General features: G+C 35.6%; 1 protein-coding gene across 2 annotated transcripts; it reads left to right on the forward strand.

The window, feature by feature from the left end:
• Positions 1-1423: 1423 nt before the first annotated feature.
• LOC101740740 (uncharacterized) lies at positions 1424-60043 on the forward strand. Of its 2 annotated transcripts, none has more exons than XM_012693862.4 (6): positions 1424-1696; positions 48557-48662; positions 52312-53941; positions 54027-54799; positions 55890-56019; positions 57028-60043. In XM_012693862.4, exons 2-6 carry the CDS (start codon positions 48590-48592, stop codon positions 57074-57076), a joined length of 2655 nt encoding a protein of 884 aa, XP_012549316.1. In that variant the 5' UTR covers positions 1424-1696; positions 48557-48589; the 3' UTR covers positions 57077-60043. The 2 variants fall into 2 exon arrangements, with proteins under 2 accessions (XP_012549316.1, XP_021206205.1); XM_021350530.3 differs by lacking the exon at positions 1424-1696 and adding an exon at positions 19501-19676.
• The last annotated feature ends 12046 nt before the right edge of the window (positions 60044-72089 follow it).

Raw genomic sequence — 72089 nt, forward strand, 5'->3', positions numbered from 1 at the left:
TTTCCATTGCGAAGATTGCTGTTTTGTCTTGGGATCAAAATGACGGACCCAGGTTTTGTCCATTGTTACGAAACGAGACAAAAAGTTTTCAATATCGTCGAAATGTCAAGTCGATTTTGTTACTGACTGTCGATTAACATTCTCGGCACCCATCTTGCGGAGACTCTTTTCATATTCAAAGATTGTTCAATATGGATTGAAAACTTCCATATGAAATGTTCGTTTCTTCTATTAAGTGTCAGATGGTAACTCTTCGATCGCTCATTACAATTTTCTCGACATTCGCAACATTTTCTTGGGTGACTGACGTGGATGGACGGCTGCAACGATGTTCGTCTTCCGTGCCCATTCTCCCTACTCGAAATTGAGAAGCCCACCTTGCGACAGTGGAATACGGCGGAGCAGACTCTCCTAATGTTGCCTCTAAATCGCAATAAATCTCCTGCGTTGTTAATTTTTTTAAACAGAGGTATTTAATAACCGCTCGCATTTCGTTTTTCTCCATTTTCGAGAATACGTTCCGAGACGAAGCAAACAAATGACTACATTCAGAAAAAAAAACAAAAGAGAATCGAAGATTTTTTCTTTATTAATATTACAAATATGTATCTGAGCTATGCCGACCAGTATTCTTTTTTTTTCTTAGCAAGGAGTAGGTCGTCCTCACTACTTTTTGATACAGCTTTGTGTAGCTCACTGTTTCCTACCGATTTTCCTTTGAAGTTCTTCTAGGGACTTATCAAAGTAATGATTCCACTCTACCATCGTACAACCGAAGAAAAATGTATCCATTCTACCTTACTTTACCAGCCTTAAAGTTTATATGCGGGCCCAGTTACTCCAGATGATTCGCGATGACGAGAGCTTACCGGTGGTGGTAGTTCCGCAGTCAACACCGATAGGTAATTACTAACCTCATTGTTTTTGCCAAGAAACAGTAATACTTCCCGGTCTTAAGATTAAGACAGTCGCTTTACAATAAGATTTAGTCTAATTTCATGTCTCATGGTAAGAGGCGATCACGTTAATGTCTATGGGTTCTGGAAACCACTTTAAACCAGGTAGACCATGAGGCTGTGCAACGATTTAGGCCATAAAAATAAAAATTCAAAATTTCATAAAAATTCGCATTTCTGTCTCGGCAGCAAATAATGCAATTTTAAAAATATTAATGAAAATCTTTGCATAATTCAGAAATTTCGTACAAGTAAAAAGAAATTCAATTTTTTTTTTAGCATTACTTATGCATAGGCGCCTGAACAGCCATCATTGAACTGATTATTGTGCTAAGATGATAGTAATGCGAACTATGGTCGAATTTTATGCACGATAACTCGAACGCGTTCGGTATTGAATCCCGTTGCCGAACATTGCCGAACGCCGGACGCCGGCTGCCGAATAGGGCCGAATGAATGCAACTAACTAGTTGTAAACGAACGATCGTTGCGGTTTCACGTCTCTGTTTCATGTGCTCTCGCGAAACTAAGTTATTCTCTTCGTCACACACTTGTGACTGTAAGTGGAGTGAAACTTAATATAGTTTAATAAAAAATACACATTTACATCACGTGGTGCTTCACAATAATAGTATTCCGTGAATTTCTCAGCGGAATACCCCTGGACGTTTCGCAGACCATCAATTCTGTTTTTGTTACCATAGTTTACGTTGTGCCGGTGTACTAATTGTTTGTCGGAGGTAAGCATTTTCGTCAATAAGTCAATATACTTACGTCCATTTAATTGTCATATTCATTTTATTGTAATGTAATCTGTATTCCTTCTATTATAACTATACTGTAACTGTTGTAACTATACTGAGACCTTAGAACTTATATCCCAAGGTGGGTGACGCATTTACGTTGTAGATGTCTATGGGCTCCAGTAGCCACTTAACATCAGGTAGACTGTGAGCCCGCCCACCCATATATACAAAAAAAATATATTTGAAAATCTTTTGTTTAACTGATCATTTTGATGTAGTCACCCTACCAGTATTATGTGTGTCTTTCATGAAAGAGGTTGTTCTTGTCGACTGCCGAGGCTAATGTTAGCAAGTCCTCGCGTGGTTGGAATAGCCTCTTTGGCAACTGACAATTAAGTGGAGGAAAAAAAAAGAGGCAGTACCTACATTGGCGATAAGACAATGTAGCAATTTACAGAATGCTTAAAAACCGTCAGTTACGTGAATTGTTGTCAGATGCATTCACCGTTGTGTCTCTAATAGCAATGTATGCTTTTTTTTTAAAGTCATGGGCTTTGAGACTTTGATCTTTAAGGCTCCAAGCTCACGACTCTAAGGCTGTTTACTTGGAAATCTGCCACCGTAAAACAATTCATTCTTCGATGATCATGAAAAGAACTTCGTCGCGATAAAGAACACTGTCAGACAACAAACACTCCCTTTGATTATTTTCTAAGCAATAAAAATTTCCTTTGCCACGCTCAAGTCTATTGGGTCGGGCCGTTCGCTGACTAAAACCAGTTTTTGACCAGATGATAGTGTGTCATTATTTTATTCCTTGAGGTGTCTCTGTGTTCGGGTGTCGGTATTCTTCAATATTTCCTAACGAACGCTTTCCCATTATTAATATTCACTCTTAGACGTGTATAGCCCGAAAACAAAATAGCTATAATCATTATTCAGCGATGAAATGTTTATGCATGGATTTAGTTAAAGGGGCTTAAATGCCGATTCGTTAACCCGATTTCGATAGATCTCATATAACATGATCAATGAAGATTTCGGTTATGGGAACATAATAAACTATTTGTGAATTCAAAGAAAATGGAAACAAAATAGACCTTAAATAGCAATAAATCTGAAGATGAAAAAAGGTTTACTTTAGACAATGAGTGATTTGTCCGTTAATTAAATTTCAAACCTAGGGTAAGAGAATAGAGTCGAAATACCTTTAAGACGGAATCTGCAGAGACCAACTCCACTCCTGGCTTGTTGGATCAACGACGATTAATTACCGCTGTCAAAACGATTGGCCCTCGCAAAACGAATTAAAACTCTGTCTCAGCGCCCGTGATTGGAGTCATGAAGACAAAATCCCGGCCCTTATTCCCTGGAATTTACCGCAACATTACTTAAAGGGGCTTACGTAATGACAGTCAACGAGTTTAATTAAAATCTATATTTAAACAGTTGGAACATTGTTTTCTTCTGATGTTTACACTCTTTCCTTTTTTGGTTACGCGTAGAACAAATTATAAACGGGTAAAAAAATCTACTCATACTTTGTACATACATAAAAAGATCTAAACAGAATTTTATTAAGTAATATTGTGATAATTGGGACGTATCAGCAACTATTATGTTAAACACTTCCCAAATAATCGTGTGAATTTTATATATTTGATTGCACATTCATAAAATATTCAATTACATCATTCAATATATATAAATGAACAAACGGGTGGAAAGTATTCATTTAAGTAATTTAACATACACTTAAACCAACAATGGTATCATACAGAATGACAATAACTGTAAGATATGGATAATAAAAGTAATTAAATATAAATATTAAAGTAGTCTAAATAGTTTATCAAAAACATCAATCTGGAGCATTATTTAACCGATGTTTTTTTTTTGTTCTATCGTATTTTACCTGTGCGCTACCACAGCATTCATCTGAATGGGATTAAACTTTGTCAATGTATTCCTTACGCTTGCGTGAAGGTTGTATGTCAAGTATAATAATTAATCAGGCGTAGTATTGTAGCAAACGTGGTATGGACATCTGATGCGTAGAGAGAAGATGCATGTGACTAGGAGATGTATGGAAATGGTAGTGCATGATAGAGGTCGACCGAAGAAGACATAGATGGAGTGTGTGAATGACGTTATGAGAGAGAGAGAGAGGAGTGAGTGTTGAGATGACGGCTGATAGAAGAGAATGTAAGAGAAAAATTACCTGTGCCGACCCCACCTAGTGGGATAAAGTGGAGAAAAAGAAGAAGTATTGTAGCGATCGTATAGTTGCAACAAAGGGGTACTTTTCATACATCTAGCCAATTAGGCTACATTGATTTAAAAGAATCAAAAACCATTAAAAATACACATGAATAGGAAGCCGAACTAAAATGTAAATAACCTACTTTATCTTGCTGATCATGGCTAGATTGTTAGAGAAAAATAATAAAACTATTGAAAACGCTCATCAGTTTTGATGCGAGTGCAAATAATCAATTTAAACATATGTACGTCTAAAGTTTGTGAATTACGTTGAAAAATGCCGCTCTATAGATATATATGTTGGCACACGTCAGGGATGGCTGAGCGGTAGGTTCCGTCATCACTCGTATTCGATTGAACTCAGTTTAGTCAATAAAACTTTTCAATAATGATTATTGAAACTCAACACACACAACTTTCACAATGAGAGGATAAACCGACAGTTTCGTTGCACATACCGACAGACCGATTGACTGACTGACTGACTGTCAGAGACTCACTGCTGAGACGGACGGAATCACTGTCTGACACGAATGCCACGACTCTGTCCACGTACCGCCATTTTATACTGTGGCGTTACGGAGTCTACCCTTCATTTTGTGATATTTATCAAAACAACATTTCATCATTTAAAAATAATAATCAAAACCACCGTCTTAATATCACTAAAAGTCGTTATCCACGACAACTAAAAGTCGTTATCCACGACAACTAAAAGTCGTTATCCACGACATATATATTAAGTTACATTAATAATTGCGCGTTAAAAGGTGAAGTATTAATAAGTACGGCACACTATGTGCCACCAAGTACGGCACACCATTTTGCTGACATCAGTACCACCCTTCAGCCAATATCGACTTCTAATATATTTGTTATTTCCACACCATTTATATAATACAACTGGATGATTTATTTTGCAGCGAATTTGTCTTTATCAGAATGTGAAGTTAAAAATCACCATGAAATATGTGGTCGAAGTCCCTATAGTAGGCTGAAACCGCGGTATCACTCTTCAAAATTAAATGCATCACTGCTTCGTTGAAACACGCCGGATGGTGGTAGCTACACCTGCGGACTTACAGTACTAAAGCGTACTGTAAGTCCACCAGGATTAGTGAAACAAACACCACTTTATATTTAGGTACTTATTATTTAGTTATCCGTTTCAAATATGTGTAGGTCGGCGTTACGCTAGGGTTTTCACACAAGATCTATTACAATGCAAATACAATACAATTCTATAAAACGTTAACTTTACTTCTTCATTACAAAAACCCACGTCTTAGTTTTTACACAATTAGCCATTTTGTGATGGTTATAGCAACTACAACTTATTTTATACAAACAAATGTAATTACTGCGAAACAATTCACAAAATATGGCTTAATATTCAGAATAGATATTTTAGTGATTTTTCACATGACTCTCGCATTAATTTATTTTACATAAATTACTTATAACTAACATAAACTAACATTATTTTTATCCAGCCTAATAATAGATGACGCCAACAACTCATTTGTATAACAATTATAGGTACAATATTTAATTAAATTATTACTGTTAATTATAATATAAATTATTATTAATATTTATGCTTTATTAATATTTAATTGTTTATCCAGTAATTTGTGTTTTTAAACAATAATATAAACATTAAATATATTCTGAAATTTTTTACATCAAAACATGTCTGTCTGCTAAATATTAATATGGTAGAATAAACTAAACTAATATAAATATTATTATGTTATTTATTGCCAATAGTGGCGTTTGCGCCCATATTATGTACGTTGCAACGATATTGCCTTATTTATCAGTATCTTTGTGTTGTATGAATACATACATACATTTTTACAGTGTGCAATGATCTGGCTGTGCTCCTGGCATTGCTGACGTATGTGAGCAAGAGAATCCAATGCTGCCCTACTAACTGCAATCGCAGTAATCGACATTTTCGGGTTTAACACTTTTTTGTAGAAATGGAATCCGAAAAGGCTAATAATACATAGATTTACTTATGTACACAAAAAACGATTTCATTGTTGACACCCAAGTATATTATTTATTTAACAAGAAACGCAGTAGTTGCTTGTAAATATGACTTTTGCTAACTAGATCTACACCTTAAAGCATGCGCTAGAAGAATATGCCGCTCTTGCTAGGGATAGTGGTAGCAAATTCTCTCAGGTTGAGCCCGTGGACTCAATTATCCGTCCGGACGTAGCTGCAATAGACTCTTAGGCTACCAGCGAATAGGTAGGAAAAACAAAGCGCCTGACTAATTATGTAATTATGTTAAGACCTGCTTTGAAAGGTTGAAAAAATCACGAGCTAGTACACCCATTTAGCACAATTCAATAAAAAAGGTACTGTATTTAAGGAGTTCGTGAACGATATCGCTACCGGTTATAATGTTTACGTAAGAACGATACTAAAAATCAATAATGATCATTAGTTGTTCACATTGTAAACAATTGGTTTCCACACGTAAACAAGCCGTCGCTGTTAGATACTTACAATAAAGAACAGTTATTTAATTTAAAACAAATTTAAATATATATGTAGATAGGTACATATAGTATTTTATTATATAAGTAGTTGTCATTAAATTATTCCGTAAGTCGTCTGTGATCCCAGCGACCCGTCTTGGTGCCAGACGCCGTGTAAACCACCAAAGCAGGCCATCGCTTGGACTAGTTCCTTTGCAACCATTGCGAAGGAGTTCACGTGAAAGACCATACAAAGATATGACTGTTTCCAGTCACGAGAAAGAAAACCATTAGTGGACTCGTGTTCTAAGAGATAAGGCGCAGGATTTACTCACGTTTAAACCATTTCATTTTTGTAGAATGATAATGTAACACAATTGACTTGCATTGAGAACCAACGACAAGGAACGACAGTACCAGGAAAACCACTTCGATAAGGCTATGCGTCGTGAAAATCGCCTTATCGTTGCCGCCGTTGACTACTCCCAGACACCTGCTGACGCAGGAGCCAATTACCTTCGACGCCCTAGAAACGTTCTTACGAATCCATTAGATCGATTAACCTTAGCACTAGACGCCTTCAACTCTAACACTATATAGTAGCAATTCTCGGAACTCTGGTAACCGTTCTCATCGTACTCCGCAAAGAATTCGACGTGCAACCTAGCCTACTGAGTTTCTCGCCGGATCTTCTCAATGGGTCGCTTTTCAGATCCGGTGGTAGATTCTGCGAAGCACTACTCTTGCTAGGACTTGAGGACCTATATGTTAGAGTGAAGCTGAAGTAGCCTCTCAAGGTTATCAGTATAGGTAGGAAAAAAAACGTGCATCCTAACTCACGCGTCAGTCCACTGAGTTTCTCGCCGGATCTTCTCAGCAGGTCGAGATTACGATCCGGTAGTAGATTCATTCGCGAAGGAATTGCTCTTTAGTTGTTAGGTTTCCTTTGGAGGCGCTCGGGTAGCTATTAGCAAATCCCACCCCTCCTGGCTGCAAGGGCGGATCCAGCTTTGGCGCCAGGAGGGGGTCACATAGTCAAATTTAGATGCGTTCGTTCCCAAACGTTTGCCATTATACAAACTTATTATATTATATTAAATTAATTAAATATTGAAGGTACGTAGTTACATAAAATCTGTATGGTGACAAAATATATAGATAAAGTCATTATATTCAATTAGTGGTCCATCTAAGTCCTGGAACCAGCTCAGGGGGTGGTCATGACCCCCATGACCCCCCCCCCCCTGGATCCGCCATTGCCTGGCTGAGCCCGTACTCTCCACACCTGTCCTTGTGAAACTGGAAATATCTTCGGGACACCAGTAACACTTCCTTCATAAAAAAAATAAAAAAAAGTAAAAAAGTCATAACTGCAAACAATAAAAAAGTCCTTATCACAAGCTAATAAGGTTGTCATGAGCGCCCCCGGACGATGTTGCATTTATCACTACAAAATAAATTAACTTATTATCATCGACTTCAAACATGTTTACGTCTTAGAAGTGTTATCAATATCCTGTGACAAGGAGACGAGAAGTAATATTTATAACATAATTATTTAACCTATCTTCAGGAGCAGGAAGATAACAAAAGAAATGTACTGTATGGTCCCGGCCAAGAGTTCCCATTTAGAAATATAGAAACACTAATAAAACATCTGATTTATTATTTTAAAGATAATGATTTGAACAATTAAATGTCCATAAACGTTGGAGACTGACTTCAGTTTGTAAAGATTGTTTGAATTATAAACTTTGTATTCGACGTAATTCATTTTGTAGATAATTGTTGTTTCGGATTTAGTGATTAAATTAAAAGTGGTCATGGAAGATGTAATAACGCAATAAATGAGCTTATACGATATTTGAAATGATTTTTTTTTAAACGGAATTGAAGTTTGAATATTGAACCTATAACAAGATGAGTTTGATTATCTTATTAAACATTCGTACGACAAGAAAAAAACAATAGGTTTTCAGGCATCAAAGAAAAGAAAATTTGAATTTGTTTTCTCAAATGTAATCAATAACGAACCATGAAACAAACGCCGCAAATGGAACATTCCTTGTGTATCCAGATGCTTCTTTAGAACAGATAACATTGTACAAAGAGCTTTCACTCGTTTGGCCTGTTTGATTATTAACAATAATAAACCTATATGTATTTTAGCTTTAATTTCTTCGAAGCGATACGAAATGTGAGTGAAGCCAAAGAAAGAGGGCTTGTTTTTCATGTTGATGTATGTTGATTCTTTAACATAGTACAAGTTAACAGCTACTTTCTTTGGCCATAATAAGAAAGCAGCAAAGCGTTTTTCTTTTATCCTCCGACAGTTTAACTCATACTATTAGAGTTCATGGACGACGCGGCAATGGAACGGGCTGCACGATTCTTAAATATGCCAAATTAAAGAGAGAACTTTACAAACTCCTAGAATAGTTTTTCATTCCATTTCCTAAGTAAAGATTCTTTTTTATTACTTTTTCCACATTTCAACAATTTTTTCGTATCAAAACTAGATCGTTTTTCAAGTCCGTTATAACATCTGCAGGTTCCGTTATTTAAATAAGGGTGATTTTTATCATCAAATTTGAATGGCTAACATGTCATACAATGGCGAACCGTAAAGACTATTTTTATTAATGTTTTTTGTTGTTTTTTTTAATTGTTTAGAGGGGTGGACGAGCTCACAGCCCACCTGGTGTTAAGTGGTTACTGGAGCCTATAGACATCCACAACGTAAATGCGCCACCCACCTTGAAATGTAAGTTGTAAGGTCTCAGTATAGTTACAACGGCTGCCCCACCCTTCAAACCGAAACGCATTACTGCTTCACGGCAGAAATAGGCAGGGCTGTGGTACCCACCCGCGCGGACTCACAAGAGGTCCTACCACCAGTAATTACACAAATTATAATTTTGCAGGTTTCATTTTTATTACACGATGTTATTTCTTCATCGTGGAAGTCAATCGTGAACATTTGTTGAGTACGTATTTCATTAGAAAAATTGGTACCCGCCTGAGATTCGAACATCGGTGCATCGCTCAACGCGAATGCATCGGACGTCTTATATGTTAGGCCACGACGACTACAAACGTACACGAATTTTGTAACCGACTTCAAGAGAAGGTTCTCGATTTAGAACGTGTCTTTTTGAAATACTTTTACGACGTTTCGAATGTTTAAGAATATGAATATCCTCAGCTTTTATTAAAATAATGACAGACTTTAAGGCCCACATTGCGTTTGTGGTTACTGGAATCCACATCAATGGGCCAATCCTGGAAACATAAATTCGTAGTATCTATTGTAACGGCGGCTGTCTAACGTTTCAAATCGAAACACATTAATCATTAACGCAAGATATTTTTTGCATATGAATAGTGCAATTTCAAACATTAAGAAATGATGAATTTCATTATTTAACTTCAGTACTCTAGCAGGTACTGATTTTAAAACGTAAATACCAATGTCTTCCATAATTATGTTTTTTTTTAAATAAATATAATAAAAACAAACACACATGTGCAGTCGCGGCAAACCGCTAGGAATGAAGTTCTTGATTTCAAAAAATTTAATAGACATAGTTTATTGTAATATATAAGAGAAAATTGTAATTTAGCACAAACTAGCTTAAAATAGAAACAAACACAGAGAAGGAGGGAAAGAGAGGAAAACAAAGTCGCAAGGACGGGCTAGAACGTTTTTCTGTAACCTGATGATTTCTATCGGTCAACGCCAATCGCAAGCCACGTTATAAAACACTGTTCTAAAAAATTTATTTCCCGCGAACCATCATACGTGCCGATTTAAAAGGTGGGACAGTGATCATACTTTTAAATTATGAATTCGAATGTCTCAGACTAAATGGTGGCACTAACTAAAACCCAGGCGAGCCGAGAACTCGTCAGCTTGTTTACAATAAATTTTATATTAATCATAAATTAGCTATTCGAACGTAATAAATACAATATAATAATTTAGGTCTCCTCATAACTCGCAATCGCTCGATGAATAGTTGGTTATTATTTCTGTACTAGTTGTGCTGTGCTGCCTTCCCCGAGGCAACGTACTGCAATCCGGTCAGCAAACGACCTGGGGCCGGCGAAATTAGCGCATTATTTATAACGTCCAGCCCCTTGCCCTCAGGTGAGCTATGGATGTGCCAATTGCTTCGTTTCCGTTTTAAACGGTTCCCGGATATTTTCAACGTAGGGAACGTTGGAAATATTGATTTTTGACCAGTCAATAAACGGATTGATTTGGAATGATTGGGATGTAGATAGGGATGTTATTGAGTTATTTTATGACATTCATGAAGTAACAAATAGTGCTCCTAAGCATTAACATCAAAGCACAAGCAGAATTAAGCATTTAACTTCAAACGGACCATTAGCTCACATGTACAATAAAAAACATACAATTGTGATGTTTTCGACAGTGAAAAAAATTCAAAATTGTCAGAATACAGCAAAAACAATGGATCTGAGTTACTTCTTAAGCTTTTAAAATAAATAAATGAAAATTCTCTACTCTCAACGGCCCTAATATAGGACTTTTTCTCGTGCTTTGGGTACCAGAAGCTTACATAATATCCGAAAATATCACATCCAAACCTCGAATACTAAATAGACTTAACAGAGCTAGTAATCCACACTTCGGCTGGGAATCGAACCCGGTCAAACTGCTCTAGACTGATCAGGCTTGATTGATTTGAAGCTGTGATGTGCCAGTAGCCATGGCTATGACAAATAACCACCCCAATTTATTTGCAGTACCAAGTAACCGAAATATTATTTAGAATGGACTGATTGAGTGTGATGAGATTGTGTATCAGAATAATGATCTGATGATCTTCCCTCATACTCATAAAACCTTGATAAGTCGACATACGTCTCTGGCACTAAGCCCGACTCGACTGCCCTTATACATTCTATGCTGGCCGCTTATATTTGGGATGGAGGGTTTCTTGTTGGCCTAGATAACTTTGGGGCCTCCCCAAGACTGAAGGGCTCCGCTAGCCCAAAAGGGAATTCGCTAGCAAAATTGGAAAGCTGCTTCGCGAATGTGTGCTTTATTGATATTAATCAAAATACGTTATGAATGAACACATTGAATTTTAGTTGTGTATGAATACCCAATGTTGTTGGATAGTAAAATACGAGTATACCACACTTTTTCAAGAAACAATTGGAATCATTTAATAAAGTTCTGAAATATCGGCCTATTAAATGCTTTGTGATTGAGGGAGGCTTGCTCTGTACCTTTTCAATAAAGCGAATTCCAAATATAGTAGAAGTCTTATAAAAACACCTACACTGAATAACATCTATGAGTATATTAAAAATCCAAATCGACAACCGCTGAATGAAAATGAGTTTTCTGATTTATTCTGATTAAATAAACCTTTCAAATCGATCTCGATGCAATTGAAAACAAGAGCATTCATTCGTGATTATTTAGAAACTGAAAAATATCTAGTCTATATTAAGATTGATTTAATTTATCCAGTCAATGGACCAGAACGTTTCACTTTAATCAAATCCGTGAGAAACTTAGTGATGCGTAAATAAAAGTTACTTATATTTGGAAACATTTCCTTCTTTGTACAAAAAGTCTGTTTTAAAAATTCAAATAAATAAACATAACTTTATAATGAATATGTAATGTCTGTATTTGAAACAAAAACATAATATATATTTTATGATTCAAAATTTTCAACATGTACTGTATATTAATTATTAGTAATATCTTTATTTCCACGTTTCGCAATGACTTAGGCAGCATTAAGTAATAAAAAGCAATGAAAATGTTAATAAATACACTCATACAGTAAACACAGCGCCGTAAATATAGATAGTACCAGAATTAGTGAGTGTATTCAGTATGTCTCGCGCATTGCAGACCAAATCCTACATCAATGATATTGAAGTTTCAATTGGAAATTTATTAGGATAATTTGTCAATAACAGATTCTTAATATCCATTTTCAACCAAGTCATTCTATTCAGATTGCAATCGCAAACCAAATTGTTTTTAAGGAAAACAATTTACACGCACGCATCCTCGTTAGTTCAGGATAATCGATTACAAATCAGATGGATCGAAAGACATGTTTATTATTCTGGTCCAGTAATAGAGGACCGGAATTCTACTGTGTTACTGGTTGCAACACTCAAGAACACTGAATGTAAAGCGTGGCGAAATGTCTTCGCCCACTTTAGGACGCCCATACGTCTCTGCATTCGAAGTATAAATACAAATTATGCCCTTGTAATATAAACGACGTATCCTGTGTTACACATACGAAGGGGTTTAATATTTCTATCCTCGGAGGTGGTCTTACGTCAAAACGTCAACAAAGTATGTTGTAATTATTTGTCAGGATACTACTATAAAACAATGGCAAGATTAATTGATTCAAAAAATGTTGATAGTAAAGTTGCTTTTCCATCGTCACGTTTACAATGTGAACGCGTCGTCTCGAGGAGCACTGAACTTTGTCGAGCAAGGTACTGAGTTTCTTAACAACACCTGAAGTTCACTCACATAGCCATTAGTTCCGACAATTTGAGGCGTCAAGGTAGATATCACGTGCTTACTACATATTATTCTCGAAACTACTTAATTCCATAAATCATGAGAACCTTCTTGATTACCTTTTTTTTTTTAAAACTGATGGCATTACTGTACCTACTGTGCCTAAGCTTTGTCTGTGTTATTACAATGAAATGTACGAAGTAATGTTTTAAAATGTAAATATCAATGATAAGTTGGTCTATTTATGATGCACCCATATATAGCTATATTAAATATTCTACATATTTCTGCATTCTGATATATTCTGCAAAAAAAAATTGTTGCAGAATATATCCCGATGTAGTACAAGCCTAAACTCGGATATATGTACATGATATCAACTTTTCAAATTGAGCATTTTACTATATATAAAGTAACTGGTTTTAATACTTATAGGTGTCGCAACTATGGTCAAGATAATAATTAAACAATATAATAGATACAGATAATAATTAAACAATATAATAGAACAAGATATAATTAAACGTTCGATCTAAAAATTTTAATCGCGATACAAAATAAAATAAAACTATCTCCACGTTGTTGTAAAAAATAGCTCCGATCTTATGTCTTGATTTCAAAAAATGGTGTATAATACAAATCGTTTCAAAGTTACAGCAAGTCATTGGAGCAATAACGCGAAAAATTGTTTCGTGATTGAATTTTCGGTCCGATAAAATCGTTAGGTCTTCAGTCTTATAGAGCAAAGATACAAAACCAGCATGTAAATATATTCAACACTAGATTGGCGAGGCGCAATGAAACAATAGCTGTAAATGTAAATTATATTTGCCTTCATCAAAATTCAATCCGCAACGTTAACAAAAGCACAATAAAAACGATGAGATGTAGGCACCATATCTTTGCTGACGTATAAGTTTATTTATGGAGCCCCAATCCAATAGACTTCTACGGAGAAAAGGCGACTATTTTGAGTATTCCCGAGATGGCTGTCGCCTACCCCAAGTCGGAACGTCGCTTCACTAAAAGCATATTCAAAATAATTAACAAATTAGTTCCACAGTGCCTTAATTATGCACGTTTTCTTCGGCAATTACGCACCTTAACAGGCATCTATAAAACATCTATTAGAAGCAGTAGAAAAACGTTATAGGCCATTATGGATTTTACGATTTACAAATAATTATACAAATAAAAATAACTATTACCTACTAGATGAATCACAATAAAAAAATTTGGTAGCGTTTCACAAATGTTTGAAGTGTATAATTTTGGTTAAAACTAATAAAATTGTTTCCGACCTTTCGAATTCTTCACAGATTTCGATTACACGGACGAAGGGTACGAAGGTTAGTGAACAAGTGATTAAACTGTAAAAGTTGATAACTCACGTAAATCTAATAAATAAATTCATAAGATAAATAATTCTCAGTTTAACTAATCTGTCTATCTTTAATCTAATCTGCAAACACATAGTCATTGAAAAAAAGGGTGTGTGTACTTATGTACGCGCGTAAGAAGTTATATTTTATTTTTATTAAATTTATTTCTTTTTTTTATTTAAGTTTAACCAATTTGAAAAAAAATCGATTAAACAACATCCTCAAACACGCATATTGGACATCCCTTTTCTTGACATCGTATAAATTCGATAATTCTCGGTACGGTTCGGAAAGTTCACCTGCGGCTATATTCAGACTCGCCAAGTTACGTCGGTCGTATTGTAATGAGCGGTTTAGTGGGCAACTTCATTCTGTTAATTTTGTGTCACGGTGCGCGCGCATCGTAAAATTTCACTATCATAAATTTTTCATAACGCGCCTAAAGAAGTATAACTTCAAAAATAATTAAATTAAATATCGTATTTAATTAATAAGGCAAAACATATAGCTGGATACGTATCCAAGTCTGTATTCGAGTATTTCATTCGAAATGAAAATATTTGAGCAAAAATGACAACAAAAAACCTAACATAGTGAACACGTAAAACCCATACAGAGCAAAAAAAATAAATAAAGCTGAAGAGACAAGAAGTTGGCTCGCTGAAAATGATTAACCGCCCTGTGTTCCGTATAATTGCTTGGCTTCTCACAACAAATAGTCGTCATTAAATCCCGAGACCCGAGCACTATTATACAGGTGCTAGCTAAAACGACGCCTTTTCAAGGGTTTTGTCCGACCACTTGCACGTATGTTAAGGGTTTTCTCCGCTAATTACCACTTAGGGACAACCGGCTTCAAGTTTACCAACGCTAACTAAAGCGAAGTGTTTGTTATACAATAGATTTAGTAATGCATAACAGAACGGGACAACGAATATTAATATTCAATTAAATATACGTACGAAGACAATAACATTCTTTAGACCATATATAAAACCTTGCTGCTTGCATTACTGATTATAATGACATGTTAACAACCTTGAGGTGTCAAGGACTGGTCGAGTATGTCTCTTAACCATAGCGATCCCCGATCAAAACGAGTTCTTGCTCATTATCGGTAATATTCCAACTTTTTGCTGATGTTATTTCGTATAATTTTAGTACCGAATAAGGTCGCATTTTTCCGTTTACGTTTTCGATTACAGCATCCACATAAAAACATTATTGTTTTATTTTAAATCTATCGATTTGTTTTATTAGACTTTAAAATGTTTCTATAAAAGAAATCAGATTAAATAACTAACTATTTGGGGAATACATTAGAGCAATATTTCATACCAAACGATTTAACTACGGTCAGGGTCGCTTCGAGTCATGGTAACGTTTTATGTCTTTTAATCACGTAATATCTGTTCAATTTATGAAAATCTCAATGGTTCAAGGCAAACGAACCCATTTAAACAACGCAAAATATCCAGTTTCACAAACATAAATGAATAGAAAACAACTTAAAAAAAATAAAATTGAACTTTTCTTATTGGTTTTTAGCCGAACTTTATACCCAAAAAACGAAAAAGGTTAGCCTTTGAGGTCGAATGTTTCATAAAGGAAACATGTACCAAACACATAGGTTTATGAACTACTATTACGATGAAGGACAACAATAGACGTATAAAAATAGCAGAATACGGTGTGCCCATACATAGAAGAAAAGTAATAAAAATAGAAAAGGACTAACTAAAGATTAGAACATAAGCTATAAATTTTTGTAATTATTTTCTATCTGTATGTCTCTTTGTTTAGTCGCGGATTTCTCCGGAACTACTAAACTGATTTTCATGGTAGACAGAGATTGATGAGATTTGAAGTGAAATACATGATTTGTAAAATAAAATATAAAATCTGATTTTGCAACAAAGCTATCGTCTTTTAAAGATCTTTGGAAATTGTCTTTTTGTTGGATGTCAAAGTTACATAGCAAATGATATTACTAATACGAAATTGTTTCTGTGTCTATTACATTTAATTCAACTGCTGACTGCGGATCTACGACTAAAATAAAAAAAGTAAAAAAGTGTAGTCCACGAAACTACTCATGTATTAAATTCAAATTAACACTATCTATGAATTTGCTAATTCAATGGTAATGTTCAACCCCGTGCGCTAGACTGCGTAGACTGGACATTTATGGGATATTTACGGACTTGTGATGCGTGACCGCGTATGTCCATCTAATCCAGACAAAAAAAAAATTGATCCGGTATACTGAAATGTTGGAACAATAAATATTATTCTGATCTTGCGAACAAACAATTTCGACCAACAAAGCGCGGCTTATCCGCATACGAGTATTCAAGTGAAGTACCGCATTGGATAAATTACATTAATGTTTAGTTCTAAAGATTCATGATGTCGAACATTTGAAATGTTTATGGAGTTTTTCACCTTGGTTACACCTAAGTGTGGATTTTTTAAATCGTTCTCGTCATCACATCCGCATTTCGAACAAGTATGCAAACGTGTCTTCTTCGATCTGTGTCTTCGACGCATAGTTCGTTCATTACCGATGCGGTATTATCCTCATTTTGTTTCAGCGATATTAAGCTGCGCTTATAAAGTTTAAACGCTAGAATAAGCACGATCGATATGGAGGTAATCGGATTTACTGACCGTACCCCTGACAAACCAGGAAGTGACCCCACTGAACGGAAGAGCGAACTCAATACACCTTTATTTTTACACTTCACTTGCGTTCTATATTTCAAAAATAGTTCGTTATATTAAAAGCCGTGCCAAAGACGTTTCTATTAAAAAACACAATATGTTGGCCCCGAAAATATCTACAACAGTAAAAGCCCGTAAAAATACTAACTAACGCAGTATTCCATAAAAAAACCGGTCCTAAAACGGTTCACTTATATTTTTAAAACAACAAAATTTGTTTTATGGTCAGTTAGAACAATTTTACAGTGATGAAATAGTTGACTTCCCACATTGTGCTCCCACGAAACTGGGCACGTAGTGCTAACAAAGCCCATATTCTGATGAGTTCGTGAAACAGCAAACAGTGTCGCCTTACCCGGAGACCAGTGTTTGCACTAGTCCGCAAATACTTTAATGTTTTAACGGACATATTTGAAATGCATTGCTTTAATACATGTTATAAAATACTTATAATTTATCATAATATTATGTGAGACTAAACCCGATAAAATTATTAATCAAGTTATGGTGGTTGTTGGAAATGGTTATAAATCAATCATATCACCACAAACCGATTTTGATATTAACCTAATATTTTTGTACTACTTAATCTTCCTCCTCGAGTCATTCCCTCAACAATCAGGATCGTGGCTTCGACGGAAACGCTGCAGCAACACCTCCACTTGCTGCGATTTTCGGCCTCGAGGACGGCCTGAAGCATTGGCATTTTGGATTCTTCAGACTCGGTGGATCTGACAAAAGCCTAGGCTTTTTCTTGAAGGTTTTAGCATCTACATTGCCTGCCAGTAACTATGCACTTTTCCAGATTATTCGTTGTGCTGTATGACCGAAGTATCGGAATACCATATAAAGGAATATTGTAGAGAGGAGCTGCTGATTGTCAATCTTCAGTTGTTTTAGAATTGAGACGTTAGTACGTCGAACCGTCCGTCGAGAATAAGGCGCATTCTTTTTTTTTTCTATTTAATCGATTTTAACCAAAGGGGCTATTCCAGCTAGTCACGGAGAGAGCAGTCTTCGCCAGCACCACATCTCAAAAACATCGATTTGTTTTCGGTCCGATATCTTTAGTGTCCAGCCTTCTCGGCACACGTTAACAGCAATTCAATCAAAAGTGATCATGGTCTCAGAACTTCTGCAATGTCAAGGGTAAACACTGTTACCTAACAGCGTTTCGCGCTGTGAAACCAATCTTCGATCTCATTGTTCATTCATTCCATTTCTAATGCTGACAACGCGTGGTAAACTCATTTCAAAGAACGTACCGTAGATGAAAATCAAGTCGAAATGATCAAGAGACATAGCTCCGCCGTCGTCTTCGTGAAGTTGAAAGCTAAGCACTTGATTGGGAGATGAACATTCTTATTAACAACAATTATAAGCGGGTCAGGTCCTTTCAAGGAGGGAGTAAAAAATTCGATCTGTCAATGCACGTCTTTAAAGTGATCGAGGTATATGAGTCGACTATTATCAAAGGCGGCAATCTGACTTTTGGACAATGATTGGTAAATCAGAAAAACGAATTATTGACTTTGTATTCCATTGGCAGTCACAAAACTCTTCGGAACGACATCTTAGATAAATAACAGGTTAACTATTAATCTTCATTTAAAGCAGGTTTTGAACCGTATTCTTTGAAGGAGACGATTATATTCAAATAAATCCGTATTGACATATCAATAAAAAATTTTTGTCCAAATGCACAGATTGCCACCTTTGATAATAGACGACTCATATGTGTGTGAGGTATATGAGGATTCCTGAAGGACGGTACATGGGTTGAAGATGAAAAGCTAGCGGAACCCGTCTCTGGCTTGTCGGGTCCCGTCTTGCAAATGCTCAGGTTCTAGTCTACTATTATAGTATTTATATATTGTAGATGATTTTCTCTTCCTAGTCCTGTCTTAGATTACGAGTATGCACGACCGCAAGACAAAATTTTCACTAGAACAATTTCCCGTGGTGAAGCTCACAGCAATACTATCGCAGAGAGTACAGTGAACGTTGCGACCAATACAGTGTTCATTTTTACTAGCAAATCGTTTTTATTTGATAATTTCTCACATTAAGATGGCACTTTAATACATTCTTCGACAAAAATTCACCTGATATTACAATTTTATTTTCGAATCAAATTCGTTCACGTGCGAGAAATCCCGTCTGACAGAGCACCTCCTTACACCTCGTCACTCGTCGACATACAACAACACAACATCGTATTGATTCCGTCGAGCATTACCCTTCTCCGAAATCCACTGCGTTTTTAGTTCGGTATTGATGTAAAACGTGCCAGGAAAAGCGATGATCTACAGCATGGTAAACGATGCAATCGCGTAGATACTTAGACGCGATGTCAGCTCGGGCCGCGCCGAGTCGGCGGTGTCGACAAAATAACTTTAGTTCCGTGGAGTATTCCCGTCGATGTGAACGTTCCGTCTTACGCGTTTACTTATTTAAGTGATTTTCTAGTGAACTACCAAATATTCATGTTTTGTGTATAAAAAGTAAAGTGACGAAAAATTGTAGTTTAATATTATTAAATTACACTTCAAGTAAAATCTGACGAGCGGGTAGGTACTATTTAAATGTTTGTTTTCTTGTATAGAAACAAAAAAAATCCAAAACACTAAATTGTTCCTTTACTACTAAGCTCTTTTTAGCATAATCAAACTAAAAAATTAGCTGAAGTTAACGAAGTCAAGTTTCCTCTTTAATTAAAAATTAATTTTCTTGTGCTATTAACTATCAGGTTGATAAACGAGACCTTGTAAGATAGAATTTCATAAATATGTATGAACCCATAACTTAACCAGATTATTTCATAATAAAATCAGTGCACAGATAGAGGAAGTCAACCGTAGGTAAATTCGAAGCATTTCATTACAAAGTGTGATAATTAATGGAGTAGATTGTAATAAAACCACTCGGTGATGTTTTCTTTGAAGAAAGGCGTCATTGAGAAAAAGGCAAACTCTGATATTACTGAATAAACAAAAGCCAATATTAGGTGGTGGGGTTATGAGGAGCCCGCATGGGTCGGTATCACGAACCAGCCTATATCTACCGCGAATCTATTATACGTACAATACGATTATGTAATTTACATTGCTTTATGTTCTGATAGCTATTTAACTCCTGGTGGGCACTGCCTATGTGTAGCTCTGCATATCACTGTTTATCCTAATAGTAGGTTATATTTATTATGCTGCGTTATGACATTTCTATGCATTAAGCAAAAGCTATGCTGTAAGCTGTAAATACGTGAAGCAAAAACTTTGTGCCCCTTTTTACGAAAATTGCGCAGATGGAGGAGTATGAAATTTCCCACACTTATATGTAGAGAATACAGAGAAAGAGTGCAGAATGCTCTTTTTTTTTTAAATATACACACATATATATACTCTTTGTTAACTGTCAAACTTTTGTTATTGCTTAGTCTATGGTCAAATTGAGAATAGGTTATTATAATATGGTTTATCTTTAATATTATTTGTCTATAGTATAGTCTGGGCGAAATCTGTGATTATAGGAGTATAATAGTCTTTGACAATAGAACCATAATAATGTTCAAACTATAAGTATTTCAATTAATTATAGTCGACTACTGCGGGACCACTAGTAATAAGGAATTGTTAAATAGCATCAGGGTGCGGAAACTGCGACACTTTAAGACAAATATTTTTTTTGTATGGAAACTAGCTACATCTTGTAGCGGATGCCCCTAAACTTATATATTGTTAAAGTTAAGGCATTTAATTATTGTGTAAGTAAACACAAAAAATAATAAATCATACAAGTCTTAATTTGCGGTTTCTGAAAATTTACATTAAAAATCCTTCATTCAAAATAAAATATAGGATAGGTAACATTTTACTGCCATCTACATGAGTAATGAGAAACTAATTGAAGCGAAGCCATCTAGTGGCCGACGCCCGTAAACATTTTTGTTGAGTGCTTGAGTTGCTTATCTATAACTAATTTATGTGTATTATCTATGAATTTCATTAACTATGCAGTAAGAAGCCCTTTACACGTTACATCTAACCGATTCGAGTATGGCAACCTGTTTGCTACTAACGTCATTAAGATTATAAACAAGATGCCTCCGAATATAAACTATTTTACTGCCTCGGAACAAGGTTACGATGCATCTACACACATTCCGATGACTCATTACATAGACAACCGTAACTCAAAATATTGAGAGGCATCCATCTATGCGCACGACCTCATTTAATAAAACTTTTTCTGGATTAAAGTTATTACCAAATTATACTTGAACAGTTCATCTCTAAAATACTTTTTTTTTCAATATAAGGTAATGCTTATGCCAATTAAAAAAGAATTCGTATTTTAATTTTTTATTAAATTTGATACAAATTGTAACACTATATTTAATGCTTAAATTATAATCGGAACTTTCATAAATAGCAACATTGAAAATAGTGTCAAATTATGTTGATATAATTCCTGAAAGGACGTACGTATGACGACCTTTTATTTTTTTTCCTTCAACCTCGACATGTTATATTAAAATATATTAATTAACCTTTCAAATAATCTTAATGTAACATGTTCATTCAATTATCATCATTCTCGCATTAAATCACCATTTTGTTTGGACCACTTTAAGCCGTCATTGATTACGACATTTAAGAATTCGATGACAAATTTTGTAGGTACTTGATGGATGTGTGATTTTATAGGAATCCACACAAATTGGTTTCCTAACTTAACAATGTCAACATTTTCCGGTAAAAAATCATTCAGACTGTAAATCTTATGTTTTCATCCCAAATAAAATACTTTGCCCTTTGAAATTATAATAATCAAAAAAAATTTTGAGTCTCATTTGTATTTGGCCTTCATTTCATCCACTGTCATAAAACTCCGGTAAGGAACTGAGGAATTCAAATCTTCATTCATAAAGCCGACAGTAACTTGTTTCAAATCTGACAAACATTTGATACCGCCCCTAAGATATACGCAGTAGATAATTGCAATTAAAGCAATGAAAAATATTATAATTAAGAATAAAGTCATTGTGTCTAAATATGAAGTTGGAATATTTTTCTTCTTGAGCTTGTCCCACACTATGTGAGGATAGTGCAGCAAGTCCTCTTATTATGCCGCATAGGGATTTGGCAAGAATTTCACGAGCAGCCACCTGTCGGACGTCAACCCTCCTCGGTTCGTTTCCAATAGTATATCCATCGCAATGTGCCACAGGGAGAAACAATTATGTTTCTTCTTTTGGTGCTTCTTTTACTTCGTCGATTTTTATTTTTGTAAATTGAACAATATTGTTATAAGTACACATTTATTTATATATGTACTAAAATTTAGATGTTCTGAAAAAGATAAAAATCTCACTTTTAATTTGTAACGGAATTTAGAACGTTTATGTTTAAATAATACAGTGTTTGCGCACAGTTAGGTAGTAGCAACAAATTACCCTACTCGCGAAACGGTTTCAAGATACGTGCGTACCTCCTATTGAGGACACATACAACATTTCCCTAGTTTGTTTACATTTGAAAACTGTTAGAGAACACTCGTTTTCTTACCATATAACCGATAAACGATTCAAATATCCTCTCTATGAATTCTAATGTTGTATGTTTATAAGCGTGACCGTCTCACGTCATTTTTTGATTTAGATTTTAATCTATGAGCGAAGCGTCGTAATTTGTCGTGGAGAGTTTTGTGTCAGCACCGACGTATTGACTTGCAAATGACAAAATATTACGATGTTGAAAATTTTTCTTAAATAAGATCGATATCGACACTTTCCTTGAACTATTATGCTTGAAAAGAAATTCATTATTCACACGTCTTTAATAGTTATTCTCTTCTACCGGCCTTCCTACATAGCTGTCTCCTTCCTTGTTTCCCTAATTCCATTTTGAGTATCGGTGCTGGATTTATTGTTGGCCTTGTAAACCTTGCATTCCAAATAAGTTGAAATTTTGTCGGTAGAATTCACGTTATGGCTACTACGTACAGTATCCCTAACGTAATTACAAGATAAACATTGTTTTCATTACTTGCACCTTTGCAAGCTTTGTAAACGTGACTTCTAACCTATTAAACACCCATTTCGCGTAGAAAACAAATGTTTTATTTTTATGGAAATGAAAAAAAGTAATCACTTTTAATATTCATAACACAGCAATAGTAATAAGCGAACAATAGTTTGAATTGAGAACTGAACGTTCCACAGATGCAACAATGAAAGTTAAGAATCATAATAAACGAAAAGATTTCAATTGGAATTCACGTTGCTCCAATCAAATCAACAAACGAAAACACACAATGCAATCTAGATAAAGCATGCGATAGGAAAATAGTAATGGAAATTGGATTACCCACATTCCTGTATATGCATGAAGACGAATCTACTTGAACCGATTTAGATGTGTCATTTACGTTCCTTTCACTATCGCTGGTAGCGTATCTAATCGGGGTAGCGAGAAAAAGAATATATTTTATCGTTGTATTATGAATTTGTACTCACGTTTGATAAACTTATCAACAATTCACTCATAATGCGACTAGTAACTCATTTTTCCTACTACGGTAGGTTAACGTTTTCGGGTAAGTATATGCTTGGATTTATGTAAAAAAATATATTCATTGGATTCTATTTTGTAATTTATTTATAATATAATACTAAAAATGGAGAAAATTGTTAGTGAATCATCCCTGCATAATCATCTATATATTAATACGTGAAGCAAAAACTGCATCCCTTTTTACGAAAATTGCGCGGATGGAGGAGTATGAAATTTTCCACACTTATAGGGAATATAGAGAAGTACACAATGCTAATTTTTTTTTTAAATATGCATAAAAGATACATTAAATCAATAAAGAAAACATTACACACACTACATACCATGTATTTGACGCACACACGCATGCATACTATTTATTGTCAAACTTTTGTTCTTGACGTCTGTGGTCAAATTGAGAATAGATTAAATATTGTTGGTTTAATATTTTTTATAGTGTAGTCTTGGCGAAATTTGTGATTATAGAAGTATAAAATACAATGATAATAGTTTACAAACTTACAATTCCAATTAATTATAGTCGAATTACGACTACTGCTGGACCTCTAGTTAAAAATAAATAAGCACCGCTATTTCGAAAATAATAGATCCATAATCCTTCGCACAGCTAGCGTGCGCAGCAAATTGTGATTACAAAAATAAAACGATTTTAATGTCAACATGTTTTAAATGCAATACGTCTGTAAAAATAATGGACAAACGTTTTCTAATCTAGGCCAAGAACACATGTTTTTTTTTTTATTTCACAACAAAACTATAATCCAAAAGAACATTGAATCGCGTCCGTGGGTATTTCGATGTGAACAATAATAATTAATAACTGTTCGATTTACAAATTTTTTGTAGAATTTTTATTAATATTAGTCATCTGATATTGTTTTTATACTAAAGTTAGGCCAAGTTTTTTTGTACTTATGTTAAGTAATCTTCTATCTTCTATATATATAAAAATGAATTGCTGTTCGTTGATCTCGCTAAAACTCGAGAACGGCTGGACCGATCTGGCTGATTTTGGTCTTGAATTATTTGTGGAAGTCCAGAGAAGGTGTAAAAGGTAGATAAATATGAAAATGCTCGGAATTAAATGAAAATAACAATTTTGTTTTTCCTTTGATGTGTCCTCCGTCGGTCTTTTATCGATCGATTGAGGCACTACGAAGTCTGCCGGGTGAGCTAGTTAGGTTATAAAAAATGTTCAATAACACGAACGTACTTGAAATCAAAAATACCAGTTTTTGACCAACCAAACCTTGTGTTTACATTTCGCAATAATTTTCATTTACAGATAGGCGCGCCTGCATAGTTTACAGCGAGTTGTATAATTAATGTATTGAGTAAACGATACGACGCGATTAATGCAAATTCACTTCCCTGTTACATTGTTACATAAATATTGTTCCCTATAAGGTTTAGCAGTGGTAACAAAGCTTTCTACGCTTGACGCATTCCGGCGTTGTAAACAATTTGCCCGAGGCTTCTGCTCTACGATTTTGATCAAGATTGCAAATGGAATTTAAATTAAACCCACCACGCATGCTTTTAAGACGTTAAACATCCATTAATTGGCTTCAACCGTATTAAATGTACATTAGTCTTCAAATGAAAAATAATTTGAACATATAGTTAACGTCGCGCAGGTTGATACAATATCACTATTTGAATTTCAACGGCAGTCAGGTAAAAAGTACAATTAGATATATGTATGCCGGGCAGCTGCTTACTACGCACGTAATGAATAAAACCAGCGCCATCTAATTTACTACTGTAGAACTTAAAATGTCCATAAATTTCATAGTAGGCACACAGCTCACGGCCCGGCTTATACTGAGCAGTTAACGAAGTCCAAACAGAATTAACCCATTGAGTTTCTCGCCGGATCTTTTCAGTGTGTCGCGATTCCGATCCGGTGGTAGTTTCTGAGAATAACTTTTCTGGCTAGGGCCAGCTTTAGCACATTCCCTCAGGTTGAGCTCCGTGAACTCACTTAGCAGTCACAGAGTTGTTGGAATATGCCCTTCGGCTATATAACAGTGCGTGAATACTTAGCAAATATAATCCGAACACTGAAAGATTGTGTTCCTGGCAGGATGATGTAACTTTGATGTTGCGTTGAAATATCGAAGGCAATTTTTTTTTTCTAATACTGAACTGATCATTAAAAATAAATCATTAACAGGTCTTCATCAAGCTAATCAATCAAAAAAAAACAAAATACATATCACTGTTTACATAATGACTCGTCCAGATTTGTTTTATATTTGAATGTGTTGTGAATTAACATAATCAATAAACGGTATTATCAAAATTAAATGTTTCTGATAATAATATTACACCTGTAAAAACATTCGATATCGGGTTCAGTGAACTTTGTTAAATGCTCGTTCATTCTTCATTTGTTCCGGGCCGTGAGTCTGGGATTACAACGAGCTTACATTATCTCTTCATACATAATACATTGTGGGAATACAGTGCTTATCACGTTATATAGTGAATCTTTAGCGATTTGAGGACGTTCACTTACATAATGACACAGCTTCCAATCTAACATGGTCTCTATTATACCGTATATTTGAAGCAATCTACCCTATGAATACGATATTTTGCCTTGGACTGAATTCCAGTTATGTTTTTACGCATTTAAATACGATCACCAATTTATAGACGTGATTTTGTATTAGAAGTTTAAATAAAACACGATCAAGTTTTTTAATATTTAGTTGAGTAGAGTATTTATTACTTTATTGCATACCGAAAGCAATAAATTACCTACATTATAATAATAATATGATAGACAGTCTTATCGCTCAAAGCGATTTCTTGCAGACATCCACTGAGAAAGAAAAGAAATATTATGAAACAAAAAAGTAGGTTCGTACAAAATGTAAAGGTGAATTTTTTTATTGCTTAGTTGGGTGGACGAGGTCACGGCCCACCTGGTATTAAGTGGTTAAGAGCCCATAGACATCTACAACGTAAATGCCGCCACCCACCTCGAGACAGCGCGCGCGGGATCCGGCCATTTTCCGGCCGGTGGAAAAAAAGCACCTCGAGACATGAGTTCTAAGGTCTCATGTTTATAGTATTATTGTTATTACTATAAATATTTGCATATTACTTTTACGGTTGAATCTAGTGTTTATTATTTTCCACAATTCGATTATTTTATAGGTTTCGTGGTCAGGATTCAGTCGTGACGATTTCAGATTTCAGTTGAAAATAATAAAGGCGAGATTAAATCGTCAAAATAGTATTAATGTTGTCTAAGACTTGTAAAAAAGAAGAACATATTAATTCTGTTATGTGACGAATACAAAAAAATAGCCATATGAACCAATGATGTTCCTTCTTAATTCCTTTAAAATACTCCAAGAAATTCACTTCTGCGTTTTTCTCTGTTTTGCTAACATATTTTCTACGCCTAAATATCTCTGCCGGTTTCACAACCTTCAACACAACGAACCTTGTGAATATTTCATGGTTTTTTTAAAACTACATCTCTTGAACATCAAAGAAACCTAAACAAAAAGTGTACATGATACGCTACTGAATATTTATCAGTACTGTTTGTGGTGTAAAAACAATGAATTATAATAACAATACCGTAGGAAAATACTTACCTAACGTATGTTGGCCACTGATCAAATTTTAAGCGAGAACGAAAGAAGACAACAGTAACCTAAATGAGAATCACTTTTACGCTACTGATATTAGCACTAGTAAGTCAAATACAATATGGAAAACAAAAGACTATGATATAATCACTTCTTCTTCTTAGTCGAATACTTCATTGCTGAAGGTCGTGTCCTTGAAAGCCCTTCGTGGCTCTTTGTACCCTCAGCTTCCATTTACTTCGGTTTTCGGCTTCTCTCAGGGCGTTCATAACAGAGAGTCCAGTGAGCGCAGTTATCGGATCTGACCAACGGTTCGGTGGCCGGCCGGTGGGTCTTTTCCCTTCTACCTTGCCCACCACAATCAATCTTTCAAGGTTGTCTGGTGGCTATAACCACAATACACCGTTATCAAATTAAAAAAATGTCGTAACGTCATATTACAATTGATCGCTTAAAAATCTAGTTACGGTCCTAATAAAGCTGTAATTAAACCCGACGTACTCAAAGTCTTCAAACGAAACTTTTCTGGCATCGACAGACAACGTGTTACGTAACCTATTCAAACAAAGAAATCTCAGGGGCCTTAAATTTAAACCACTATTGAGTAACAAAAGAAACTAGTAATTATGACGTATTACATTTTTGCTTGGACATATATCTCTATCGGTGGTATTCCCTCTAAATCTCAATTGAAATCGTCTAACGCATAAGACGTAGTACTCGTATCGATCGACTATGCCGATGTTCAAATTCCGCAGACCGCTACCAATTTTATTTTATTTAAATATGTACTTAACTTCCATGATAAAGGAATTATCGCTGTGTAATAATTCCGCAAAATTAATCAATTTGAATATTAACTGGTAGTAGTGCGTGTCTATAAGTTCCGATGGCTAGACACCACCATCCAGTCTATTTCCGACGCGATGCAACGTTCTGCCATGAAGAATGGGACAGTCGTTATAATAGACCTCACTTTTCAAAGTGAATAGCATCTTTAAGTTCTGATCTATGGGTTATGATAACCATTTAATACCAAACATGCAGGAGCTAATTCACCCATCAAAGCTTTTTAATCAAACTGTTATTCGGAAATATTGGAAAAAATATATTGGAGGGTTAGTTATTACCTAGTTTTTTTTAAAACTTCTATACACTAATCTGTAATATTCGAAATTTGCCTACAATGCGAATTGTGTGTACATATATACGGATTCTGTTTTTGACTACTTGCGTATGGGAACCCTAATATAACATTTTATTGGCAGAACGATGAAGACCAGTTAAATATATAGTGAACGAGAAGCTTTATTTTATCAGACCGGGAATATGAAACCAGAAAATTGTACTTGTATTTGGGACTCAAGCTTTATCAGTCGTTGTGTAGTATATTGGGGCTTACTGAAAATAAAAATACAATACAGTCGAGACTTCAACATCGTGTCTATCAGCGATATTCACGTTGTGGTGTCTATACGCCCCAGTGCTGAGTCGTTCTCTTATTGAGCAAATAATCGTAAGATCCCGTAGAATAATAGTACTTATCAGTTGTATTTACTATTTTTTATACTATTATTATGTTGTATTTACTATTTTTATAGTAATTATCAGTTGTTTTTATATGCTAATTTTTGAATTGTTTCAATAGTTAAAGTTAAACAAAATCGCAAATGCAGCTATAAAACTCTTAGCGCTTAAGAAACGACGTGTTTCCGGGTTCCGGCTTTATTGACTCGTCGGCTGTTCGTTGGCTGCGGTATTGTGAATCCGAGCTCTCAATAGAATTGCCCGGTCAAAGAAAAAAATCTCTGTTCCGCCGTGTGAAAGCCTTAGCTGGTTTAGCTTCTATACACAGCAGACGTGTACACGAAACAGCTTGGCGGGAGCTATTGAAAAATATACGCTTAAAAAGTTGGAGGCGAAGATCTTTTGATGGTTCCCGCCTTTTATTTTAGCTTCAGTAATTCGTATATCGTATAGATTCGCACGTGAGCGAGTTGTTTTTTAGTATGGGGTAGTGACCGAGTCTTGCCTAAATGCGTCATCGCTAATCTTAGCCATCCACAAGTCGGAGTGACGTGCCTTGACCTCTCTTGAGTCACGCGTCTGATCCGATCACAATTAGCCGCGTAATCATTATGAGTTGACCGAGTTAATTACGCGTATGATCATAACGATTTTACATATGTAAGTAGGAAATTAGTAGGTACTGCGCGTTCGAGGTTTCATAGGTAAATAATTTTTTCGTCGGTTCCGAGAATTGTCATTGATTTAATAATAATACTAGCCCGCATAACAATATTGCGTTCACGCCCGACTTTTACAATGTAAAAACGGGTAGCGAAATCTAACCTACAAAATCTGAGTGAGGTTTTAGTGAAGCCTTCTTAATGTTTTCCGTCAAGAGGAAATCGCCGGACTTCCGCTTACGCGTTGAGCCGACTAAAGGCTCTGTCGCGTTACAACTCACGTATGAACCTTGGAGTACTCACCCAAAGCAAGACGTCCGGATGTTTGAAAAGGAGTGGCACATCTACATTGTTGCCTATGTTCTTCTGTAACTCTCAACTCTTATAACTGCGAAAAATTATATCATATGTTAAAAAAATATTGAATCTACATATAAAATCTCTATTATAGTTACTTATGTTCTTACTGAGCCATTAGTTGAGAATATCTGTACGTGATTTACCATTTAGCGTCAGTTTTTGTATATTTATACACTTATAGAGTCATACTTCTTAAAGAAAACCTAAGGACAAACGGTATAAATTGTACTCAGTATTGTCTACATACGACCATCGCACATAAACCATTTATGCTAATTGAAGTGAAAACGCGCGTATGTTACTTCGTTTAGAATCACTTGACATTTATTGTTGTAAATAATTTAACATGCGACATGTGCTGAGAAATCGTTTTTGTAAATTCTATTGTGTCGAATGTGTCGAATTCTGTCGTATGTAGTTGGTCTTCTTCCCTCGATTTTAGGTAGAGGTTTCCCTCGCCTAGGGGTAGATGGAATCCCGTCCTATTGTCAGGATGGGTACCGGCGACGGCGAACCTTCGGCGCGCATTGTGCGGTACCGTAGGTTTCGTGGAGTCGGAGTGGTGGAGCTCGATGGGGTTTAGTCGGTAGTCGGTTGACGCCGCGCAGCGCCTCGCGCGCTTTTCTCAAGGCGTAGTTTCCCGGTAGGAATTGGAAGAAGAGGAGGTCTTTTGGTCTTCCTCTTCTCCCTCTTCTTCTCTGGAGGCGCTGGAGTCCGACATAACCCGGTCTGTTACCCCTCTCGACCGGGTATCCGTAAACGGATTCCCCAGCGTTAAAAAAAAGGGGGGTAGAGGTTCCAAACGATGGTCGGACCAAATAGCGGAGGAACGCAAAATACCTGTCAGCGACGCACTCCACCAAGCTACAGAACGGGATCCATGGAGATAGCTAGTTGATGGAATCGGACAGAGTCACGATCCTCAGCAATGAACCGATTGAAGAGAGAGAGAGTTGTTGGTCTTTAACTACTCAAATAGTCACGACTATGTGAAATTATTTCCTCCTCTTCCCCTAAAAGGGAAAATATATAAGACCTTAATAAGGCCTACCGTCTTGTATGGATCAGCTTGTTGGACAACCAAAGTGGCGGATAAAAGGCGATTGCATGCAGCAGAGATGCGAATGTTGCGATGGATGTGTAGAGTAACGAGAATGGATAGAATACATATGGAATACGTATGGACATGTGACGAGACGAAATAAAAATGAGGTTGGTAAGAGAATGTTAACTATGAATGTGGAAGGATATAAAGGTAGCGGTAGACCTAAGAAGAAATGGATGGATTGAGTGAAAGACGATATGGGTAAGAGGTGAGTGAGCGAAGAAATGGTACATGATAGAAGAGTATGGAAGGAGAAAACATGTTGCGCCGACCCCAGGTGACTGTGAGAAGGGCAGGATAATGATGATGATATGTCAAATTATTTAAGGTATACCTATAACGTCTTTTAAACAAAAACATGTCTTCACTAAACAGTACTGAACGCTTTTATACTCTTGTCTCTTGTACACAATGTCCTTCAATATATAGGTCAGGAGATAACGTGGTTTATCAACATTTATCGCTTGATCCGACCGTCCCATTTATTTGAAATGGAGAATGCTGTTTAATATATTTAAAAATGATAAAACCATTCAACCAAATCTATTGTATAATATTTTGGCTTATCGTTGTTTCAATAACTGAGAAAGAAAAAAAACTATGAAAACAGATAAGCAATGTTTGGTTTGTTTATTGAGAGATTAGGCTTAAAGTTAAACTTTAAAAAACATTACAGCTTAGTGTCTAATGTTTTTGTGTTGTTTTTTGACGCAGATGTCATTCGTGCTGTATGTTGAGTAATTAAGATCTTAACTATTAAGATAGACGATCTTGACTACGTTCTAGAATAACAAAATAGATCAATTTTACTTAAAATACTCCCAAAATAATGAAACTTGTAAAAGTATTTTCCACGTATCCAACGAATCCGTCACAGACATCATCCATTCATTAAGTATTCCGAACACTGAGTTCGGATAGCGACCTCAATTCTGATCAGGCAGACGTGATCCACCTCCCGAAATAAGGAATTTCACTCGATCACGAGGATTAAACTGCAAAACCCACAAACAAGCGATCAATATGCATTAAACATCGTCTATGTAAAACAAAAGCGGAATCGGGCGAAAGCTTCTTTCGTATTCTAGAATGCTTACGTTTTCGTAAATCGATTTATTTTTGCTAAAGACAAATATTTTATAAATAAAATAGACACGCCGACCGACAAGATCGATTTTTAGTGGCTATTGACGACATAAACAATTGTTGTCAAAACAAAAGGGAGAACGAATCAAAATCTTGAGAAGTGTCAGTTAATGTAGTGGAATTTCCACCTGTGAGCAAAACTGTATATAAATAAAACAAAATAGACAATTTTAACTTATGGTTCTTGAGGGCGAATTCGGGGCAATTCGCAATTCGAATAATTGAAAATTCGAAAATTGAAAAAGGATTACAAATATGAAAGAAAAACAATACAATAGATTGTTATTGACTTCAGGCTAGTCTTGCTAAATTGCTAACCATAATAAATGCTACTACCTAAAATAATAACAAAGATATGTAATAGGCATAATAAATACATCATGAAGAATATAATAACGGCTGTGTATTTTGTTATCTTGGTAACATGCCAAATTAGAGGTATAAATTGTAAGGTCGAATATCTTACCCGTATTCTCCTTGAAATAACTTGAGGAAAAATGGAAAGAAAACATAAATTAGTACAACTCCTTTCCATTTCCATTTACAACCAGTTTTGTAACAAAGTAACGTATATTTTCCTTAATGAACCGTCCATTTTGTATTATATTTTAATAGAGAAAATAGAAGGGTTGATTAAATTTATTTCAAGTTGAAATAATATCCCACCAATTAAAAAACAATTCTGAAAAAAGACTTACTGGTGGTAGAACCTCTTGTGAGTCCGCGCAGGTAAGTACCCTGCCTATTTCTGCCGTAAAGCAGTAATGCGTTTCGGGTTGAAGAGTGGGGCAGCCGTTGTAACTATACTGAAACCTTAGAACTTATATCTCAAGGTGGGTGGCGCATTTACGTTGTATATGTCTATGGGCTCCAGTGACCACTTAACACCAGGCGGGCTGTGAGCTCGTCCAACAATCTAAGCAAAAAAAAAAGTTCTATTTTATCTAGAAACTGCAAAAGAACTACATACTTTTTTAACACACTTTCATTAGCTTAGTATGTATCTATTTATGTAACGGAATCTATGAACCCGATTTTCACTATCTTCAAAGTATCGGATTAATTTGAAGCTTGGTGCACTTAATCGCATCAAGGATGATAATGACAGTACAATGAATTAATAAAATTATCTGATTATTCTGATCAGGATCTTCAGGATTAATACTGTAAACACGTTATTATCTTGCGTCACGTACTAAGGCGTTTACGCGCCTGCTACCTTCCTTGGATACGATAGCCGTTTTCCAAGTTCCATCTCTGGAACCTAACCCTAACATCACATTGAAACCCTATCACTAGTCGCAGATCCTGTCATCGGAGAGAAGAACTTGAGAAAAACTTTGATTCCTCAAATTGACACGGAGAGTTCCGTATATTTAATGGTGACGCATTGGATGATATGGTTAGATTAGGAAATAAATCATAGAACGACCTAATAACCTCTTTTCACATATTATGATGCACTAAAAAAACCGAATTTTCCTTGCTATGGAACTATCATCGTTAAAAACTTAAAAAAAAACAACAAAAAAACACGCTTTTATTGCTAGTTGTCTAAAAGTATAAATTAGTTTTCGATGAGTTGATTTTTTTTTTGTGAAAAACGTTTTATTATAAAAAAAGGTTTTTTTTTAAATATTATCTAAAATATCAAGCTTCAAGTCTCGTTGTTTACAGCTGTTGTCATACAAGAAAAATTTGAGCGTCTGTAACAATGTAGCAGCTAGCAAGTAACATTTACTGTCGCCATATGTGTATTTATTCCGCTCCGGTGAATTTAAGAGGTGAATAAAATAGTTTCGCTAACACTCACTCCAGTTCATTTCTTTGTTAATCGCAGATTGTATCTGAAATTGCTGCCTGTGCTGATTCCTTTTTATATTCTTGACAAAAATTTTCGTTATTTCGTTCAGATATTGTTATATGTTATTATTTACATTTATCTAATTTTATTTTTGATAATACCGAGACTGTGATAAAATTTTACATTATTTTATTGCATTAGATAGCAAACGAGCATACGTTCCACACGAATGGTAAGCGGTTGCGATAATCCTAATCATCAGCAAATGCATAGCCTATGCGTCTATGTGCACTAAAATTATACATAAGAAGGGAGTCCATTCCAGAACCCGACATTGTTTTTCCATAACGCAATTAATCATTAGTGACATAAAATAAAGTTCAATATGGTAAAATAATAAAAAAATTCACTTTAGAGACAACTAATTAAAATTGGTTTTAACTACATCGGTAAAATTATTAATACATTCGTTGAAAAACTTACATATATATTTAATTGTTTTTAAACTCTTTGAACTCATTTGTTTTTAATAATTCACCCGTTGTAGATAAATATTTATTGACATCGTCAGTAAAGCTCGACAACAATTTTTAATACTGCGAAACCATCCATCATCTTATCTGTGTAAATTAACACCGGGTATTTAAGCTGAAGTTTACTGACAGCAATATAACATTCTACGAAATACATCACACTTACTTACTTACCTACCGTTAGCAGGGTCGACCGCCCATAGTCTCTTCTAGGAAGAACGCATTGAATCTTATCTCGGCGTAGTAAGATAGTATGACATTTTACGGTCAAAATTTGTATTCTTATCGTGAACGAAATAGATTCAGCTTTTATTTTAAGTAGGTATATTAAGTTTGCCTGATAATAATCGCGCCTGTACACATTCTGCACTAGTAAAATTATATGAATTTCCTATTTTTTCCTCTTGAATATCTGCATGTTACGATGAATTTTATATCTGGTTTAGACTTTTGAATACTATTTTGCTATACATATTTTGGCTAATAATAGCCCTGTTTAATGGTATTTTAGTATTTAATCTTTGTTTATGAATTTATCATAACAGTCATGGAGAAATAAAATATTTTAAAGAAATTTCATGAGACTCTTGAGCCATTTTGAAAATGTAATGTGACATATCGCTCATAATTTTACATGCAGGTAAACTCTGATCTGCTTACTAGAACGTATACACTAACTATTTAAATATAAATTAATTTTGCTAGAATCACCAAAAAATTAAATATTCTTAAATTAAATATTTTGTAGTCAATATCATAATTCACCAAATTCTATCAAACGCATTTTAATAAAACTCTTATATTAAAAAGCCTTTTTTTAAATGAATTATTTAGTTTTAAAGCACCATAAAATTTAAATAATTTTATAAACGCGACGCTCGGAGTTAAAAGCAAATAAGGAGAAAAAAAATACAAAGTCATATCTAAATATAGAAGGTCGATACTGGTTTCTTTGCGCAATAAGATACTAATGCCTTTTCGACAAATACATTTGCTAAGTTACGTCATCGATTTCCCTTTACGACATCTTACCATATCGCGGCTCAGGGAATCTGCTATACCTGAATGAGAGAGAGTAAAGTCCACAGCAACCGAAAATCGTCAAAGTCAGTCATAGACTTCAATTGTCGTCATAGTATCTAATTAACATGGTGTTAGGCCATCAGTTCGTTGACCCGTCTAAAAAATAATAGAGGACGCACTTTTTGCGACATCTACAACACTTAATACTCAGACCTTCCTAGAAGGTGTGACAGGCGTAAAATAAATAGTATGAAATTTTTAACTCCTTCCCCCAAAGCGTATTGTTGCTTCAGACAGACCTCACAGGCAGCCGTTGAGCTTTGCCCCAGGCATTGCTGAAGTCCATGGGCGACGGTAACCACTCACCATCAGGTGGGCCATATGCACGTCTGCCTACAAGGGCAATAGAAAAGAAAAAAAAAGATGTGTGGTGTCGTGGGACACCGGATAGGAACGAAGTTTCTTATTATAAAAATATTAATTTTAAGTTCTATTTGAGGTATAAAGAAAATAAAACTGGAGGTTTCGCAACAACCCACGGTCATTCGGTAACGTGCGAACTTATTGTGGTACACTTCATTCACGGCTGTTTGCATAAGTGTTAGTGTATTGCGCAAACGAATAATCTGAGATCGTGGTCAATGAATGATAAAAAAATGTTATTTTTTGTACGTTATTACAAAGCTAAGTCGTACAGTGTGTGCATTACTAATAAAAATCTTACGTTACGGACGTTTTTTCCCGGTTAGGGTACCCCTCCGCATCGTCCCATAAGGAACTTCGTTCCAAAAATTTTCAGAAGACTGCAGTATATGATGATATCATCTGAATCTGAAACAATCGGTTATACGATGAGTATGAGCTGGCGTCAGCGTCTAGGCGAGCTTCGGAATACCTGCCGACCACGACAGTTGTAGCGTCGCCGCTGCATCGGCATCCCATGGTTGTAGAGTGACGTAGAGACAGACACAACGCGTGTGAATTAGTTTTCAGAGGCCACAGATATGTATATACAACGTAATTACCGCCACCCACCTTGAGAAATGAGTAAGGCCTCCGTTTTTACAGTACAGTGGCTGCCCCAGTCTTCAAACCAAAACGTATTACTGCTTCATGGCAGAAATAGGCAGGGTGGTAGTACCTACCTCTGCGGGCTCACAACACGCCCTACCAACAGTAATTACGCAAATTATAATTATTCGGGTTTGATTTTTATAACACAATGTTATTCCTTCATCGCGGAAATCGATCGTGAACATTTTTTAAGTACGAAATTCATTAGAAAAATTGTTAACTGCTTGCGGGATTCAAACATCGCTTGATACGTATCCACCGGGCATCTTATCCTTTAGGCCACGACGACTTCAGATTAGGAGAAATAATTTTAACTATATGTAATGACAACACTGCTTTAAATACTCAAAGCTTATAAACGCTTAAGAGCCGAAATATGAGCTGATTTTAAATACCATCGACATAAACAAAATTCTTCAAATATTGATTGTTTCGAAATGGATGCACTGCTGACAGCATTCTTTCTCGCCGGTTCATCATTTTGCTGTTGGTACATTTAAAATATTGTGCCTCAAATCTACCGATTGATTACTCAGCACTGCATCGAGTTGTTTGACTGATTGAGAATATTTTAATAACCTTTTCGAGTACAAAAGAGTTTTTACAATAATACATCTAAGCGTTAGATAATAACATAAAAACGAAGATTTAAATGATTACTACACATAATGTCATTTGTCCAATAAAAGGAGCGAGTTAAAATTGATAAATATGTTTTTTTTTTTATAGCTTAGATGGGTGGACGAGCTCACAGCCCACCTGGTGTTAAGTGGTTACTGGAGCCCATAGACATCTACAACGTAAATGCGCCACCCACCTTGAGATATAAGTTCTAAGGTCTCAAGTATAGTTACAACGGCTGCCCCACCCTTCAAACCGAAACGCGTTACTGCTTCACGGCAGAAATAGGCAGGGCGGTGGTACCTATCCGCGCGGACTCACAAGAGGTCCTACCAGCAGTAACGTTAATTTATATACATAATTTTAAGTACTTTTAATGCGTTTTTCACACTTGGTCCATAGTATTTTATGTTACAATCGGTCATAAGTTTATAAATAGGTCTGTTTCGACTACGAAAACGATTCCCGAACATTCTATTTTAAGAGCCGCAACACCTCGCCGCCCGTAAATTTGAATGCATCTGTAAAACTCCACCTGTATATAAATAAGTTATTATCAAAACAAAACGTTATGAAACTGTGATAATATTTTATTTTTTTTATTGCTTAGGTTGGTGGACGAGCTCACAGCCCACCAGGTGTTAAGTGGGTACTGGAGCCCATAGACATCCACAACGTAAATGCGCCACCCACCTTGAGATACAAGTTCTAAGGTTTCAAGTATAGTTACAACGGCTGCCCCACCCTTCAAACCGAAACGCATTACTGCTTCACGGCAGAAATAGGCAGGGTGGTGGTTCATCCGCGCGGACTCACAAGAGGTCCTACCACCAGTAAGTAATAAATATCATGTCAAATGAACATGCAAAAAAACCTTTGAAATTAATTCCGGTTAACTCAAGACTGAGCTTATCTATTTGTAAAATTGTAAGTTACACTCATAATACGTAGTTCTCTAAAGTAATTACGAATGTATAAAGCGATAGTAATTCTAGGTCAATCGATTTAGTTTTTTTCTTTTTTATATTGCGAAATCTGTTTTCGTGTCTCATTAGTATGTAATTAACAAATATGGGCCCTGCGGTACAAGTGTGCCTTTTAAATCCAAGGTGGACCGGTCCGAGATAGGAAACCTATTTGATGAAAAGTAAAGAAGTGTATTGACAAGTTCGCCTTCATTCAATGCGTGACGGCTTTAACTAAAGCTGGTTCTCTAGATTATTTTTGTTGCGAAAAATCATTCGTCCCTGTACCGAAGCTTGAACCGGATGAGCTCACGTCCACCTGGTATTAAGTAGTTCCTGAAGCCCATCGACATCTACAACGTAAATGCTGCCACCTACCTTGAGATATAAGTTCTATGGTCTCAGTATAGTTACAACGGCTGGCCCACCCTTCAAACTGCAACGCATTAATGCTTCACGGCAGAAATAGACAGGGTGGTGGTACCTACCCGTGCGGACTCACAAGAGGTCCTATCACCAGTAATTACGCAAATTATAAGTTTTCGGGTTTGATTTTTACTACACGATTTTATTCCTTCACCGTGGAAGTCAATCGTGAACATTTATTAAGTACGTATTTCATTAGAAAAATTGGTACTTGCCAGCGGGATTCGAACACCGGTGCATCATTAGATAGGTACGAATGCACCGGACGCTTTATCCTTTGGGCCACGATGACGACAGGGCCACTTCAGAGTTGATTCTCGTCATATCTAAATACTCTGATAACGTTTAATAATGTTTTTTGATATAATATAAAGCATAGAACCACTTGTTTCACCCTACATACATTCGATAGCTGTAATTGTGTAAGCATTTAATCGGAGTTTATTGTAAATGTGTGTATAACATGTTAGTGCTCCATAAATAAATACTAGATAGTTTGAACTCGCCCGTGTATCTATGTTGGAATGTTTTTTTTACCGGGCATGTTTTTTTTTCTTCTAGAAAACTCAACTTTCGTCACGTGTTTCCTTTTTCAATGGCAAGCGTTACGTAAATATTATTCTACTAAGTCTCACCGTACTGTCGTGTTCCAATACTAAACAAAAGCAAGGTTTTGAATTTACAAATAAAAATAGTCACGCACGACTAATGTCTAAATTTGCCCTCGAGAGGACTTTGACTTACTGCAATAGGGCATCGAGTATTTAACATTGTTATCATTCACGCCTATTGAATTTTAAAGTAACGCTTAGCACGAAATAGTTTGACACACACGGCACAGAAATAAATAAATAAATAAATATTTACTAACAATCACGCCACGTTAACCGGTCCCGTGATGAGTTCGTAGAGAACTTGTGTTACAGGTACCAGATAACGGATATAAATGTAAGATTTTTATTATACACATACATATATTTAATATACATCCATAACCCTGGAAAAGACATTTATATTTATCATACAAATATCTTCCCTTGGCGGGATTCGAACCCGCGACCCCCTTGTATAGTGACCATGTCACTTACCACTACACCAGACGGCCGTTAAATGTTTACTTAGTAGAAGGCGATTGTTTAAAATTAGGTTTAGGTACGCGACATTTAGCACTCGTTCTATTCAATGAAAATGATGACGTAAACAAATCACTTGGAATTCAAAAGACGTACAAAACTTAACAAAACACTTGCATCAACTTATGAATCATCAGTTATCGATAAATAATAAATAAAAAGAGGATATCAAAAGTGTCGTCCGGTGACCGGAATCGCGAAACTTGTGCAAGTCAATTTCGTGATAAGTAAATCGGTATCGAGTTTGCATAGAAATGTTATTCTTACGTAACTTTCTTGTGAAGTTGGATGGGAAAGTTGCACGGAGCTATGTGGTTTTCTTGTGTTATGTCGGTACTCGACGGTGGTCGGCTTCGCGCGCGGACTATTGTTTAACAATCTTTACGGTCGTTACGTCTCCGGTTTACCGAATGAATGTTTTCTTGCATTGTGTTTTTTTCTTTTAATAGCAATATTTCCTGTATTATTTGGTACATTAAAAACGAACAGCAAATACCTACCAATAAACTAGATTTTATTGTGATAACGATTTTGAAGTTGATAGTAGGATTGACGTTGAATTTCATATTTAATGTTGGGTTTGGTCAAGAGAGATTGTGTATGAGCATATCGTCCGAGAATGTTTCCACTCCATGACAGTGATGTCATAAACTCAATTTACACTCCTTTTTACTTCACTGCCCCAATACAATTGACACGTTTAACTAAATTCAGGATGGATGACTCATGAGCAGTATGAGAAGCATAAAGCCCTATCCATAATTTCTGAAAATCACTTTAATTCAAATTCGTGTTCCTTCTATTTTTTTTCCTACCTATTCTGATAGCCTTGGGAGGCTGTTTCAGCTTCGCCTTCACGTGTAGGCGAGCAAACCGGGAGTATTGCTAACACTGGCCCTAGCAAGAGCAGTGCTTATCAGAATTCACTACCGGATCGGCAACGCGACCCACCGAGAAGATCCGGCGAGAAACTCAGTGGGCTTTCCTTCTGTGCTGGACTGAGTATGTCATTCATTGTGATGAATTTTTGTACAGCAATTGTTGGAACTGCAAAGGTTTTACTCGTGGTAACATTAAGCACAATAGAGGGTGCGCGCCACTGGTAATAGTCATAGGAGTTTCACTATTTATTTGTAAAATCTAAACAAATTGTCATACATTTATATTACCAAAAAAGTTAAAATCACGGGTATCCGACTTCATGACTATAACATCCGAAAATAATTGTAACTAACATCTCTTGTAATTCCAGGACATCTCTGCAATTAGTACGAATATGAGTGAGTCCCCTCTGCTGACTTTAAAGACGAAAACAACGAATCACATGCTAGGAAAGTGATCGTGAAATACATATAATATGATCATTATTAGTAAATATGACTTGCGTTTTCAAAAAAAAAAAACACTGTTCGTTAATGACTCATATACCTTTAAACGAGCAATTCTTGTGTATGTATATATACCTAGTCAGGTCATAAATTCTGTCACATGTTTAATGTAAAATAATTGAAACAGGTTTATTCATTATGTAACCATTCATATACCAAAATGAACTTAACAAAACATAGATTCTTATGACACTAAAGTTTATTCAAAATGACCTCCGCGATTTTGAATACAGGCCTTCAATCTGCGCGGCCAGTCGTCTATCGCAGCACGAACGAGGTCCATGTCAATATCGGCGGCTGCCTTAATCAAGGATGTCTTGAGTGACTCCAAATTGGGATGAGGCTTTGAGCACGCCTTTTCCTCCAAGTATTGCCATATCTTGTAATCTAACGGATTCAAATCTGGACTGGAGGAGGGCCAATCTTCGTGCCGGATGAAGTCGATTTCACGCGCCGCCAGCCAGTCTTGTGTGCTCTTCGCTCTATGAGCTGGCGCCGAATCTTGTTGGAATACCCAGTGCCTGTTATTGAACATGGTATGAGAAACAGGTTCCACAAGGTTCGTCAGGACTGTATTTTGATACACAACTGCATTCGTTTTTACACCTTTCTCACAAAAATGTACCTCTGTTAAGCCCCAATAAGAAACTCCCAACCATACCATTAGCGAGGATGGAAAATGACCTCGTTGGACACGCGGAATACGGTTGCTCGCTTCTTCACTACTGTGTGCGTACACCTTTTCATTTTGTTTGTTGTAGCTCTCTTCTACGGTAAAAATTTTTTCATCCGAAAAAAGAATTTCCCGATATTTTCTTCCCGCGTACCGCTTTAACAAAGCGCGGCATCTCTTCAGTCTCAGGTCCATTAGACGAGCATTCAAACGATGTCCTGTTTTTCTTCGATATGCCCGAAGCCCTAAGTCTTCATTTAACACCCTTTTCACCGTGGTTCTGCTTAACCCCATCTAAAGGGCCAACAGTTTCTGCTTACGTTTGGGATTTCTTTGAATTCGCGCCTTCACAGCTTTTATCACTGCTGGAGTTCTAACAGACCGAGGGCGACCACTTCTTGACCTGTCATCAACACTAGAGTCTTCATTGTATCGTTTGATGGTACGATAAACGAATCTTTTGGTTATATTCAAATTTTTCAGTATGTTAAAAATTTGAATTGGCGCGTAACCGCAACGATGCAACGCAATAACTGCAACACGGTCTTCTTTAAGCGTCCACTCCATATTTGAAAATGAGTAAAATTCTAAAAGTATCATTTTTATTTTCATGAACAATTCGAAATTCGAATTCAATAAACTTTTTTGTGGCCAGCATTCTAAAAGAAAAGTTTTTACTGTGTGACAATACTTATGACCTGACTAGTTATATATAATCTGAATCTCGAAAACGGCTCAAACGATTTTCATAAAATTTTGTATACAGGGTATTTCGGGGGCGGTAAATCGATCTAGCTACGATTTATTTTCAGAAAATGTTGTTTTATTCTTGTTTTCAATAATGAACTTTATCGATAATCAACTATACGAGGGCTGCACTAAAAGTATCGGGAATGGAATATTTTCACTGTTCCTGTCATATTAAAATCTTTTTAATTGAAAACTCCTTGGTTTTAAAGATGGAATACCATTTATTTATTTAAAAAAAGATTCTCGGTCTTGTCACGAGGTTTTGTCAAACTTGTTTAGTCGTTGAGAAAATGGAATTGACTCGAGAAAATTCAAGAGCGATGATTTATTATGACTTTCGAAGTGGTTTAACACAAAAACAGTGTGTTGACCGGATGATTTCTGCATTTGGTGATGAAGCCCCATCCAAAACCACAATTTATCGCTGGTTTGCTGAGTTTCAACGTGGACGTGTCAAGCTCAGTGATGATCCCCGTCAAGGTCGTCCAAAAACTGCAGTCACCCAATAAAACGTTGATGCTGTGCGTAAGCTGATTAAGGAAGATCGACATGTGACATACCGCGAAATTCAGGCAACTTTAGACATTGGCATGAGTCAAATACAAATAATCTTGCATGAACAATTAGGTGTAAAAAAGTTGTTTTCCCGATGGATACCGCATTCGCTCTGTGAAGAGCAAAAAGCGGCTCGCGTTACTTGGTGCTTCAGAACTCTCGAAAGATTCCACGCAGGATCCTCAAATGCTGTATACAACATTGTATCAGGTGACGAATGCTGGATATACGCGTACGAACCCGAAACAAAAAACCAGTCACGAGTTTGGGTGTTCGAAAATGAGTTCAAGCCAACAAAAATTGTTCGTTCACGGAGTGTTGCAAAAAAAATGGTGGCCACGTTTGTCTCCAAAACCGGCCATGTTACGACTATTCCTCTTGAGGGACAAATAACGGTTAATGCAGAATGGTATGCTAGCATTTCTTTGCCACAGGTCGTTTCTGAACTCCGTAAAGAGAACTGCAACCGCCGCATCATCCTCCATCACGACAATGCGAGTTGTCACACCGCGCACAGAACAAAAGAGTTTTTAGAGCAAGAAAACATAGAATTATTAGACCATCCGCCGTACAGCCTCGACCTAAGCCCTAATGATTTCTATACTTTCCCTAAAATAAAGAATAAATTGCGTGGACAGAGATTTTCATCACCTGAAGAAGCTGTGGGCGCCTACAAAACGGCCATTTTGGAGACCCCAACTTCCGAATGGAATGGTTGCTTCAATGATTGGTTCCATCGTATGGAAAAATGTGTCAAATTTCGCGGAGAATACTTCGAAAAGCAATAAATACATTTTTAAATACAGTCAAAACCGTTTACTGCGACATCGTTTAATACGACATGCCGGTTATAATAACCAAGAACAAAGGTCCCGGCTGAATGGCATATGACCGCCTTATTAAAAATATTGCTTTCTACGACATTGCTTATAACGACATACCTCATAAAACGACGACATTTAACTAATATTTCGGAGAATTAGATCTGTTAGAACGACCGACTAAGCTGTATTGTAAACAATTTGAATAGGTATCCACATTTGTCTACAATGGCTATTAAAATCAGGAAAGAAAACAATACGATTTAGTTTAGTGTAGGGTCTTTTCTAATTCTTAGAAACAAAACACGTGCATGCGGTAGTCAAAGCCCGCTTCTTCATATCTCTTCAGTTAGTTTGTTACTTATCTATACACAAGACGCACCAAAACTTTGTGGAGTTATTCGTGAAACTTTCAAAATGTCGCAAAGAAAAAGAAAACAAATTAATATTGAAGAAAAATCGCGTATTATGTAAATATATTTTTCCAATAATTCCCTATCGATTTGTTTGTACTTGCATGATACACATTAAACATCACCGGTTGTTACGACTATCGGTTTTTGCGACTTAATATGAGCAGTCCCTTCGATGTCGTTATAACAGATTTTGACTGTAGTAATGTTGTGTCACTTCGTTAATTCCCGAAATTTTCAGTGCCGCCTATGAATGACTCTTCCCGACATCTATTGGCGAATAATAATACTATTTTTCATAATTGAGAGCAACTAACTGCTTTAAAGACACAACATTATTTCATCATTTTATCAATATGTGATTCGTATTTAAATAGAATTTCTAAAAAACAGAATTTATAAAAAAAGAAAATGCCGAAGTAATAAATTTATTTATTATTAATTAATTTATTATTTAGTTAAACGAGCTCGTAAAACACAAATGTCTCGTCAGTTCCTTTACTTCCTGCATAATTTGTATGCGGAAACAAAGTTTGTTACGATTACTGATTACCGTGTGACAACGCAGCTAGAATCGGTACATTTCTTTATTTCTCTGGTAACAAATGTGACTTCCTATTTGACGTCATTAGTAGACACTGCGTTCCTTTCCTCCTTGGAATACTAAGTCAATTTTTGAATGGAAACTCTGCATAAGGTGAACTGACTGTTTCCCGGTAGAAAATCCAAATGTACAGGTAACCCTCGTTATAACATGGTAGATACGTTCTTACAAAGACTCGTGTTGTGCGAAATCGTTTTATAGAAGACTAGAAGCCAGTACAAAAAGGAGAGTGATGTTTGTGAATGAAACATCTCAATTAGGCCTGTATGTATTTTTTAACCTATTATACATAAAAAATAAGCAGTAAAATTTCGGCTATTTCCATATATTGTGTGTTCATAGTGCATAATGCAATTTTATAATAATTTTAAACAAAAATCTCGTTATCGTGTTGTAAAATACCGTGTTATAGAAGGATTACTTATATTTTAAAATATGTGATAACAAGTTATACATAGTTGCTGCATTCGAATAACTTATAATACCACAATAATTTAATTTCTTTTTATATACTTAGTGTTTTTAATTGTATTTTTAACATATTCTTTTTTAAATAGTGTATAATTAATAAGATTTTAAATAATATAGATTATCATAATTATTGAAATGTTATAAATTGAACCGCCTTAAGGAATAAGATTTCTTCTTGCGCTATGGCTTCTGAGCGCTCATTATGTATTATTACACATGACTCTGGACTGGAAATTAAACCGAGATCCTGTGGTTCAGTAGCCAACGTCACTAATCAAGGATTTTTTCTGTATGTATTATAATATTTTAAATGTGAATGCATGCTTAGATGCTTGATACACATCCGCGCAAAAATTGTAGGTATACGAGATTTAGTTGAAATTTCGCACAAAGACAGCTTATAACGGATACTTTTTGTAAATGCTAATTGACTTGACCCGGCAACGCCGGATATGTTTGCTATACCAAATACTACAATGTGATAGATTTTACGCGCGGAAAATGCAACATATTTCTTCTTCTTTTTTTTATTGCTTAAAAAAATATTAGGTTATATTTCTTATTTCTCTTATATAGATTTAACGCGAGCGAATCCGCAAATGACCCAGTTAATTAAAATCAAACATGTTTTGCTATCTTCTTTATTTATGAACCGGAGACTTTACACCTGATAACCCCAATTTGTGGTGCATTATATACGCATAATGAATAATTTAATAATTCATTACTCGTACTAGTTATCTAGATCAAAAGGTCAATGTGCGTCCGACAGCTCAGTATCATTCCGAAGGACTGAGTAACTTTATTAACTTAAAAAATAAACATAATAATGTTTTTGTTACGGCGATTCTGTCGCGATGATCGCTATCGTACTAAAAAAACTCCATTTTAGTTCGCCGCTGTATGTTTTAATCCGTCGATCTACGCACTAATTTGGTCTACATTCTTCTAGTGCGAAGACAGGTCATCGCTCCATCTAACAAGTCAGCAACGGTCAATTTGTATGAAACAAGTTTTTTGCATGCTGCATCAAATTAAAAACCCATTTTTGAATAATATGAATTGATGTATTTTCTCGTTTTTCGATTTAATATCACTATTTTTATTATACTTTTAGAAGAGAACATAATAATCGCAACGTTTCATTACTTTTACAAAACTTTCGAAAGGCTTAATGTCGGTGACAGATAAACTGCGTTTCTAAGCGTCAAAAATTAATTTCATTATTGCGAGACAAAACCGCATGTTAAAAAAGAAAAGATAAAAAAAATCGATGTAATTTGAACGAGTTTAGATGTTTTTTTGTGAACAAACCCAAAAAAGTTCAATCGCGCACAAGGTTAAATGTTACGTGAATTCAAGTTTCTTTTTCCATTCTTACGATACCATGGTTGGATTGATTGATTTGTTGTAACCGCCACAGCTTAGCTAATCAGCTGTTATGTTATCGTTCATTGTAATCTGAATTCGATGACATTAATTACGAAATCACATGTTACTACATGGATCGTTGGCTAATTGATAATTGACCTCATTGCTGTAATGAGCTCATAATAATTTGAAAATATTTAGTTTAATTATATTTAATTCTAAAATTCTACTTGTACTTTTTTTCGACTTGAGTCGTAGACGTAATTCAAAACTACTTTTACGACCTACGATTTTCGTCTGTGGCAATAAAAAATTTAAAATATTCGAAACGCGTAATAAAATAGAAAAAAATAGTCAACGCGTCAAAAATAAGCCGTAGAATTAATTTTAATTGAAACATTCTGATTTATTTACTTTTAAATCTTTTGAACCGCACCACAAGAGAACTTACAGGAAATGATATTAATACCATAGATTACTTACCAATACCATAGAAACTAACGAAAATTAAAATGATTATCCTAAATAAAGCAACTAGCCCTGGTCATTCCGTAAAATCCTACACAAATTCCGCCCAGACTTGGTTTATTTAAAATTTTACTTTATGATTTGGCGCGGCCAGTCTTGCTAAGCCTGGGACTTGTAAGGAGCCGACCAACTTTAGAAACCTGTTGCCCATTAATGAATTTAGGTGTACAACTAAATAGCCGGTAATGTATTTCAAGTGAGTTATGGCGACATCTTCTTACACGCTGTTACTTCAGACCGATCTGGTTGTCAATGATGGACGACTTTCGATTTTTACGACCTAGTTGTAGGTAATTGCGGAGTCTGGAATCACGTGATAAATTAATACTAAATTCAATACATGCGTTACAAGGCATAAACAGTGTGAGTACAGTTTTAGAAAGACAACATCCATTATATTAGTTAATATATAGAAAAAACGTTATAGCAAGAGAAAAAATGTTAAGTTTTAAAATTAAAAGCATAAATGCTGTTTTTTTTTCTACCTATTCGCTGGTAGCCTCACGGGCTGAACCCGAGAAAATTTGTTAATACTAGCCCTAGCTAATAAATATTGTGAGCTGTTGGTGGAACATTCGCTCCAGTTCGAAGGGTGGGACAGCCGTAAAACAGTAGGTACATTTCTTAAGATGGGTAGCGCTATATACGTTGTAATATCAATGGGCTCCGGTAAAAACTTACACCCGAACTAAAAAAAACTATTGAACAAATACTTTTGCTTTAGAGAGATAATTATACTTACGAAGCCTATCGGCTGTCAAGTGGTTACCGAAGCCCTTACTTAGCCCAACAATATAAATGCCGCCACCACCCACCTTGAAATATAAGCTTTAAAACTCGGTTCCATAGTTGCTCCAACGTTCAAACCAAAACACATTACTGCTTTCCGGAAGAAATAGGCGAGCTTGAGCCTATGCGTGCGGGCTCACAAAATTACAAGTCTTAGCCGTGGTTATTTCGTCTTCTCGCATTAAAACTGTATAATCTCAAAACTTACTAATTTTACAGGAAAGTGTTTTAAAGGTTTGACATGTAATTTGTGTTGTAATTTTTTTATTTTTACCAGTTACATTATCTGTCTTTTAAAGTAAGATAAAATTATGTATTAATTTTGTTAATATTAGTCAAAACATATGTAAACTAAAAAAAACTAATACTAAACTATGCTCTTTTGACAGTATTTATGAGAAAAATATTGATGATAACAAATGATTCCGCATATTAACTTAATTTCGAATATTTTTGGAAATTGTACACTTTTAATGCGAAAAGACGATTTGGAAATTATAACATTTGTTTTGTTTATTTCAGTAACCTCAAAATGGATTGAACTGGGCTGATAAAATGCGGTGGTTTAAGAAAGGCGAGCCGCCGCGGCTGCTCGCCGTGTCTCCGGACGCCGAAAACAGATCCACCCGTAAGTTTGAAATTGAATTGCTTCGTATGACGTAAATCGCAACGATCGAGGTTGGGCTCTCTTATTGCAACAGTAGGAGTGACGTCATAATTTCTACTTTCGCAATAAAAAGAGAGTTCTAGGTCTAAGTCTAACTGTTGACAGCAGTAACCCCCCTTACCATGTTTGGGTTCTGACCTCGGATAGTATTAGATACTTGGGCAAGAGCGCAAAGGAGTCGTTTAGTGGGTAGGGCCCTGAGTACTATCCTTAGGCCCCAGTCCGCTCCCAACATCAGATCGTCCAGTCCTAGGGGCATCCCACGTACACCCTCTAGGTGCGGGGACCTCGTAGGAGGTACGGCCCCCGCCCAGAAAAAAAAAAGTCAATGCCGAATACTCGTAGCTTTGTACTTGTTATTAAAATTTGTTACAAAAGTTCTCTATTTTTTACACTATCATAGTAAAATTAGAGTAAACAGTGGTAGTCAAAACACTTAAAAGGACTTAAAGCCAAATTGTGTGTAATGTGTAATTTTCAGTGAAAAGTAAGTTACTGGGGGCAATAAAGGCTAATGTTGTAGTAAAGATAACATAAGAATTACTAAACATAATTCGATTGGTGCATAAATAATTTTATATAAAAAGACTTCAAATATACCTACCTGTATGCAGTGAGACAATTATAACTTAGTTTCACATGGGTGGAAAACTCATTCATTATAAATAATGAATAAAAGATGTTGTAATACCTATAGTAAAGACAAATATTATTGTAAAATTTAAAAACTTTGGCGTAACTTTATGTATACTCTATGGGTTGTAACATATAGCTATATGAGCAAGCGGAAATTTTCAAACAAAGGGGATTAAAAATATTTGTAATTTAAGATTATTTTTCATGATAAACTGGTTTTCTATAATCATCAGCCTATTCCTCGAAATGGGCTTTCAATCGAAAAAATGAAATCGCCAATGCCTATTAATTTAAGTTGTGTTCCTAAAACAATTGTCAGGACAAGAATAGAAAATTTCGAACATTTAGCTATAAAGTGAAGCGTGACCGGGCTTCCCCTGTTGTTTAAAAAACACATTTTCAAATTTGAACTACGGAATTTAAATAATTTTTAACAGCACAATCAACTGCAATCTAGCTGTTTTTGATTGTAAGTTTAACACAACTGGTTAACCAGGTATTACAAGTTTGACATGTTTTTTTTTTCTATTAGATATATTTATGCGAATGAATAATAATGAATGATATTGAATCCCCAATCTTCGAGGCTCCTTTCCTAAGCCTTCGATTTTGTGATCTTGCCACTTTGTTTAAAATGACACTGATCAAATTATTTGTTCTCTGATCGTATCACAGATAAATCATATAGAAAACTGTTTTTATAAAAGTAATGGGTTAGAACGACTGTTAATTCAGTATTTAAGTCCTTCAGTTTAATTAAGATCAAGAACTGCAATCTCCATAATGCTCGACATATCTATTTTATTATGTATAAATAATTATATGCTGCGTATATTAAGCTACATGAATGCGTTGGCGAGCAACAGTGTTGAGCTTTTACCGATACCTCCTACAGCTTACCTAATTCAAATATTTGGTGTTTAACGGGAACAAACATTTACTTGTTTTTGAAGTGTATCTAAATACAGTGTTGCTGTATGGATCTGAATGTTGGGCGACGAAAGTAAAGCATGAAAGAGGAGTGCATGCGACAGAGATGCGAATGTTGAGAGGGTTGTGTGGAGTGACAAGAATGGACAAGATAAAGAATGAGTATATCAGAGGAAGTGTGAAAGTAGCCCCGGAAAGCAACAAATTAAAGAGCGGACGGTTAGCGTGGTATGGACATCTGATACGTAGAGAGAAGATGCATGTGACTAGGCGATGTATGGAAAGTCAGAAAAGAAAAAAGTATGGTAGTGCAAGGTAGAGGGGAAAGAGGTCGACCGAAGAAGTCATAGATGGAGTGTGTGAATGACGATATGAGGGAGAGAGGAGTGAGTGTAGCTGTGCTGACCCCACCTAGTGGGATAAGGCGGAGAAAAAGAAGAAACAGTGTTGCCAGGTGTTTGATTTTAACTTAGGCTAGATTGTGAATATGATTTCAGTTTTGTTTCGATGACATCAACTTTACGTTATTTACGAGCTTGTAGTACCTACACCTGCTTTATTTACAAGGTTTTTGGGTAGCTTACTTCTAAAGTAGGACAATCAGTGGTTAATAGAACCCAAACACTTTCAGAAATGGCTCTAAATCGCACAAATATAGCCTACGTTTAAAAATATTAACACATTATTTTCAAGAAAGTGAGTTTTCTTATAGCCTGAGATAAAATACGTAAGTTGGTATCTCTGACTAAATATTCAGAGGTAATAATTAATAAAATATATAAAAGTTTACAACGCAAATAAATTACTAAATTATTCGTATATGTGTGTTATAAAAAATAAAATAAATGTAGTTTACTAGTTAGAAAACCTGTTTAGTTAATTACACTAATCAATTACAAATCAGTCAATAATACGACTGCGCATTGTATCGATTGATTGTGTAATTAGTTTCCTTGATAAACAAGCATATCTTGAAACGCAATTTATAATTTATTAACCGACTTAAAAAAAGGAGGAGTTTCTCAATTCGACTTTTTTGTGAAGATGAGAAGTGATGATCAAGAAATTAAAAAACTCGCACTAAGCACACAGACCTTGTGGTTTGAAATGTTTCGAGTACATTGGACCATGGTGGACTCGGTCGCTTTCTTTATTAGGTCATCCATCGGGTTGTTGATTGACCGCATGATCTCATGCTTTGCGACAAACCCATGACTGCTTCGCGACAGAAATAAGCAGCCGATAATACCTTACCAACAATTCGGTAGACACGTTCTGGACGTTATCATTTTAACAAGCCTTTTTTTTACTTATTTTTATTGCTTAGATGGGTGGACGAGCTCACAGCTCACCTGGTGTTAAGTGGTTACTGGAGCCCATAGACATCTACGACGTAAATGCGCCACCCACCTTGAGATATAAGTTCTAAGGTCTCAAATATAGTTACAACGGCTGCCCCACCCTTCGAACCGAAACGCATTACTGCTTCACGGCAGAAATAGACGGGGTGGTGGTACCTACTCGCGCGGACTCACAAGAGGTCGTACCTTCGTTCGTATTCGCATCACTGCATTATGAAATCATGCGTTACATATAGGATTTGTCGCGGCTTTTTAGTATTTACCTACGCTTTACATAAGACGTCTTGATGGTTGTATAACAGTGGATTCAGGTGAACAAACATGGAAATTAGCTGCTACCGTTACGTAACAAGCATAGAGGAGGGCGAGGCACAAATAGTTTTCATACTTGACCGTTTGACTATTGTAAAGTGTATGCATTTCTCACCTTAATTAGATAAAAAAGTCTCGCATGTAATTAAACTATAATACTGGAAAATTAGTGTGAGACTAAAGCAAACTCAACAAACAAATTTGGATGTAAAATATTCTTTCATTCGTTCTTAAAGTTTATTAAGATTTAAGAGCATTGTAGAAAAACATCCGCGAACATTCGATTTCGAAACAAGCTATTAGAAAATCTGAATCCTAAACTGACTTCAAAATGTGTCAAAACAATGATTTTTGTTTATCTCTTATTTCAGATATATCGCCGGTACGCTACCCGAACAGAAAAAGTAGCGGCAGTTCGGTTGAAACCAACTTCTATAACCTCAACGATCAAATAATAATAGTTGAGAAATCTCCTCACCGTTGTAATCACGGCAGTGAAACGCCGGTCACCCGGCGCATATCTTTACAAAACGGCCCCACTTCACCGCAGGAGAACTATAATACATCGCGCAAAAATCGCGGCGGTTCCCTCGAGAAGGAATACATGGTGTTTCGAGAAAGACGCAACCCACTACTCGACAAAGTGAAGAACACCAAACTATCTTGTTTCAAATCCAACGGTCCTTTAAGGCATGGCGACGATGCAGCATCTACTTCAGAAAGTGACTGTAGCGGCTTCGGTCACATTGATGATGTAACTAGCTGTCGGTACAGTAACAATTTTTCTGACGCCCACCTTGAATTCGAGAACCAAAACCCTTGGGTGAAAATGCCAAATTACGACGATGAAGTATTTTTTGCCAAAAGTGTAACTAGTCCTGTAGAAAGTCAGTGGAGGGAGGGAAAGTCATTTATCAATAGAGGTACAAGATGCTACAGCTCCGGTTCAGAATGTGACCGATACCACGCTATACCTAAAGCCGGCGCAAAATTATCAAAATCTAGTGACCAAATCTTTAATGACGAATATGAACCATTTGATGAAGCTCCGATATCAATGAAATCTCAATACAAAAAGACTGATAAATTAAAAACTAAAGATGGTAAAGATTCTATTGGTCCCAGTTCATGTCTATCGGCAAAAATACGAGCAATGTCTGATAGATACTTAAAATCTTCTACGAACAAATTTTTCTCCAAGCTATACAAACCGGGAGGCGAAGCTGAAGAAGACACTGGAAATATCGAAAATGCAACCAAATCAACTAATGCTGTCAGTAAAAGTCGAAAAAAAAGAGGAGGAGTCAAGGCAAAATTACGTAGCTTTTCATATGGGGCTTTACCGGGATTGGACGATTTCCAAAAAAGTCATTCCGTCTTTCACGACGACGCGTATCAAATATCGTGTGACGATGAGAACGTTTTAATACAAGACTGCGAAGACGCCGACTCGGGTATTCTAGTCAACGAATCAGCTACGTCATCGATATTTGATAGTGATCGGATATCGTCTCGGTGTGAGAGCTCAGCTTCACAAGCTAATGCACTATTACCGTGTCACGGGAGAAGTGTGTCCGGTGATCAAAACTATCCAAAGCCTAGAATATCGGGTAGAATGAGCCGAGAGCGGAGGGACGGTCCAAGACCACGGCCGCGACATTCCCAAAGAGCACTTTCACTTGATCGCAAGGAAATTCTGAGGCGAATGCCAAAAACCAAACAAAATGAATACGATGAACCTCAATACCTCCAACTGACTGAAAAACAAAAAATGCGACAAAGGGATGTGACGTTAGGAGACGCTGGTATCCCTCCAATACCACCGTGTAGAAAACCAACTAGAGGTAGTAAACCAGATAAAAATGAATTTAAAGTTGTCAAAATAGTCCGAAGGAATCCAACAGATGAATTAGGTATTTTTATAGCCAAAACCAAGCTCACGGATGAGGGTCATATCGGATATTTAGTTGCACATGTAGTTCCTGGAGGATTAGCTGAAAAGTTAGTAAAAATACAATGTATATTTGTGTTTATTTTTTCCATTACAATTTTTCGAGTTTTCAATACAAGCATTATTCTTTTTCAGAGAAGGCACTCTGCGCATTGGGGACGAACTATTGAACGTGAACGGCAGAAGACTTCGAGATCTTACTATGTCAGAAGCTAAAGAAGCCTTGAAATCAGGAACTTCCGAAATTGATATCGTGATATGCAGACAACGCGATAAATCATCGACAGAACAAAGACAGCGCGATTCGTCACACAGAAGCGCAATCCTGATGCGCGAAAGCTCCGTTGATTACGAAAACGCAATAATATTAGGAAAGGAAAAACGTATTGATAAATATGACGTCAAAATAACTGGTCGACGTTCGCAGGATGAGTCCGCGTGTAATCGCAGCGCGCTATCAGTGGCGGACGAGGTGGCCGACAGTGCGGCCAACGCGCACTCCCACTTCCTAAAGGGACAGAACGCGACTTATAGTAGTATGAACAACAAACTGCTGCGTCGACAAGTGGTCAGCTATGCCGGGGCCAACAAGGACGGGCTCGCCCTCAGTTGCGCTGTCGACATTGCAAACGTGGACACCACGGACAGTGCTTCGGAGCGTGTTAAAGAAAAAAATGACAGTGAAATTGAAAATACACAAAACGCAACGAATTTCTGCACGCTACCCCGGAGACCGAGAGCGCCCACGCACACGTATCACACGATAACATTTGAGAAAGGTCACGGGAAGAAACCGCTCGGTTTTACGATCGTGGGAGGACGCGACTCGCCGCGAGGTCCACTCGGAATATTCATTAAGAGCATCCTTCCACAGGGCCAAGCAGTCGACGATGGACGACTAAAAGCAGGTACGTCACTTGATTGTATATCAATATCAGAACATCGATTTCCACTTATTGATAAAACATAGTTTTATTCGAGTTAATAAACATCGTGGAATGCAATTGATAAGAACGATATTGTCGTTTAGCTGCTTGATGACGACACGCAATAATAAAATCACCATTATAATAATGTAAATTATTATGTTATTTGTAGATCAAGTCTTCTACAGTAAGTAGCTTGTTCTTTATGCAAATGCTTACGTTAATGAGATAGTTAAAGTAATTTTATAATAACGAAAACCTGTCTGTTGGCTTACTATAAAACTGGAGTAACGCAACTATGTGTACATATTATATAGGTACATAATATAAGTATATGACTTTCAGCAACCGGATATTTAATGTACTAGAAAATGATTTGGGCGTACATTGAAAAATTTACTTATTTAAAAAAAATTAAACATGTTAGTGAAACATAGTCCCATTGGTTTGTGGCTATTGCTAAAATTAAAACAGTAGGCTGTGGCTTGGCTCTGCCCCTGGCATTGCTAAAGTTCACGGGCGACGGTAACCACTCACCATCAGGGGGGCCGTATGCTTCTATGCCTACAAAAGAAACAAAAAAAAATTACTATGAAAAACGTCCATTTATTAAAACTACTCGAGCGCCACCTGGATCATACGTTGATGGTGCCATTACCTATGCAGTGTGTAGTGGTACTAGTCAGTACCTTTAGTGCCAATTTCACGAAGCTTCAATTTGTGACTCCAGTATATGCTTTATTCACGTATCAGAAAGCTAAGGTACTAAGCAGCGGAATACTTTTGCTTAGAACATTAATTGTCGATTTATTTTTAATAAAATCAAATATAACATAACACTGCATATAAATAATTGAAACTCCAAATTAGTTTGGAGTGTGATCGGGATTCAATAGTAAAACTGTTAAAATCCCCATTATATTTGCTACTCTAAAATCGCATTAAAAATTCGTTACCTTATGTATATATTATTATATTCTTAGAATGGCTTTCAATCCAACACTCAAATGTCGGTAGCTCACAATACTCTGTTTGTGATATTGAATGAAAATTTTCGTAAAATATGTTTCAGGAGATGAGGTGTTGGCGGTCAACGGTCAGGCGTGTCATGAACTGGCTCATGTAGAAGCGTTGGCACTATTCAAAGCAGTCAGGTCCGGATCTATAGAGCTCAGGATATGTCGACGAGTCAAAACAGCGCAGTGAGTATGCAGTAGTTGAGAGTAGGCAGTTTCGCGATTCTGATCCGGTAGTAGATTCATTCGCGATGCAGCTACTCTTGAGTTGTTAGGTCTCCTTTGAAGACGCTCGTCTAGCGGTTAGCAAATCCCACCCCTCCTGGCTGAGCCCTTGCTCGCCCACCTGCCCTAGTAAAACTGCAAAGGCCTCCCGGCCACCAGTAATTTCTAAAACATAAAAAAGTGTAGGCAGTAGCTTCTGAAACACTTAACAAACTCGTTCAAGCGGTAAAGCGCTTTGTTTTTGTAATACACAAACTGAAATAAATACTAAATAGAGCATATTGTGAACTCTTTCGAATTTGACGAAGAACTCTTAACCCATAGACACAATCTACAAGAATGTACAGCTTATGCCGCGACCGATAGATGGCGGTAGCCCTGCTTTTAAACATCAAAATATTTCGAGTAAATATAACAATAAAATTGTTACTTGTTAGGTTTGTTCACAATCATAAATTATTTTTAGTCTGAATTTACACAATCCACAAGAATGTACAGCTTATGCCGCGACCGATAGATGGTGGTAGCCCTGCTTTTAAACATCATAATATTTCGAGTAAATATAACAATAATAAAATTGTTACTTGTTAGGTTTGTTCACAATCATAAATTATTTTTAGTCTGAATTAAAATTCCCCTGTCGGCTCTGAGACTAGATCGAGTTTTCAATATAATAATTATTATAATAAGCGACTGTCTCACTCGTATTTTCAAACAGTAATGCACGACTACTTCGCGCCAGAAGTACGCAGAATGATATCGTGCAGGCTCTTAATACGTCCTGGTGTTAAAAGGTTGTCGAAGCCAATAGGCAACAACAATTCACATGCTGCCACCCACCTTGAGACATGTCTCAACCGTTTAGTAATTACTCATATTACAATACTGTAAAAGGTAGTAATTTTATTTTAACATACCAATTATGAACACTGCACCGAAATAATTGATTTACATTTGTGTTTCTTTCAGATCTACCAAAGCTAAATCATGCACAGATCTTCTGAACGACGATGAATAAAAATAAGTACCTACTGAATTAATTTAATTCAACATGGCTTCAGAAAATATGATTACTTATTAAGTGGTTTTTGCTATCAATGGCAAACTTTTATCGGTCATCCGTGACCAATTAAAGTACGAAACGAATAGTAAAAGCTCGGAAACTTTCAAATGTAAGTACTGAAACCACCAAACGAAATCACAAGCATGGTTTTAGTTAGATCAAAAATAAATTTGTTTTCATTGATCTTCTAGTTTAGGAGGCCTTTGGGTTTTTAAATGTCGTCTCTAATAACAATTACATTGTTTTTTTTTGTTTATCCTTCGTTGAAGCCATGTTTTTCAGGAAAAACTGAATGTAAAAATGTTCTAAGAAAAACTGTATAGTAAATAGTTTAGAATTAAAATAATTATATAGTTCGGTATTAAACGACAAACGTCTCTTGTAAAATTACATTTTTATTTTGTTATTACATAGAAATCTATTATCTCGTAGACTGATATTTAATAAAAATAGCATTCTTAAATGAAGTCAGTGGATTTCATGTTAAGTGTCTCGTTTTGCAAATGAAAACCAGCTCTAATGAAAACAGCTCTTACATCGAAATAAAACTCATTGTATTTAAATTATATTGTTATGGTACTTAAATATTTTTGTTTTGAGGTATAATCTAAACATATCGTAAATTTACTTACTGTGATGCTTAATAATAATTAAGCATTAACCGTAAAATTATTTTGAAAACTATAAACTACCATGAACTCAAGGGATATTTACACGGAGATAGTTACTCGTCTTGTACGAATATCGAAGAAGCGGAAACATATTTTTTTATATACACGTTAAATTGATATACCTGAATCTTGTAATCATAATTTCATATGATAAAAAACGTTCGATAACTCAACTGAATGCGTACAATGAACTATCGCCGCGTAAATGTGACTTTACCCTCAATTTAAGTATTTCACTCTATTGATGTCTTTATCTACTAATATCTATCTGTATATATGTATTTATGAATAACTAAAAAAAATGCGGATGCTTACATCTATACATAACAGATGCTTACATTCATAAAAACTGTTATATAGAGAACTCTTACCACCTATTTTCGTTTCATTGAGTTCGCAATATTGCAGGGCTGTTGAAAGGGGCATGATTAAGGGTAAACTTCAAGACTGCGGTCTAATATTCTAAACACACAAATCTGTTTACACTCTTTTCAATCAATTTTTATGTGTTATCTTCGGCATTCATAACACAATACACACACACAATACATTCATACACAATACAATCATACACTTACGCTGTCAATAGCTTTAGCCTCTTTGTAAAAACTACCTACTCGCAGTCTTCGGTCTACCAGCAATCATAGCATTGGCAACAGCACCGAAATATAGGGAACTCGTTCAGACTAATAATCATCCTAACAATGTATTAAATAATATTGTTTATTATTAAGTAATTATTTTTAAGTATGACCTACAAATGAGACACTTAACTTGAATTATCATTGACGATATAAAAATCTAGAAAGTGCCATTTAAGATAGCTTGCACGTAGTCCTCATCGAATTAAGAAATTTACATGAATCCTTTTTATATCCTTCAATTCTTTGACGAACTGTACCTGACTTTCACTGTTTTCCTATTAGCAACGCTCCAAACCTAGTGAATACCTAAACCGAGAAATCCAAAGAGTAATGAATTAGGTATTTCTTTAGGTATGTACGGTTAATTACTTTCCTTATTCTTTGTTGTAATTATTTTAAGAGCTTATTAAGTATATGACGAGTGTCAGACGTCTGCACACGTGAAAATCTTTGATGGGGTTTTTTAAACTTTGATAGATTTGACAAATGTAGCGCCATCTATATTTAAAACGCATAACTATCCCAATTACATTGGCTCAAACCTATCAATTCGTCATACTGATTGAGCTAATGAATTTAATTTTATTTATTTCTGTTCTTTAGTGAGTCTGAATGGAAAAAAAATGTATTAGCGAGTAAGCTTTTTTGTAAACAACCATGTATACATAAAAAAATAGAAAAATATACCATATGACATAAATAACAATATGTTTCAGATTAAAAACATAAAATTCAGATGTGAAAGCGGTCACTCTTGTTCTGAAGTGTATTCTGATGCTTTTACATAATGATTCTTTTTTTTGTATACTAAATTTTAAATCATCTAGAAGCGTTTTTCTTGAAAATAATATAGCAGCTCTCAGTACCATAATTCAGAAGATATCGATAAAACAACCGTCAATTATTTATAAACCGTTCTGAGATTTTCATACAATGTGCAGTTTTTATGATAGATTTATTAAGTACCTATGTATTTCGTAATTATTGTAGCTAGCACGAGAGGTCTTAGACTTGAATTATATTACGGTTTTTTTTTTCTTGCGCAATAATAAGCTTCGATTAGAAAAAAAAGAAAAAAGTTTAGGGATCTGTGTACTGTGATAGTTTAATAAATATTTGAGGAAATTAATTCACATAAAATTATCAATAAAATGTGTACAATATATATATTATTATTTGAATAGGAATTTACTCGTGCATTTTAAAACAAAGAAAAAACACAAAAATGAAGCTTTTTTGTACAAAATGTGAAATATGATTTTATGTTACATTTATTAGCGTGATTCTCTTAATCGGGTTTAAAATCAAATTATACCTGATTATTTATAAGATACAAATGAAATTGGGGTAAAATACCAACATTGACACGAATATACGAGAATTGCGACTTTGGTATTTAAAACTTTTACATAGATTTTATGACTATTAAGAATTATTATTTTAAACGAAAAGAATATATGTGGCGTATAATATACTATAATAATAAATATCTTAATTGTTTCATAAAAAAAAAAAAACATAAAATTTTGAATCATATCACTTATTGTCAATGCTATCAGAATCAAAATGTAACGTATTAATAATCAATATACATAATTATGAATAAATTACGGAGTTTTGTTTTATTCCATCATAATATTAGACTAGCTAATACTTCGAAAGAAAATTCATTAAATAAACAACGGTTATTAAAAAGTATTCATTAAATTGTTTTGTACAGACAGACAGACCTGTATTTTTATTCGTTTGAGTTGTATTAATAGGCTGTGCTACTTCTATCTATTAATTGACTAGTCCCATACACTTGACAGTACATGTTCCCTGAAATTTGTGAATATTTAAATTGTTACATACATTATATTTGACGCCCATCTTACCTCAAACATTCTGGGATTGTTCCCAATTTGATGATTTAATTATTTTTGTACTGCTCACCAAGGCTTGACGATTAAACGGAGGCACAGATCATAGGGCGTAAGGGCATAAAATAGGAAACCTTAATGGTAAACACGGTGGCAGGGTTGGCAAAATGACACTGACCCCCCCCCGTCTGAGGGTCCACGAGGTCAGAGTAACAAAGTAAATTAATAAAATGTATTTGTATACGACATTTGATATATCTAACTTGTATCTAAATCAATTTAAGTTAGATAGAACAAAGATCGTATACAAATTGAAATAAATTACTAAGATTCAAATGTATACATGAAAAAAGACTACATTTTAGAAGGCCACCATTTGACAAAAATGCATGCAAAATATTTAGTATTACGGGCCTCAGATGGTATTGCATAATTACTCACAGATAATTTCTCACACACAATAAAATATTGGTACGCCAGTGCTTAGTACATGCCTTACAGGCATGCAGGTAGGTGACGTATTGCTGCATAGTGCTTACCTATCATTGCCTAAAATACATTAAAAACAACAAAAAGAAAAAACATATATACTATGGACCGATAGTAGAACAATAAAATCAGGAACTCTAGGAGACCGGGATCAATAAGACAAGGCAAAATCTTCATAAAGTCATTGTAACATATCTCATTACAACATGTTCACAATTTTTACTGCCCTTACCTTAGGCATTCCATTCCTACTATAAAATCTCCATTCCTACTACGAAACAGCCATATGTTCCGGTTTGAAGCTCGGGACACAGGTTAAATTCTACGAGTGTCATGTTTCACGATGGATGGCGTTATCCACATTGTAACCACCAAGTGTGCCGTGAGCTTGTTCACCCGTTTAAAATACACCCAAATTATAATTATTATTTCGTAGTGTATACGCTTGCATAACAAATATAAAAATACACCGAAAACAAATTTATTCTAGTTTGAAGGGTGAAAGAGCGTGTCTTCGAACATATAAGGTGGGTGTTGATGCCACTGCTATAGGCAGTTATTGTACTATTACTTTAGGTAACTTTTATTTTATTATAGCTAGAACTATGAACAACCGAAGTTCGTTTATGTTCAACTACATATCCTAAAGACTTTGCCCATAGAACACTATTACTTCTAGCGAAGACTTTGCCACATCCACAGAACACTATTACTTCTAGGCCACATCTGCCTTCACAACAGATTTAGTGCGATTATTTTAAGGTTGGCAGCGAGCTGTAAATTACAGTCAAACCTGGGTAAGTGAGAACTGGATAAGTGAGAAAACTCTATAAGTGAGAGTAAAAGCCAGGACCCGTCATTTTAAGCTCCCAAAACCTCTATTAGCGAGAAACAGAAACCTCTGTAAGAGAGAGTCGTTTGTCCCTCATGGACCTCCGTAAGTGAGACTGCTACTTATCTATACCTCTGTAAGCGACAGTCGAGCTTTATTTATTTATATTATTTAGGAGGAACAAATGAAAAAACAAATTACAAATTTAACATCTGCTATTTTAAGACTCATTTTTAACTTTTGTGGAACTTCCTTCCATTGTTTTTGTATTGTTTTCTCGTCAATATTGAACCTATTCTATTTCGTGGGACTAAATAACGTTATTTTATCGCATTCTTTCGAATGGGCACGTGTGCCTGTGTATCGTCCTGTTTGTCGGACTTACTCAGTTTATCGTTAATCAATTGCGAAGGAAAGTTCTGTTCTGCATCATGTCAAAACGGAAAATTAAAGTACTGTCATTAAGTGATAAACTTAAAATATTGAATGCGTATGAATCCGGAAAATCGCGAAATGAAATTCAGTGGGAGCATTAGCGAGAAACTCGGGTTAGTGAGAAACCTCTATAAGCGAGAATGAGATTGTGCTCCCTTGAACTCTCCTTATCCAGGTTTGACTGTATATGAATATAACCATCTATCGACCAACGACCTAAAACTAAAACTATAAAAAGTAATACTACTGGCGCTTTTGTCGGAAAGATTTCTGGTCTATTACCTTTCACATTTGATAGATGGCGTGCGAATAATTTCGACAAATCTATTTACGAGATGCTAAGTGATGATAGCTTAAATTCATATCAAAACTAATCGATATTCAATCTAGGCTTTTCAAGACCGCCGGATTTCTAGAAATTAAATTAAGTTTTTGTTTCTATCAAAAGATGTCACTATGTGTCTATTTGTCAACATTGTTACACTGTGTTATTTTTCAAGGAGCTTTTGTTCTTAATTATTAGTACGTTTTTACCACGATGGTTTTTAATAAATTCCCTATATCTACCGGCGATAACGGCGCTTGCAATAGCGCCGGTTACGCATTAATTTACAAATTATGGCTAGATCCAGATTCCTTAAAAAAAGAGACTAATAGCATTCAGAATGTAGATAGAAAATAAAAGAAAAGAAAGAATCTAGATAGAAAGCTAAAATAAAATCTTATTTGTTTTATTATCTAAATAGGTAAGTGAGCTCGCGCCACGTCATGTGTGAAGTTATTACCGGAATCCATTAGCATCACAACGAGAACTAATATGTAACTTTTAACTAGAATTTTTAGCGAAGTGCTTCAGCCAGTGTGTATTTATGAAGCAGTTTATTAATGAAAATTTTATAACAAAATGCATACAGAGTCTTGCGTGAATAGTAAGGTTAATGATGTTTCTTTCCCTTAATTTCCTCAGACCTTAAGGTCTACTTTGGTTTACATTTTGAGCCTGACTATGCTGATTCAGAATAACTAATCATTCTGAGTAAAGAGTTTAATCATTATTGTCAAATAATTGCTTTGCAAGTAAATTCAATTCGACGTAAAATTATATATTTAACTAGCTGACCCGGCAGACTTTGTAGTGCCTCAATCGATAAATAAAAGACACATCAAGGAGACACATCAAAGGAACAACAAAATTGTTTGTTTTTATATAATTCCGAGCTTTTTTATATTTTCTCACCTTTTAAGCCTTCCCTGGACTTCCACGAATAATTCAAGACCAAAATTAGCCAAATCGGTCCAGCCGTCCTCGAGTTTTAGCGGGATTAGCATTAACTGAAACATATTTAAATGACAAATAATATTGAGTAATAGAAGCATATTTCAGACATTCGATAAATGCGTCTCTCTCTCTCTCTTAAAATGCAATCTCAAACCTCCGAGGATCTCATTAGCTTCACTAGCTCGTTTTCCTAACAACTGATCACCGATTGTAATGTGAAACTTTCCCGTGCTTGTACTCCCGTTCGAATAACAATGGAAAACTAGCGTGACAGGCCCCGGGCGTCTTTTGTCATAAAGAGACGGAAGCGAGATGACACCGTGACAAACAACCTCGTCAATTATCGCATCAGCAAACTAATTTTGTACATGTATCTTTCGAGTTTCCGCCTCAGAAAGGTTTTTCCGTTTAGATACAAACGGTGCTGTACGTTGAATTTTGCTTTCACATTAAGATTTCGAGTATTATTAAGACACTAGCGACCCGCCCTCGCTTCGCTTCGGAAATATTAAAACACACATGAAACAAAAAAATAAAATAAAAAATAAAATAAAAAAAGTAGCCTATGTTCATCAGGGACAATGTCGGCTTCTAATGGAAAAAGAATTTTTCAAATCGGTCCAGTAGTTTCGGAGCCTATTCGAAACAAACAAACAAACAAATCTTTCCTCTTTATAATATTAGTATAGATCTATACATATAAATAAAATTAATGTGTCTGTTTGTAGAATTAAAATAATCACTTTTTACTACATGCATATGACTATACATAAGGTACATACACCAAAATAACATTTTTTACGATTTTTGTCTGTCTGTCTGTCTGTCTGTTTGTCTGTATGTCCGTCTGTCTGTCTGCCTGTCTGTTTGTCTGTCTGTCTGTCTGTTTTTCTGTTTGTCTGTCTGTCTGTCCGTCTGTCTGCTTGTCTATCTGTCTGTCTGTTTGTTCCGGCTAATCTCTGGAACGGCTGGACCGATTTTGATGAGACTTTCACTAATAGGTAGCTGATGATATAAGGAATAGCTTAGGTTACTTTTTTAGACTAGCTTCGCCCCGCGGCGTCACCCGCAGTTATTGTCGTACCGCGCGCAATATGGCGGGCTTCGCCTATCAATATTAAAATTTAATGTTTCCGAAGCGAAGCGAGGGCGAGTCGCTAGTTTAAAATATAAGTAAATTCTTAAATTAGTTGAGAATTTAGACATTTAGAGCATTTCAAAATTCGGTGTAGTTTCAAATAACAAAAAAAAACGATCCAAAATCTTGAAGTCTGCTAGTTTATTAGATCTGTAGATGAGTTTATTCTTTAAAATGTTATTTATTGTGCACGTCGTACATTTTAGGTGCTATGTTCACAAAAATATTTTGATGGTATTCTCTGTCGCTAAATTAATGCGCAGAAAACTTTCTAGAATTTCCATGTAACGAAAATATCTATTACAAACATAAATAGCACGCCCTTACTTTGGTATTTACGCAGCTAATTAAATTCATTATGTCGCGGTCTAACATATGTCGCGTGCGTAGTCCTACATCTTTAGCATGGGTAGATACATAAAAAAAAGTTGCTCATCCGTATACCGCCGTCTTATCTAAACACTGTTTTACTAGCAAGGGCAAACAAGTCTTCAATTACAGTTACGTAATATACGAGTGTCACATCTTCTTCCGAGTACATCCACTTTGTAAAATTATTATACTGATTTTAATGATGCGGTATTAAAGTTGAACACCGATAAAAACCGGCATCTCCTTTAGTAGAACTAACTTTGCAAACGCGCGGAATGAAATAAGACTGAGAAACTGTTTGATAGGTAGGTACGGTAATTAGAAGTTGTTCATGTTTATATTAAGTACGAGTTTTATATTACGAGAGCAACGTAATTATTATTAATTTTTTTGGTTTTGCAGTAATGTTATTAATTACATATTTATGTGGTACGTAGTATGACGTAAGTAGAAACATTCGAGCGTAGCTTTCTTTTTCGAAATTAAGTATTTATTCATTGAATTTTCATTTTGATTGAATGATCTATTTTATAGGTAAATCGAAAAATTTATAAAATACTAGTTGAGTCCCGCGATGTTACCCACGGTTATTGTCGTACCGTGGGTGACGCCGCGGGTCAAAGCCAGTCTAAAATAATTAGCCTAAATTACTCTTTATATCATCAGCTACCTATCAGTGAAAGTCCCGTTAAAATCGGTCCACCCATTCCTGAGATTAGCCGGAACAAACAAACAGACAGACAGACAGACAGATATACATAAATAAAAAAAAATGTTATTTTGGTATACGTACTGTGCATATATACTTACGCATTTAGTAACAAGTGCTTATTTTATTATTACAAACAGACACTCCAATTTTATTTATTTATATAGATTATACATTTTTATCTTTTTTGTTCATATTCTAAATTTTAGTGAAAATTGTCTATAAATGCAAATCATAGAACTAAAAGCATACCAAGTAAACGAAACACCAAAAGAGGAAACAGAAAACTCCTTCTCTACGACACGTTGCAATGGATATATGGAGATATAACCCAAATTAGGTTGACGTCAAGCAAGCAGTCGTTCGTAAAACTCATGCGTAATTCCTATGCAGCATATAAGTAATTATCAGGAATTATAATTGTCTAGGCGATCACGACACGATCTAAAGACGCTAAATCTTCTAAACAAACGGTCATAGAAACATTACAATCTTATATTATAGTAATAGTGTGTCTGCAGTTTATTGCGAAGATATGAATATAAAATGTCATACTGTCTAGATAGGTGAAAAAGCTCACGACCTATCTAGTTTTAAGTGTCCATGGAATTCACTCAGTTGGAGTTCACACACTCAGAGTATTAGACGTATTAAAGACGTGTATTGAGAAACAAAATGATTCACGGTTAAAATAGGCATACCAGTAATTATTAAAATGTTACCGATTTTAAAATCGAGACAATGGATGAAAGTAATTAATTAAAAAATAATTGTATTACTAAACGTCCATCCCAATTTTTAAACCCCAACGCATTGTATTTAGTTAGACCCACACCAATACAGTAATTAGTATCGGTGAAACAAAAAAAATTACAGAATAATATGAAAATGTAATTTTGTTCTAACCTGTACCATCATCACGAGCCAGCTTTTATCACAGATACGGGCGCTGTTCTGTCATCACATTGCAACATGTTGACAGGATAAGCTTTATGAATGCGTTCAAGTCAACGACACTGCAGAAGGAATGTTTAGTAGAACAGAACACGGAGAGCCGCAATTACTTACTAAAGTATGTTGCATTCAAAATTACAGTATATAAGTTATTAAATTGTAATTCTAGATAAGGTTGCCTTAAGGAAATATCAGCTTATAACTAACACAAGCGCGTATTCTTTCATTGATTTGCAGGACTGTAAATATGGGAATGAAATTCGAAATAATGTAAAGACTATTAATGTTGAACTCATTATTGACCAACGGAATTCAATGTTAACTACTATTAACTTACTTAACTTTAATCTATATATTAATACGTGAAGCAAAAACTTTGTACCCCTTTTTTTACCCCGAAGATTGCGCGGACGGAGGAGTATTAAATTTCCCACACTTATAGAAAATATAGAAAAAGAGTGCACAATGCTAATATTTTTTTAAAATAATTCATAAAAGATACATTAAATCAATAAAGAAAACATTACACACACTGCCATGTATTTGACACACACACACACATATTATGTTTATATACTCTTTGTTTATGGTCATACTTTAGTTACTGCTTATAGTCTGTTGTGAAATTGAAAATAGGTTATTATTGTTTATCATTAATATTATTTGTCTATAGTATAGGTAATCTTGGCGAAATCTGTGATTATAGAAGTAGTCTTTGACAATATAACCATAATAACGTTCAAACTTATAACTCGACCACTAGTATTAATTATTACCAATACTATTTCATTAATATTTATCATTAAGTTGACAAGAGAAATTGTGTCCTGTGCAGTATCTTTTTTTTCTCGATTTAATACCAAAAATTTCCAAATCGGTCGAGCTATTATAAAGTGCTGCGATTACTAACAAATACCGTTATATTATAAAAAACAATCATCGACGTACGAATAAGTCTAGAAATTTAATTTTTGAATACAATATGGCGTTATATTTGATCGCAATGCATGAAGGCGGAACCAATTATGATAATTCTTCGTTTTGATTCGGCGTACGAGATACGGGAAGTTCCGTCTGCCTCAATCGAGAGAAAACTTTCCCTTCATAAACCATACATTTCGGCGTGGTTCCGAATTCAAATTTCCATAACCATAGCAACGAAATCCTTCGAGACCAATCGAAAGTCAAAACATCCCTTTGCTTCGTTGTCTGCAACACCGAAACCCTTTTACCCTACTCCCTATTATCCAGTATGCTTTAACCGTAAATTTTTAAATTATGGCAGGATTATAACATCAAGTACAGCACATAACATACAAAGAATTTGGACATAGACATTGGATTTTTATATTATAGTAATGTAGGAGGAATATGATCATATTATATTCTTTCAAATTGTATTTTTTTTTATTGCTTAGATGGGTGGACGAGCTCACAGCCCACCTGGTGTTAAGTGGTTACTGGAGTCCATAGACATCCACAACGTAAATGCGCCACCCACCTTGAGATATAAGTTCTAAGGTCTCAAGTATAGTTACAACGGCTGCCCCCTTCAAACCGAAACGCATTACTGCTTCACGGCAGAAATAGGCAGGATGGTGGTACCCACCCGCGCGGACTCTCAGGAGGTCCTACCACCACCAGTAATTACGCAAATTATAGTTTTGCGGGTTTCATTTTTATTACACGATTTTATTCCTTCACCGTGGAAATCAATCGTGAACATTTGTTGAGTACGTATTTCATTAGAAAAATTGGTACCCGCCTGAGATTCGAACACCGGTACATCGCTCAATATGAATGCACTAGACGTCTTATCCGTTAGGCCACGACGACTTCAACACCGGATTTTTATACTAGATTCCCAACTTGATGAACAACATCTAATTAAAATTTCAAATACACTCATACAAATAAACAATGTATTTTTTTTGTAGGTACTTCCCAGCGAAAATTACTTTTTCGCACCACGACCTCAAATATATTTCATAATACATTCAGTGTCTTATGCAAAAAAAAAGTCTCCCCCTGATTTTAGATTTATGCGAGTTTCATGTTCAGAATTTCTCACAGCCTCAGCAGCCCTCTGCTCGCGCTTCCAAAGTAATTTACAAACGAAAGATGTTTTATGTCTGTTTGATACGTAGCATATTTTTGCCGTATTGTTACGCAAAAGATAATGTTATGTTTGGAGAGTGATTTGAAAAAGAAAATGCCTAATAAACATCTGGTTTTGCCTCGTGTCTGTCTAAAGGTTCATTGCCTTCGTGTCTCATTCTATAACACCTTAAATATCAGATCAATCCACCATTTTACTTAAATTGTCTGGAAGTGTAATAAATTAGATACATGGGTGTTCGGAAGACATTTAGGTCAAAAGTGTGGTGATTTAGGTAATGGTTTGGAAAACTTGACGTAAATATACACCTAAAGAGGAATAACCCACCCCAGTAATAAACCTTTGCTAACTACTCGATTAATTAGTTCTACCATCACATTACTAATATAATAATTATGTAAATTGCATTGTTTTTTTTTGTCCTACCTATGCTGACAGCCGTAAGAGGCCATATCAGCACAGCTTCGCAGAATCTACCACCGGATCGAAAACGCGACCCACTGAGAAGATCCGGCGAGAAATTCAGTGGGCTGTGTCTATGGATTAACTTACTCGCCGAACCCTTCGTCGCAAGCGACGGGTGCGGTGAGGACGGTGACCGGTGCTTATGATTGTAAAAGATTCAAGACGAAAGAGCTTTAAGGAAGAAAGAGAAAGAATACGTTTCTAGGCAAATATTATAGGTTAAAATTCTAGACAGTTTACAATGCCTTCTTTTAATAGCAAGGTATAAAAGTACATACCTCGATTAGTATGACGGGTGAACAAATTGTCAGACACGATCCACCTAGTGTTAAGTAGTTACCAGAAACCATAGCCAATGTGAATTATTTCCTACTTTAAGTGGGTATCCGACCAATGCCAATTGTGACAATTTTATTCCACGACCTTATTCCTTCACTTTAGAAGTCATTACCACGACTCCAGGATTCACTTTAGATATGTTCACATAGGCGAAGCTGCCGGCAAAAAGCTACACATACATAATATTATCACTTATAACACCATAGTTATACTTAATTCTACGTATAATTTCACAGTGTAGCAGATTCTGAGTAATATTTTTTGCGAACGCTAATGCATTTGATATTAGAGGAAGTCGTCAGGGCCACAAATGGTCGCCAAGTTGCCAACTACGGAAATTGTGTACCATGGCTTAGAGACACATCGAGAACAAAGGATATTTTTCAAGTGAAGTATTCGTTTTCTTAGTGTAAGATGACCGGCATAAGTTATTTTCTTTGTCTATGAGTTGATAGATAGGTTCGAAACGCTAGATGCAAGAGGAGATTCCCTTCAAGTTACACATCTAAAGAGCACGAAACGCGACCTTAATCACTGATATTTCAAGATTCATTTTATGTATCACATTTTCTGTTTTGTTAGGTTTTTTTTGTCTTCAATAAAGGTTTGACGAATGTAATTATTTTCTAAATTTATTTATCTATCGTGTTTGAACGAAATTATTTGATTTTCTGAAAACAATAACGATAATCTTGTCCACAAAAATTGCCTGCTCTCGGTGTAAGCAACACGTTAGAACATTAGCCGTTATAATAAAAGGGACAGCCGCCCTTATTTCTTGTGAAGGTTGCGGCCGATTTAATGTTGTGGTCGAATTAGAACTATTGCCTTTTACGAGTTCCTATAAAGAATTATATTCCGTGGTTACAGAAATGCGCTCAGGTACGCAGTATTGTAAAGAATTTACATTCGATTTTCTTTTTTTTTTCAACATATTGAAATTCATAGACACAATCTTGTGCAGCTTATTGAAGAAATTATTCCTGATTTACTCCTTGAAACGCTTTTTACTCAAAGTCAAACAAATGTGATTATACTTAGTCCACTAGATCATTAAAGGCGTAGATCATTGGCAAAATTTTATTCTAAACTGAGCTTACTGGTGGTAAAACGTCTTATGAGTCCGCACGGGTAGGTACCACCACCCTGCCTATTTTTGCCGTGAACACCAGGTGGGCCGTGGACTCGTTCACGCTTCTAAACAATAAATAAATGAATATATGTGGGACTACAGCAGAAAACTGTTGGTTAACTCTGTTAAAATCGCGGACCGTCCACGGCTACATTCCAAGGCACGCGCATCCGTCAATCTGTCAATAATTATATCAACGTACTTATCAACAGTAGTGCTACGAGGATTCCTTCGATATCATGAGATTGCCTAGTTGAAACATACTGTTGTTATTTAGTCGTAAAATAAAGAGTAATAAATTTAAATCAATGTTTTTTACTGCGACGAGTAATAATTGAATTCTTGATTAAAAGCGTCATAATTCAATTGTTACATATACGTTAGACTTTTTATAGGTTTTTTTTCCGTAGATTCTGTTCATTTATTACATGACATAGCGTTAACCTTGTGAAAATATTGTAGATAAAAAATAACGAAAAACACGCTCCTAATGACTTGAATACAATGACTTTGAGTTTTTATAACCACATTAATAGAGAGGCAAATTGTTACCAAACGAACAAGTCTATTCCAGATTTAATAGTAACTTTAAAATAATAAATCTTCGCATTTTTAAATGAATTTCAAATTAGGTATTTAATTTTAACTTAAGCACATAATGTGTTTTAATATTCCACTTTTTCTTTTTAAATATTATAGATGATAAACTGAATTAAAGTCACATTAATTAAGACACTGATCACCTATTCCTGTTATTGAATACCCGTTATCGGTGAGGCAAAGCAAGCCGATCTGTATTTTAATAAAATTACTTCTACTTATATAAATTGAAAAGTAATTCGCTACTGGATTAAAAAAAAAAGTGGCACTTGGGAACTGCCGCGGTAAAGCTACTGCATAGCATTTTTTATCAACTTATGCAATTATAATTAGACAATGATAATTTAATATTAAAACAATAATAAAACAAGACCACGCTATATTAAGCATTAATAAAAACAAAACCTTAACTGTCCCCTTCACACTCATAAGCTAAACCGCGCGAGAGAGAGATGGGTAGACTTTACATGATGCGCATGCAGTGTCACGTCACGCCACGCCACTAACACTATACAAGCGCAACGTGTGAATGTGTTGAACGCGAGCTATATGGTAGGCGGAGTAAGAAATGTAATGTTTTTTTCGTTACGGAATTTCATGATTCGGTCGCCGCGCTCAAGGCCAGCGATAAAAGCTATGCAATAGCTTAAAAACAAAATTTCTAGAAAGCTCAAGCTAATTTTTACTGAGTGATCTTATCAATCAGTCCCCAGTGAATTGACCTAATTTTGTGAAACGTTTCGCGGTAAAAAATATCTTAATCTAGTAACTAAAAAGAGGTTAATCGCATGAAACGAGTCAAGTATTGGCTATAAAAGAAAAGTGGATTGGATCGTTTTCGCGAATACTGATAGAAAATGAATTTCGTATCTATAAGGGTTTTGTTGAAATCTACCATACTGCATACTGAGAACCCGCATATACCTAT

Source organism: Bombyx mori, chromosome 5 (genome assembly GCF_030269925.1).
Source record: "Bombyx mori chromosome 5, ASM3026992v2".
Taxonomy (NCBI): Eukaryota; Metazoa; Arthropoda; class Insecta; order Lepidoptera; family Bombycidae; genus Bombyx; species Bombyx mori.

What these genes read in the sequence shown, in the direction of transcription:
- LOC101740740 (XM_012693862.4), top strand. Translation starts at nt 48,590, where the DNA reads ATGCGGTGGTTTAAGAAAGGCGAGCCGCCGCGGCTGCTCGCCGTGTCT. An exon ending in CGATGGACGACTAAAAGCAG is followed by an intron (nt 54,800 to 55,889) that starts GTACGTCACTTG and finishes AATATGTTTCAG; the next exon opens with GAGATGAGGTGTTGGCGGTC. An exon ending in CGACGAGTCAAAACAGCGCA is followed by an intron (nt 56,020 to 57,027) that starts GTGAGTATGCAG and finishes TGTTTCTTTCAG; the next exon opens with ATCTACCAAAGCTAAATCAT.